The sequence below is a fragment of the Rhinoraja longicauda genome, chromosome 3 (assembly GCF_053455715.1).
Source record: "Rhinoraja longicauda isolate Sanriku21f chromosome 3, sRhiLon1.1, whole genome shotgun sequence".
Taxonomy (NCBI): Eukaryota; Metazoa; Chordata; class Chondrichthyes; order Rajiformes; family Arhynchobatidae; genus Rhinoraja; species Rhinoraja longicauda.
Genome location: NC_135955.1, coordinates 30,852,827 through 30,924,915, shown reverse-complemented (window position 1 = coordinate 30,924,915; position 72,089 = coordinate 30,852,827). Strand labels below are relative to the sequence as shown.

Sequence of the window (72,089 nt, the reverse complement as noted above, 5' to 3'; positions counted from 1 at the left end):
AAATTTCAGAAACCCATTAAATTGCAAGGTATGGAGAAAGAATTGTTCTGTTAAAGTAGAGTGGGCCTAACAACCTCAATGTAGGGTGCTACAGTGGTCCAGGGGTAGAGCTGCTGCCTTACAGCGACACAAGTTCAATCCTGACTAGAGTACAGAGTTTTGATGTTCTCCCTGTGACTGCGTGAGGTTTTTTTCTGGGAGCTCTGGTTTCCTCCCACACCCCAAAGATGTTTGTAGGTTAGTTTGTAGGCCAATTGGCTTTGGTAAAGTTGTAAATTGTCCCTAGTGTGTAGGGTAATGTTAGTGTATTGGGTAGTATAAGAAAATAACTGCAGATGCTGGTACAAATCGAAGGTATTTAGTCACAAAATGCTGGAGTAACTCAGCAGGTCAGGCAGCATCTCAGGAGAGAAGGAATGGGTGAAGTTCTTCGCGGGTCTCGACCCGAAACGTCACCCATTCCTTCTCTCCTGAGATGCTGCCTGACCTGCTGAGTTACTCCAGCATTTTGTGAATAAATACCTTAGTGTATTGGGTGATCGCTGCTCAGTGCGGACTCAGTGGGCGGAAGGGCCAGTTTCCACGCTGTATCTCTAAAGTCTAAAGTGAGTTGTAGGGGTGAGAAATACCTGAGCAAACTGTGTTCATGAAGCAGGATCAGCAGGTGGTGACATCATGAATACACAGATCAGTCAAAAAATTATGACCACCTGCCTAATAAGCTGTTGGTCCTCCGTGTGCCACCAAAACAGCGCCGACCTGCCGAGGCATGGACTCTACAAGACCCCTGAAGGTGTCCTGTGGTATCTGGCACAAAAACATTAGCAGCAGATCCTTCAAGTCCTGTAAGTTGCGAGGTGGAGCCGCCGTGGATCGGACTTGTCGATCCAGCACATCCCACAGATGCTCAATCGGGTTGAGATCTGGAGAATTTGGAGGCCAGGGCAACACCGTGAACACTTCATCATGTTCCTCAAACCATTCCCAAACAAGGTGGCAGGGTGCATTATCCTGCTGAAAGAGGCCACTGCCATCAGGGAATACCATTGCCATGAAGGGGTGTACCTGGTCTGCAACGATGTTTAGATAGGTGACACGTGTCAAATTGACTTCCACATGAATGGTCGGACCCAGGATTTCCCAGCAGAACATTGCCCAGAGCATCACACTCCCTCCACCGGCTTGTCGTCTTCCCACAGTGCATCCTAGTGCCATCACTGCCCTCGCACAATGATGAGCCTTGGGTGCACGACACCCTGCCGCCGGTTTGTGGTTTGTCCCTTCTCGGACTAGTGTCGGTAGGTACTCACCACTGCTGACTGGGAGCACCCCACAAGCCTTGCCGTTTCAGAGATGCTCTGACCCAGTCGCCTGGCCATAACAATTTGGCCCTTGTCAAAGTCACTCAGGTCTTTACTCCTACCCATTTCTCCTGCATCCAACACATCAACATCAAGAACGGACTGTTCACTTGCCGCTTAATATATCCCATCCCTTGACAGGTGCCATTGTAACAAGATAATCAATGTTATTCACTTCACCTATCAGTGGTCATAATGTTTTGGCTTATTGGTGTATATTACATGTTCTGATGTATAAACAATGTATTTAATCCCTAGCATTATTATCCTTCTGTTTCTGGAGTCATCAACAAATATTCTCTGAGCGGGCAGAGAATTAAATAATAATATTGAGGCTGAACCTGGGACATTTCTAGCATTAAGACATGCTTTTCAGATGTGCAGCACTTTGGTCAACGTGGGTTGTTTTTAAATGTGCTATACAAATAAATTGACTTGACTTGACTTGACTTAAAACATTTCCACCAAGACACGTGCTTTTATATTGTGATTTTTCTTTCGATTCCAAGGCATTATTCATTCCTGTCACTGGGAGAATGCCCAGCCTTTTATTTTGCCATGTTATTGTAAGATATGGTGACCCTTTCTGTCTTTGTCAATAGATTGACAGATATATATATATATACATTGCTTAATGCTTTTCACTGATAATTAGACTCATTCTTAAGATGATGAAATGCGCCTCAAATGCGTAATCAACAGTTCTTCAATTCCTCTTTTCATTTAGACACTGAATCTGCCTCCAGGTTCCGTCCTGGTAAAGGCTTCCAAATACAAGTCCCCACATTAAGATAAAGGCCCGATTTCCACTGGTTTCAAAACTATGTCATAGAGTCATGGGGTCTTTCAGAATGGAAACAGGCCCTTCGGCCCAACTTGTTCACACTGGCCAACAAGTCCCATCTACACTAGGACCAACTCCCTGCGCTTGGCCCAAATCCCTCTAAATCTGTCCTATCCATGTACATCCAAATGTTTCTTAAACATTGCGACAGTATTTGACTCAACTGCCTCCTCTGGCTGCTCATTCCATACACCCACCACCATTTCTGTGAAAAATACCCCTCCGGTTCCTATTAATTTTTTTTCCCTCACCATAAAGCTATGTCTCTGGTTCTTGAATCCCCTTTTTTATTTACTTTGGGCAAGGGAATCTGTGTGTCTTCCCAATCTATTCCTCACAATTTTATACACCTCTGTAAGATCGCATATAAACGCTCCTGCACACCGAGGAATAACGCCCGAGCCTGCTCAACCTCTCCCTATAGCTCAGGCCCTCTAGCCCTGACAACGTCCTCGTAAATCTTCTCTGCACCCTTTATAGCTTGACAACAGCTCCGCTGTGTCCTCTGATCACACTGACCATGGCCAGTCAAAGCAGTCTGTCGCTGTGGCTTAACAGCTGTTTCCAGAATGGAATGTAATTGCAATGATTATTGTGTTGGATCATGGCACTCTTGGGAATTCGATCGGGCACTTCTGGTCATGCTTGCACTGATGAAACAATTTCTGCATCAGATACTAAATGGAACTAAGTTCATCCAATTCTTCACAACCCCCTCCCCTCCCCACTCCTCTCTCCCCACTCCTCTTCCCCTCCTCTCTCCCACACTCCTCTCTCCCCTCCCTCCTCTCCCCCTCCTCACCCCCCTCTCCTCGCCCCCCTCTCCTCTCCCCTCCCCCCCCTCTCCTCTCCCCTCTCTCCTCTCCCCCCTCTCCTCGCCCCTCTCTCCTCTCTCCCCTCTCCTCTCCCCCTTCTCCTCTCCCCCCTCTCCTCTCCCCCCTCGACTCTTCCTCGCCCCCTCTCCTCTCCCCCCCTCCTCTCCCCCCCTTTCCCCCCCTCCCTCCCTCCTTTCTGACTCCCTCCCTCCTCTCCCTCCCCCTCCCTCCTCTCCCCCCCTCCCTCTTCTCCCCTCCCTCCTCTCCCCCCTCCCTCCCTCCTCTCCCCCGTCCTCTCCCCTACCCCTCCCCTTCCCTCCCCTCCCCCCTGTACCCCTCTCCCCTCCCTGATTTAAACATTAAAATGTGAATAATTTAAAAAATATAACCGATTTCAATTAAACCTCATAGGCTGGTGTGCAAGGCCCCATCGGACGCCAAACATCCTTTGCACCATCTCGCCCAGGATTCACAGCAACTGGGACCTCAACGCCTGTCATCTCGTCACCCTTTCTCCCGTCATGCAGCGACCCTCTGTGGCTCCGGTTTCAACATACTAGGAGCATGGAGAACCAGCTGGGAACAGACATCGCAACCTCCTCAATTCACTGTCGCACCGAACACCACTGTCCCACCCCTGGCTCGGACATGCCCCGCAAAGAGTGGGTCGCCCTGAACCGGCTCCGCACAGGGGTCGGCCGGTTCAACGCCAACATGCATCGTTGGGGGTTGCGTTCATCAGCAGCCTGCGTGTGTGGAGCAGACCAGCAAACAGCGCAGCACGTCATTTTCGACTGCACTGTCCTCCGTCCCCCTGGTGGAGGGGTAGACCTCACGGCCCTCGACAACAGCACATTGCACTGGCTACAGCGCCTGGAGGGCGTTACATAATTTCGCCAACTCCTTCCTGTTGAAAATTCCTGCATCAAGAAATCCTATTAACGTTCAAATTGTTATATTTTGTTATCCACATTTTAAACTTTAATAAATCCCTTTTCCACTTGCTGTGCCCGTCAGCCGCCCATGCGCAGTAATACCTCCATGTTCCACGTCACAATGGAAACCCCACGGGCAGATAACCCCTAAGAATGGAGGGAAGAGATAAGGGGGGATGGAGTGGGTGACTGGGGTGTGGGAGGGGAAGGGGAGGAGTGGGTGGGGAAGAAGAGGGGTTGATGGGATGGAATGAGGGAGGGGAGGGGAGGGTGCTAGACCAATGCAGAAAAAAACACCATTTTAAAGTAAAATCGCGATTTTCATTAAAGCCATTTATTTTAAAGAAAAAAGTGCAACTTTTCCCCACATCACAATGGCAACCCAATGAGTTGTGGGCCCAACGGGTCCACTTGGTCTAGTAGATGCTAAAATAGAGGAGGCACCATCCAGGTGGAGGAAAAAAAACTGATCAACAGAAGCCCCAATAGAAACATAGAAACATAGAAAATAGGTGCAGGAGGAGGCCATTCGGCCCTTCGAGCCAGCACCGCCATTCATTGTGATCATGGCTGATCGTCCACAATCAATAACCTGTGCCTGCCTTCTCTCCATATCCCTTGCCCCTAGAGCTCTATCTAACTCTCCCTTAAATCCATCCAGTGATTTAGCTTCCACTGCCCTCTGTGGCAGAGAATTCCACAAATTCACAACTCTCTGGGTGAAAAAGTTCCTTGTCACCTCAGTTTTAAATGGCATCCCCTTTATTCTAATGTAAATTTCCCCGGTGTGGGACGAATAAAGGAATATATTATTATTATTATTATTATTAAGACTGTGGCCCCTGGTTCTGGACTCACCCAATGTGGGCAAGATTTCCAGCAAGTGGTGGGTAGACGGTTCAACCTGTTCCTGCTCGGACCGAGGCTAGTAGAAAAGAAAAGATGGAGGAAGAAGTCAGAAGCTTATATGCCCATATTCCTCTGGATTAGTAATGGAATGTCAAGAGACATTGGAATGTCTCCAAGGTATTCCTCCAGCTATTTTTTGATTGGTAGAAGCTGCCCAGCCTGCATATCAGTTCCATCCACCTCTGTTTCTGTGGATAGGAATTTTGGATTATGACAGATATGCCTGCCCCCAAATCATAGTATAACATCATCTGCAGCCTCCAGCCCTGCGATCTAGAGTGGATGTGGATCCACTAGAGTGGATGTGGAGAGGATGTTTCCACTAGTGGGAGAGTCTAGGACTGCAGGTTATAGCCTCAGAATTAAACGATGTTCTTTTAGGAAGGAGATGAGGAGGAATTTCTTTCGTCAGAGAGTGGTGAATCTGTGGAATTCTTTGCCACAGAAAGCTGTGTAGGCCAAGTCAGTGGATATATTTAAGGAAGAGATAGATAGATTCTTGATTAGTACAGGTGTCAGAGGTTATGGGGAGAAGGCAGGAGAATGGGGTTAAGAGGGAGAGATAGATCAGCCATGATTGAATGGCGGAGTAGACGATGGGTCGAATGACCTAATTCTGCCCCTATCACTTATGATCCTCCAGAACAACTGTGTTCCTCCAAATTTGTTTCTCAGCACATTCCCTCATTATTAAGTCAAGTCAAGTCAAGTCAACTTTATTTGTCATATACAAGATGTGCAGTGAAATGAAAGTGGCAACGCCTGCGGATTGTGCTAAACCACAAAACAGAATAGAATTATTTTTTTTAACAAAAAATAAATTAATACAATAAATTAAATTAGTCCCTGGTGATATGAGAGTTAACAGTCCTGATGGCCTGTGGGAAGAAACTCCGTCTCATCCTCTCTGTTTTCACAGCGTGACAGCGGAGGTGTTTGCCTGACCGTAGCAGCTGGAAGTCCGTTGCTGAGGTGGTAGGGGTCCCCCATAATGTTGCTGGCTCTGGATCTGCACCTCCTGATGTATAGGTCCTGCAGGGGGGCGTGTGTAGTTCCCATAGTGCATTCAGCCGAACGCACTACTCTCCGCAGAGCCTTCCTGCCCTGGGCAGAACTATTCCCAAACCAGATTGTAATGTTTCCAGACAAGATGCTTTCTACAGCCCCAGACTAGAAGCACTGAAGGATCCTTAGAGAGGATTGTCATTGCACTGCCATGAGCTCCTTGTGCATTCTGCTGTCACTGTCTATGATTCTCCTCAAAAACATCTCCAATCTCTCTACCTCATTTATTAGTTTCAGATGTCTCCTTCTGTAGCTTGTCTGAAAACTTTCCTCTGAAGTTCAATAGGACATTTTACACTGGTATAAATGCTATACAATGCAAATTGTTCTTACAATTCCAGACAATTAATTTATTTATTTTTGTCTACGTATTTCGGGCGGCACAGTGGCGCAGCGGTAGAGTTGCTGCCTTACAGCGAATACAGTGCCGGAGACCCGGGTTCGATCCCGACTACGGGTGCTGTCTGTACGGAATTTGTATGTTCTCCCCGTGACCTGCGTGGGTTTTCTCCGAGATCTTCGGTTTCCTCCCACACTCCAAAGACGTACAGGTTTGTAGGTTAATTGGCTTGGTAAATGTAAAAATTGTCCTTAGTGAGTATAGGATAGTGTTAATGTGCGGGAATCGCTGGTCGGCGCGGACCCGGTGGGCTGAAAGGGCCTGTTTCCACGCTGTATCTCTAAACTAAACTAGGGTAACCTTCGAACATACTAGAAATTTAATATGGTTTGCATCTTCCTCTCTGGCTGACCTGGGCTTGATCTGGGGCCTAGTCTCATCCTCACAGTTGCCTTGCTCCAAGAAACACATTGTTCCAGATTACAGTAACCTGCTATTCTCCTTACAAAATGCAATTTACACATTTTGTCTCAATTTGCTTCCCGCCAACTCCACGATAAACTAATTTGAGTAGGCCATGGTGACTTCAATCAAATTTGAAAGTTTTGTGGCAAAAAGCCACAAATTCCTTGCTATATTGAGCACTCTGCGACTATCTGTCCTAAAATACCTCAGAGCTGACTGCAGCAAACACAAATTACAAGCTTACCTAATCTTAGAGTATGTTACCCTTCCTTTTTAGTTTTAAAAATGGCAGCAAGAGCACACATGTAGATAAATATTTTCCTCGCTCACAGTGAGTGCTCCAGACATGTCACAAGTCAGCACAAGTACAGGTTTGTAGGATGAAAGACCTGTACATCGTAGGTTAATCTCCAAAAACGTCCAGGTTTGTAGGTTAATTGGCTTGGTGTATATGTACATTATCAATAGACAATAGACAATAGACAATAGGTGCAGGTGGAGGCCATTCGGCCCTTCAAGCCAGCACCGCCATTCAATGTGATCATGGCTGATCATTCTCAATCAGTACCCCGTTCCTGCCTTCTCCCCATACCCCCTGACTCCCCTGTCCTTAAGAGCTCTATCTAACTCTCTCTTGAATGCATTCAGAGAATTGGCCTCCACTGCCTTCTCAGGCAGAGAATTCCACAGATTCACAACTCTCTGACTGAAAAAGTTTTTCCTCATCTCAGTTTTAAATGGCCTACCCCTTATTCTTAAACTGTGGCTCCTTGTTCTGGACTCCCCCAACATTGGGAACATGTTTCCTGCCTCTAACGTGTCCAACCCCTTAATAATCTTATACGTTTCGATAAGTGTCCCTCGTATGTGTGGTATAGTGTTAATGTGCGGGGATCGCTGGTCGGTGCGGACTCAGCAGGCCAAAGGGCCTGTTTCCACGCTGTATCTAAACAAAACTAAAAGTGTGGTATCCTGCACACCACATGCATAAGAAGGCTTGGTCGTTTGACTAGTCCCACAGTTCTCCACATTGTTTAGCTTGAGATGACACCTCCCCTAGCCAACAATGGACACACTAGGAACTGCCCTGCCTGAGGCCATTTGTGGCTGACCCTGATTGGTCCTGGTCTTTTCACATCTCCAGCTCTTTACTGCCCCCCCCACCCCCTTCCTCTCACCCCCTACTTTCTCCAGGGAGGCTGAGTTACTCCAGCACCTTGTGTCTATCGAAGGTTTGAAGTTGTTGAGTTTGGAACAGATTGACTGGACAGTATGGAATTTGATGCTCCATGAGGTTCACTTTCAGCTTTTGCACTATTATGATTACCTAGTATTATGGTTAGTAATTTATTGTACTTTTGATTATTATATATTATTTGTGTGTTTTAGTGTTTAGAGTCCAGTTAAGCTTTTGCAAGTGAGAATTTCATTGATCCGTGGTCAGACATATGACAATGATACACTCTTGATTCTCTTCACTCTTGACTCTCTAAACTTCATTATTGGCCTTAAGCAGTGAAGGGTAATGGTTGCAGGGAATGAAAGGAAGTAATGCTACACAGGTAACATCGTGCACCATTGCAGCAATGGGTGCAGTTGATCCCAGATTGAAATTAGTGTTGCTACCAATGGCCAAGTTGAAACACTGAAGGGGAACTGCATGAACTTAAACCTATCTATGCAAACACAAGCATCCATGGCATCCTTCATGCTTGTGAAGAGGAAGCTTGAGCTGCGACCCTAATTGGCCTACTATTGTACAAACCCTGCAGGGTGACTGGGGGGTGTGATTGAATAGTATGTACCAAACCCCCCATTACCACTGATGGAAGTTGATTGGAAGCAAGAACTTCATGCACTGAATCATCATGTTTTAAAGCCTCAACAGCAGAAGAGTTACACAAACCTTATCACACCTTGTTCAGGCCACACTTTGAATATTTTGAGCAGTTCTGGTCTCTGTTAATAAGAAAATGATGTGCAAGTCCTGGGGAAATTGTAACACAGATTAACAAGGCTGCCTTTAGATAAAAGACGAAGTTAGCCAAAGCCCTTTTTATTAACTTGGAACTGTTATCTCCAAAATCGCTGATGGAAATCAGCAGCAAGTGAAAAAATAATTCAGCAAAATACTTTATGTTGTATTACCTGCATGAGATAGCCCAGCTGTTGGCGGTTGTGTAGCAGAAAACAGAAACAGAAACAGGAGACTGGTAATGACAGGATATTTTGATGAAGCCGAAAAATAAACAAATACTAGGCTAACAATTTTAAATATCCTTTTTGTGCTAAAGAAAATGATACCTTACATGGTTGTTTTAATGATATAGGATTCATGGCAGGGTATTACTTAACTCATTGTGATATTCAGGTAGAGAACCACCTCTCTAGCTATCAGAGGAAGCATGGCCAATGGTGACTTTGAATAGTAGTAAACATTTGATGAATAACATTGACAGGGTAGTTTGCAAAGAACAAGGGAGTGGGACTAATCACAAAGCTCAGTTAAGGCCCCAGTACATCCAAAAGGCCAAGTCCTGTGCTGTAAGGTTCTACGAACTAATCCAGAGGCAGAGCCTCCTCTTAACTAATAGAACATGGATATTTATTTCCTGAAACACAAGAAAAATACCAATCCACTGGTTTAAATATCTAGTACTTTCAAGTGCAAATTCACATAAGGTTGGTGAACATGTATCATATAAAATGACAGTCTACAGAAACATATAAGAGTACAAACAACTAAATATAAAGACAGCAGAGCCTAACCTAGTGCAAGACCCTTTCCTATTTTTACTATCTTTAAATACACACTATCATGGATAAAATATCGAGACAAGGAACTGTCGGATAAAATATTAATTGATTTTTTTTCTTTTAAAAAATGGAGAATATATGTTTGCTTAATCCCTTGAACTGGTTTCATAGGATCCTTGCAGATGGGAGAATGTTTGCGTACTCAATATTATGGGTGCATTGTATGAATAGTTCAAAATCCGCTCCAGAGTTTGTTATCCATTGTTAAACCTATTCAAGCTGAACTAACTTAGGGAAACTCCCAATGTTCCTATCACCCTCCCTGCCTCTGCAGCTTCCTCTGGTTCTGCAACCTTTCCAATCTCCGCATCCTTACACAGTGCTATCGCCCGCCTCCAACCCTGGCCTTTGGTACATCCCAACACAGCACCCAGCTGCTTTAAAGAGGTGGGAAGGGGGGAGGTTGCTTTACTCAAACCATTGACATAAATTTACATAATCTGATTATTTGTTTAGCAATTTGTGTGTTTAGTTTAGTGATACAGCGCGGAAACAGGCCCTTCGGCCCACCGGTTCTGCGCCGACCAACGATCCCCACATATTAACTATCCTACACCCAAGAGGGACCATTTTTACATTTACCAAGCCAATTAACCTGTACGTCTTTGGAGTGTGGGAGGAAACCGAAGATCTCGGAGTAAACCCACGCAGGTCATGGGGAGAAAGTACAAACTCCGTACAGACAGCACCCATAGTCGGGATCGAACATGAACCCGGGTCTCCAGCAGTCTCCTTACCCATCCACTGTAAGGCAGCAACTCTACTGCTGCGCCACCGTGCATTACATTTCTTTAATTATTTTATCCCGCATAAATTCTTTAAAAATGATTTTTTATTCCCTATCTCAAACTTTTGGTGATGATTTGTGAATTAGATAAAAATGCATTTCTAATACCCGACCTAGCCTGATACAGGGTAATAGTGTATTAATTGTCTATTGCTCTCATTTTTGCAGATCCATAGACTTCATACATGCTGCCTCACCACCTCCCTATGATTCTTTACAATGGTTCACAAAGTATTCTTCTTAAACCAAGTTTTTGGTCATCTGCCCTAATAATCTCTTTTTATAACTTAGTGACTACTTTGTTTGATTTATGCCCCTATTAACAGTCTTCAGGCATTTTGCTGCACCAGGGATGCTATAAATTTACAAGTTCGGATTGAAAAAATGATTTCCTAAGTTATTAATACAACAGCCAAAATAATCATTAGTCCCCTATTGCGTAATAAAAAATTGTGGCATAAGAAGAAGGTATGCAGACAAATGTAGGATTTAAGTTACTCCCACTTCCCAACTCTTGATCCAGAGCTCTCTGACTCTTCAAGTGCACATCCGGTGCCGTTTTAAACATGTTAAGAGGTTCTGCTTGCAGATAGAGATTCCAGGCCTCCACCGCATTTAGAGTGTAAAGACAACTTGGTGGCAGAGCGGTAAAATTGCTGTCTAACAGCGCCAGAGACCGGAGTTCGACTACGGGTGCTGTCTGTCCGGAGTTTGTACGTTCTTCCCGTAGCCACATGGGTTATCTCCGGGTGCCCCTGTTTCTTCCCACACTCCAAAGACCCACAGGTTTGTAGGTTAATTTGGCTTTGGTAGCATTGACAATTGTATCTAGTGTGTAGGATAGTGCTAGTGTACAGGGTGATCGCTGGGCAGCGCAGACCGGGTGAGCTAAAGGGCCTGTTACCACACTGTTTCTCTAAACTTAACTAAACTAAACCAAAATTTTCTAAATTCTGCTAATCCTTTGATTGATTCATTTAAATCTATGCCCTAGTAACAGTCCTCCCCGCTAATAGGAGTAAGTACCTCCAGTTTATCCTGTCTAAATCTCCCATAATGTATCACAACTAAAAGTAATTTCCTGTCTCCTCTCTTCCAAAACAGAAATCTCTACCTAGTTGGCTTCTTTTCATAACTATAATTACCTCACTCCAGCGATGTCGACGTAAATCTCCCCTGCACTCTCTACCCTGCTATCACATCCTTCTAGCTCTGATAATTCTCACTCTTGGCATGTTTTTCCAATCTTCAAGGTGGTGCCTAAATATGAGTTGCTGCTGTCAATGTTTCAGGAAAACAAAGGTCAAATATCGCTGCAAATAATCAGGAGCTGTAGCGCCAAACGCCTGTGGGTTCACCATATACAGGGGATTCAGAAAGTATTCAGACCCCTTCACTTTTTCCACATTTTATTACGTTGCAGCCTTATTTTGGATTAAAATGGATAAAATGCACTTTTTTTCCCATCAATCTACACACAATACCCCATAATAAAAAAGCAAAAACAGGTGTTTAGAAATTTTTGCTAAATAATTAAAAACAAATAACTGAAAAATCACATTTACATAAGTATTCAGACCCTTTACTCAGTACTTTGTTGAGGCACCTTTGGCAGCGATTACAGCCTCAAGTCTTCTTGGGCATGACGCTACAAGCTTGGCACACCTGTATTTGGGTCATTTCTCCCATTCTTCTCTGCAGATCCTCTCAAGCTCTGTCAGGTTGGATGGGGAGCGTTGATGCACAGCTATTTTCAGGTCCCTCCAGAGATGTTTGATCGGGTTCAAGTCTGGGCTCTGGCTGAGCCACTCAAGGACATTCACAGACCTGTCACGAAGCCACTCCTGCATAGTCTTGGCTGTGTGCTTAGGGTCGTTGTCTTGTTGGAAGGTGAACCTCCGCCAAAGTCTGAGGACCAGCACGCTCTGGAGCAGGTTTTCATCAAGGATCTCTCTGTACTTTGCTCCCTTTATCTTTCCCTTGATCCTGACTAGTCTGCCAGTTCCTGCCGCTGAAAAACATCCCCACAGCATGATGCTGCCACCACCATGCTTCACCGTAGGTATGGTATTGGCCAGGTGATGAGCAGTGCCACTTGGTATTTAGGCCAAAGAGTTGAATCTTGGTTTCATCAGACCAGAGAATCTTGTTTCTCATGGTCTGAGAGTCATTTTGGTGCCTTTTGGCAAACTCCAAGCAGGATGTCATGTGCCTTTTACTGAGGAGTGGCTTACGCCTGGCCACTCTACCATAAAGGCCTGATTGGTGGAGTGCTGCAGATATAGTTGTACTTCTGGAAGGTTCTCCCATCTTCACAGAGGAACTCTGAAGCTCTGTCAGAGTGACCATCAGGTTCTTGGTCACCTCCCTGACCAAGGCCCTTCTCCCCTGATTGATCAGTTTGACCGGGTGGCCAGCTCTATGAAGAGTCATGGTATTTAGGCCAATGTGAATTCTGATCTCCTTAAAAGAAATAATAACTTATTTTCTGGGGAATCGGCTTTCTTAATAGTTCCTCGAAATGGGCAGCACAATGATGCAACTATTAGAACAGATGCTTCATTGCCTCAGCAATGGTTTCAATTCCTGGTCTGTGTGGCATTTGCATATTTTCCCTTGACTACATGTGTCTATGCTGGGTGTTCTGGTTTCCTCCCACATCCCAAATGCAGGCAGGTTGATAGGTTAATTGGCCACTGTAAATTGGCCCTGATGTAGGTAAATGATAGATTCGAGGAGGAGTTAAGTTTAGAGTTACAGCGTGGAAACAGGACCTTCAGCCCATCAAGTCCATGCTGTCCATTGATCACCTATTCACACTAGTTCCAAGTTATCCCACTTTTGAATCCACTCCTTACACACCTAGGGCGAATTACATAGGCTAATTAACCAACAAATCTGCACGTCTTTGAGGTGTGCGAGGAAACTGGAGCACCTGGAGGAAACCCACTTGGTCACGGGAAAATTGTGCAAACTGCACAGATGCAGCACTCTTAAATTTACTTTAGAATTTAGACTTTAGAGATCCAGCATGGAAACCAGCCATTCCGCCCACCAAGTCCGCGCCAACCAGCAATCACCCTGTACACTGGCACTATCCTACTCATTAAGGACAATTTACAATTTTACTGAAGCCAGTTAACCTACAAACCTGCATGTCTTTTGGAGTGTGGGAGGAAACTGGAGCACCCAAAGAAAACCCATGTGGTCACAGGGAGAATGTACAAACTCCGTACATACAGCAGCCAAGGTCAGGATTGAACCTGGGTCTCTCGTGCTCTGAGGCAACAACTCTACCACTGCACCACTGTGCTGCCCCAAGTTGATAGGAGTGAGGCATGAATCAAATAGAATTATTGTACCATTAGTGAAAATAGATGCTTGTTCACCAGCACAAGACTGATGGGCTGAGGTGTCTTGTCCTTGTGTGGTACGACTCCGCGATTTTATTTCCCCTGCGCTCAGTCAAACGAACTTCACCTTCCCAAACCGACTTTAATTCAAGGAGTGAGAGCATATGAGAGTTAAACAAAAAAGACAACTCACATATCTTTCTGGAGACAGTTTCTGTAGAGTGCCCAGAAAAGGTCAGCGAACATATATTTGCCGATTGTCATTTCCACCATGTCTAAATTGTGAGTATTCAGACAAATTGTGCACTGGGATCTGGAATTCATTTTGCAGCAGCTCAAACTATTTGATTCCACCATTGGCACTAGATCAAATACCCAACTAATCTGTCTTGTCTCCCAATCTTTAATAATTATAGGTTTGTTGCCAAGTTTTACAGTAAGCGTTTGTAAAAAAAAAAGAGTTTCAGGTGCCTTGGTTACATTATGCAAAAGTCTTCCCTAGAGCATACACGAGAACTGTTTTTTCACTGTCTTGATATGTACAGGCTGTCTTTAAGTCCATTAGCATTACCTATGGAATAGACATTGGGAACATTATCCGAGGTTTCCTGGTGATTTGTGCTCTCTGATATGTGCCTCTGGTGAGTTAATTTCTTCCTCAAAACCTTCAGATAAGCCACCTGCTTCCAAATACAATGGGGAATCTGTGAGACATGTTTTTTACCCAAGAATGATGAAAATGTGGAATTAGCTACCACAGGGAGTGAATAGCAGCGCTTTATTTAAGAGGAATCTGAATAAGATAAGGAACAGAAGATATTCATAGAGCATAGAACATAGGACATAGGACACAGCACAGGAACAGGCCCTTCAGCCTACAATGTCTGTGCTAAACATGATGTCAAGATCATCTCTTATCTACCTGTGCGTAATCCATATCCCTCCATTCCCTGCATATCCATGCGCCTATCCAAAAGCCGCTTAAATGCCACTCTCATATCTACCTCAACCACCAACCCTGGCATCACGTTCCAGGCTCTCACCGGCCTCTGCGTAAAACAAAGTTGCCCCCAACATCTCCTTTAAACTTTGCCCCCCTCACCTTAAAGCTGTTCGTTCTTGTATTTGATTTTTCCTTCCTTGTCGAGGGTAAAGTCGGGGAGATCTAAGAAAGAATTTCTATTCATCCAGGGGAGGCTAAAACATGGACTCCATTGACTGAATAGGCAGCAGAGGCAGGATCTCACGGCATTTATGATATGCCAAAGCATGGAAATCTATGTACCAAGTGCTGCTAAATAGGATTCAAATAGATAATATAGGCTCTTGTGAGTTGATATTGACATAGAGGGCTGAAGGGCTTGTTTCTGTGTTTTTTCCTCTATACAGGCAGTCATTTGGAATATAAAGACCAGCATGATCCAGATGGGCAAAATGAAACTTCTCCATTATTCATTTCAAATTTTGTAAATTATTTTTACATTTCACCGATCCTGGGCATTTTGCATGCTGTCGTTGTACTTAAAAATAAGGATTCTCATTTGAAACTGTACAATGGATAAATAAACTAGTTAGACAAGAAAAACACATTAAGATTAGCCTCCTTGAGATAAGAGCTTTCCAACTGCACTTTACTGTGTCAATGTCCCAGCTCAATGTATCACCATTGTGGATCATTGTGCAAACCTAAAGTTAACACACATGAAACCATTCACAAAGCAAGTTTTGTGAATTAATTATGTTGTAGACTATTTAATTGCAAAAAAAATATGTGGATAAATACGAGGTTATCCACTTTGGTGGCAAGAACAGGAAGGCAGATTATTATCTGAATGGTGTCAGATTAGGAAAAGGGGAGGTGAACGAGACCTGTGTGTGCTTGTACATCAGTCACTGAAAGTAAGCATGCAGGGACAACAGGCAGTGAAGAAAGCCAATGGCGTGTTGGCCTTCATTGCGAGAGTATTTGAGTTTAGGAGCAAGGAGGTCCTACTGCAGTTATACAGGGCCCTGGTGAGACCGCACCTGGAGTATTGTGTGCAATTTTGGTCTTCTAATTTGAGGAAGGACATTATTGCTATTGAGGGAGTGCAGCATAGGTTCACAGGATGGCGGGAATGACATGATGAAAGAAAGGGTCGACTGGGCTTGTTTCACTGGAATTTAGAAGGATGAGAGGGGATCTTATGGAAACATAAAAGTCTTAAAGAATTGGATAGGCTAGATGCAGAAAAAAATGTTCCCAATGTTGGGGGAGTCTAGTGCTGGGGGTCACAGTTTAAGAATAAGGGGTAGGCCATTTAGGACTGAGATGAGGGAAAACCTCTTCACCCAGAGAGTTGCGAATCTGTGGAATTCTCTGCCACAGAAGGCAGTGGAGGCCAATTCACTGGATGTTTTCAAGAGAGAGTTAGATTTAGCTCTTAGGGCTAAAGGAATCAAGGGATGTGGGGAAAAACCAGGAACGGGCTACTGATTTTAGATGATCAGCTATGATCACATTGAATGGCGATGCTGGCTTGAAGGGCCGAATGGCTTACTGCACCTATTTTTCCATGTTTCTATAAGGTAACTTTAATATTTTTAAAAATCCCAAAGAGGATCATAGAAACATGCTGTCAATACCTTTCACTGAACTTGTAAGAAGATATCCATAATTATCAAATAGATAAGTTTTAAAGACCATCTAAGTAAAGTTAGAGAGATGGAGAGGCGGGTATGTTCAGAGAAGGAACTCAGAGGCTTAGGCTTACGTGCATTCCATAGTAGGACATGAAGTATCCGGAAACGTTAAAGGTTATGGGGAGAAGGTGGTAGTATTGGGTTGAGGAAAAAATAGATCAGCCATGATTGAATGGCGGAATAGACTCGATGGGTCGAATGGCCAAATTTTGCTCCTACGTCTTATGGAAAAGCAACATTATAAGCACAACTGCAACACAACCATAACTGTGAGTAAAGTGAAGACCATCTCCTATAATTAGTGTGTAGGAAGGAATTGCAGATGCTGGTTAAACCGAAGATAGACACAAAAAGCTGGAGTAACTCAGCGGGCCAGGCAGCATCTCTGGAGAGAAGGAATGGGTGACATTTCGACCCGAAACATCACCCATTCCTTCTCTCCAGAGATGCTGCCTGTCCTTGTTGAGTTACTCCAGCTTTTTGTATCCATCCTCCCATTAATGTTGGATCACTGCTGGAATGAGATGATTGAGACATTTTGGATTAAAAGTGAATGTTAATGGCATCCTCTTTTGGTGGTCTTCATTGTCCAGTATGGACTGGGATTTCTGGGGTACCCAGGAATTCCACAATTATGAATCCTGGTATATCAGGAACCACTATTGGGCAAATTTACTTCCCTAAGTTAGATAAAAACATAGAAATGACTGGGTAAAAATTCCTCATCTTGTTCCCTTTCTGCCACACTGGGTCCAGGTGAGCTTGTACAAGGAGAGATTGTACAAACTTAGATTGTTTTGTCTATAGAATGCCGGAGGTTGAGGGGAGATCTGCTAGAAGTATATAAACATATGAGAGGCACGGATAGGGTGGACAGCCAAATCCTTTTTCGCAGAGTGGATATGTCAAACACTAGAGGTCATAGTTTAAACGAAGTAGGTGGGTGCCTGGAATGTGCTGCCAGGGGTGGTGGTGGAGCCAGTTTTGGTTGTGGTGTTTAAGTGCTTTTGGACACAGAGATTTGCAGGAAATGGAAGGATAAGGATCATGTACAGTCAGAGGAGATTAGTTCATCTTGGTATCATGTTCAACCCAGACATTGTGGGTCGAAGGGTCTGATCCTGTGCAGTACTGTTCTATGTTCCATGTTCTTTTGATACAATGATAATCGGCTTGTTGACAAATCATGGTGACCATCTTCTCCCAGTGTGTCTGCAACACGGATTTGAGGTCAGGAAAGTCCCGGGGTTGAAAAGCTCCAGAAAACCGCAAGCAACACAGTTCCCACATATCATGGTTCAAATGCTTCATATATTGTGCAATCCACAATACATTCAACATCTACAGTGTTAAATGGCCTCGTTGGAAGTGAAAAAGCTTTGTTTCTTTGCAAGTTAAATAAAAAGAGCACATGTAAAGTTTGATATGGCGAAGTAAGGCAGTATCAATGCCATTTTCTTTTGCAAGTTAATCTGCTTCTTAACTTTAATAATGTTTTAACCCAAATTGAGACAAGGGATTAGGGGGAAGGTTGCTTGCTTGAAGAAAGGAAGGAAGATTATAATAATTTAGTTTGTTCTCAATTTTCTTCATTACAGTTCATCCATATGCTTGGGCCTATTATTTTCAAAAGACCTCTTCAAATATTAGTTAACTTTACCCGTATAATATTTAGACAGTACTATAGAGAGCTTATCTCTCCTCAAAGGTATCAGACCTACATCCCCCTTCTATATTTTCTTTTCCCTTAAATGAATTAACAATTTAGTTTAAGTTACTTGAAGCAGTAATTTAAAGCAATTTCCCAACATGACTGCACATGTTCCTTTATATCTTTATCCTGCACACTTCCTTTCAGCTTGAAGCTGGTCTTGTCGGGTTTTTTTTTGTTTTTATTTTACAGACTGTCATCTGAGCTATACACAGGAACTCATAATTATAGCTCTTCAAACTGCACTTGAGTGATTTTTAGCACAGCTTTCTGACTTACAGTGGATGGGAAAAGCAAGAATGGAATCCCAGTGATCTTTGTTGAAGCCAATTGAAGAAGGAGCCATTTTTCAGTCAATGATTTGAGGCAGACAAATTAACATTTATAAAAGCGGGAGGGCACATGCGATATTTTATGTTTAGTTCATTATTGTAACATCTATAGGAATGGAAATGTTTAAACAAAGTAAACAGTATAATCACTGCCATGCAATGTATTTTATTTTCATAATGCATTCCTGTTGACTTCAGGAGCAGAATACAATGCAAAGTCCAATCCTGTTTGCATGATTCATAAATGTGCAATCTCTACCCCATGCAACCTTTGGCTAACAAGGGGATCAATCGCCCCAATATTGTTGTGCTCTCACTTTGACTTTCCATTTACTCTCACACCCCTATTTTATCTTGTCAAATATTTATCTGTTCCTTTTTCCAAGTTACTCATAAATCTGCTTTCCTTTCCCATCAGATTGCATCTGATTTGGACAGAAGAATGAGAATTTTTAAATCATAGCTGGACTGAGAATCCTAATTAAAAAACTCAGGGGTGATGGATGAATGGGTATAGATGCAAGTTACAATATGGGCCAAAAAAGCCTCAAATGAAAATGGAGAAGTAAATTGGTGATGCTAATAAAGTAAATTAATGGATTGTTGATGCTAACCTTTCACCTTCACAATTGTGAGTTTAAATCGAAATGCAACCCAGAGTTAATAAAAACATTTTTTCTATCTCTGTCTCACTGACTCATTCCCTATTCTTTTCATCTCTCTCTCTCACACTCTGTCCCTGTCGCTGTCTCTCTCTCTGTCTGTCTCTCTGTCTCTCTCTCTCTCTGTCTCTCTCTCTCTGTCTCTCTCTCTCTGTCTCTCTCTCTCTGTCTCTCTCTCTCTGTCTCTCTCTCTGTCTCTCTCTCTCTGTCTCTCTCTCTGTCTCTCTCTCTGTCTCTGTCTTTGAGGAAGGATATTCTTGCTATTGAGGGCGTGCAGCGTAGGTTCACTAGGTTGATTCCCGGAATGGTGGGACTGTCATATGTTGAAAGGCTGGAGCAATTAGGCTTGTATACACTGGAATTTAGAAGGATGAGGGGGGATCTTATTGAAACATATAAGATAATTAGGGGATTGGACACATTACAGGCAGAAAACATGTTCCCAATGTTGGGGGAGTCCAGAACAAGGGGCCACAGTTTAAGAATAAGGGGTAGGCCATTTAGAACGGAGATGAGGAAGAACTTTTTCAGTCAGAGAGTGGTGAAGGTGTGGAATTCTCTGCCTCAGAAGGCAGTGGAGGCCAGTTCGTTGGATGCTTTCAAGAGAGAGCTGGATAGAGCTCTTAAGGATAGCGGAGTGAGGGGGTATGGGGAGAAGGCAGGAACGGGGTACTGATTGAGAGTGATCAGCCATGATCGCATTGAATGGCGGTGCTGGCTCGAGGGGCTGAATGGCCTATTCCTGCATCTATTGTCTATTGTCTCTGTCTCTCTCTCTCTCTCTCTCTCTCTCTCTCTCTCTGTCTCTCTCTCTGTCTCTCTCTCTCTGCCTCTGTCTCTGTCTCTCTCTCTGTCTCTCTCTCTGTCTCTCTCTCTCTGTCTCTCTCTCTCTGTCTCTCTCTGTCACATTGCCAGCTGTGAAGGGTTGATGTTACATGAATTCATCAAGTCTCAATCAAGGACTGCTCAGAGCTTCCATGTTACTGCAAATGAAAACTCGCCTGGCATCCCTTCAGAGTGATTGCCGTGATAACTAATGTGAGAAGCAATACTTTCACAGCACTGCAGTGTGGTAGTAGTTGAAGCCAAATGTTGGAACAGAGCCAAGGACTTGGCAGTGTTTCATGTTGAAACCGTGCCCACTGTATTCCATTTCCCAAGCCCTGGCATTCTATACTTTATTAATCACTGAAGAAAGCGGCTCCAATTTTGTGGTAGCAATGACATTACAACCACCAGGGCTCATCATTATTTTCCTGTCAAACTAGCAGCAACTTTGGGATTTTGATGCATGTGTTATTGGACACATGCAGTGCATTCAGAAAGCATTCAGACCCCTTCCCTTTTTCCACATGTTACAGCCTTATTTTAAAATGGATTAAATTCTTTTTTTTCCATCAATCTACACACAATACCCCATAATAAAAAAGCGAAAACAGGTGTTTAGAAATTTTTGCAAACTAATTAAAAAGAAATAACTGAAATATCACATTTAGATAAGTATTCAGACCCTTTACTATGACACTCAAAATTGAGCTTATGTTCATCCTGTTTCCATTGATTATCCTTGAGATGTTTCTATAACTTGATTGGAGTCCACCAGTGGTAAATTAAATTGATTATAATCCCTCATTTCTTGAGGAAAGAAGACAGAAGGAACTGTCGATGTTTGAAGCTTAAGTAAAACACTAAGTGCTTGAGTAACTTAGCAGGTCAGGTAGCATTTGTGGAAGGAATGGATAGACATTGGTTTGGGTCAGAACCCTTCTTCAAACTCCCCTACTCTTTGTCCATTTCCGACAATCATTATAGTAGCCTTTAAAAAAATTATTTATGAATCAACTTTCATCAAATTTACAGCAATAAATTCCACACCACAACAACTCACAATTTATTATATTTTTCTTAGGTGAATCTGATTAAACAAGGACTTCATTTGGAAATTCTCATACTTCTTTGCAAACCCTGTCATACTCTCACCTCTGGGATCTTTTCCATCCCTATGACTCTTTGGAACATCTACACACGAGTTCGGGGACACAGAATCTCATCCTTTGCAAAGGCTTACATTTAATTTCTCCACCATTGGAGAATGTAACTTCACCTTTGAAGATCTTTAAGCTGCCAAATTCCCTGAATCTGTGGGAAAGAACTACAGATGCTGGTTTAAATCAAAGATAGACACAAAATGCTGGTGCAACTCGGCGGGACAGGCAGCATCTCTGGAGAGAAGGAATTGCTGTCATTTCGGGTCGAGACCCTTCTTGCACGGTTTCAACATAAAGACATTTCTTAAAATACGACCTCTTTGACGACGCTTTGATCATCTGTCCTGACAGACATTTACGAGACTCCATATAAATTAATTTTGATGCCTTGCATTAAAGTTGCGTTATTAATAAAAGCTGCTGTTATAATTGCTGCTGAGCAAATTATTTATCCATTCAAAAATGTATTAGTTACTTCTTTAAGTAATCTGGATTTAATTTTTTTTCAAATGAATATTTCAAAATATAATGTAATTTTTAATTTTTAAAAAGAGAGTTATAGTAGTGATATTTCAGCATCTGATTTAAAAATATGGTTATGTTCCTGTCATTATTTAAAATTCTAAAAAGAAACATTTAAAAGGCCCCAAGGAAATTGTGCTTTTATTGACCTGTTTTGCCATTTTTGTGTCTCCTTCATTGTGATTGGCCATTCAACAAATGTGATGACATCACAGATACTGGGCACCTATTGTGGGCATAAAAGGACACAAAATGCTGGAGTAACTCAGCGGGTCAGGCAGCATCCCGGGAGAGAAGAAATGGGTGATGTTTCGGGTCGAGACCCTTCTTCTTGACCCGAAACGTCACCCATTCCTTCTTTCCCGAGATGCTGCCTGACCCGCTGAGTTACGCCAGCATTTTGTGTCTACCTTCGATTTTAACCAGCATCTGCAGTTTTTTTTCTTAGGCATAAAAGGACAGATCGTTCACTCTCCCACTCTGTCCCCATTCCCGCAAATCAGTTTAGGATTCTACGTATATACTGTAGTAGGCTTTTAAAAAGTCTTTGTTGAATCCACATCCATCATCTTTGCAACAATGAATACCTGGCTGCAATACCTCACACGTTATAATTATATATTTATACATATATATATATATATAAATAGGTGCTGGAGGAGGCCATTTGGCCCTTCGAGCCAGCACCGCCATTCATTGTGATCATGGCTGATCATCTACAGTAACCTGGGCCTGCCTTCTACCCATATCACTTGATTCCACTAGCCCCGAGAGCTCTATCTAACTCTCTTTTAAATTCATCCAGTGAATTTGCCTCTATTGCCTTCTGTGGCAGAGAATTCCACAAATTCACAACTCTCTGGATGAAAAAGTTTCTTCTCACCTCAGTTTTAAATGGTCCCCCCTTTATTCTTCGACTGTGTCCCCTGGTTCTGGACTCCCCCAACTTTGGGAACGCGTTTCCTGCATCTACCTTGTCTAGTCCTTTTATGTTTTTATACATCTCTATAAGATTCCCTCTCATCCTTCTAAACACCAGTGAATACAAGCCTAGTCTTTCCAATCTTTCCTCATATGACAGTCCTTCCATCCCAGGGATTAACCTCGTGAACGTACGCTGCACTTCCTCAATAGCAAGGACGTCCTTCCTCAAATTAGGAGACCAAAATTGCACACAATACTCCAGATGTGGTCTCACCAGGGCCCTATACAACTGCAGAAGGACTTATTTGCTCCTATACTCAAATCCTCTCATTATTATATATCTCCTCTTTGTCCTCCGCCTCAATTGAGGCCACATGCAAACTGCAAGAAGGATTCTAACCCTAAACATCATCTGTTCAATTCCTCCCATAGATGATGCCTGACCCACTGAGTTTCTCCGGCAGTTTACTTTTTTGCTCATGTCCCGACATCAGCTGTCTCTTGCGTCATTTTTTATGCACCTCTGGTGAAAACATACTGGTTGTGATTCATCTGGGAACATTAATCTCTCTTGGACAGTTATAGGTTAAAATCACACTTCCAAGGACACAGATATGTCAATCCACTCCAGTGCAGTACTGACAGAGTCAGGCGTAAGAGATTACAGGAACAAGGCAGGAGAATGGGGTTGAGATCAGTCATGATCGAATGGTCGAGCAGGCTCAATGGCCCAAATAGCCTAATTCTGCGCCTATGCCTTGCAGTGTTATGGTCTTATGGAGTGTTTTTTACAGTCCTCTGAATGTCATCCCCTGGATAGGATGTTAAATTAAGCTCGCATATGCGTCTCAGTTCCTCTCTCAAACCAATACTGCTATTTTGCAGAGAAACAGAACTACTCCCCACGTCCTGGCTCATATTGATCCCACCATCAGCATCACAAAAATGCAAATGGTCTGGTCACCATCACACTGTTGTATGTATGGCGAAGTGGTTGGTGCCTTTCTTACATTACAATGACTACATGCACTTCATTGCTTGTAAAGTGTTTTGAGAGATCCTAAGAGACTCTGTGCATGTCTTTCTTTATTTTAAGGCATCCTTTATACCCTCTCCAAGGCTTGAATATCCTTGCCAAAGTCTGATGCCTAGAACTGAACACAATACTCCAGCTGGGGTCTAACCAGTAATTCATAACCTCCTTGTCTTTGTGCTCTCTGAATTTACTCTATATACTTTATAAGCTACTAGAGTAACGTTCTTTATACTTTATGCTATAAGCTTTCTTTAACCATAACTCAGGCTACTTGGACAGAATTTTTTTTAATTTAAAATCCTTGCAATAATATTATTTAAACTGCCACTGCAAGAATGGCCCTATCTAGTTTAATTAAAATGAATTCTTACACTCCCAGAGTTAATAGCAATGACAAACCTTTATATGAGGTTCAATAATATCAGTTGATTTCACCAGCTCCTGGCCCATCTTGTGAATTTTCCAGTTGTCACGTATCCTGTCGTGTACTTCAGCAAAAAGTTCCTAAATTGCAGTTGCTTTGAAATGCATCTGTTCACCAAACATCATTCCATCAGATTTCTTTGAAAATTCTACCTCTAATTGATGCAAAACTACTAATCATATTTTTTTTCATTTTGGCATCCATTAAAGCCATCTGCTTGCCTAAAACATATTCCTTTCTTGAGCATGTACTGTAATTTGATAAAATCCAAGCAATCTTGCCTCGCGTGCAATAATTTTGTTTCTTGATGTCTTTCTCACGCATGCTGAAAATTTACAGAAACATTTTATATTTAGAGATCTATCTTCAAGGTTTTTTCTTCACATCTAACTTAGTTTTCATGTTATATTTAACAACAAATTCACCAACTTGTTGAATGTTTGGTTAAGACTGTATGGTGAAACAGATAGTTCCACATTAACCATCTCTTTCCCAGTACTGAACCTAAGTAGAATATATCTTGCAGGAATACCAGATATATATTGGGTTCTTCCTCTGAATTACAGATCCTCTCAGGCTGATTTGTCTGGCCTAATTTAATCTACTCCTTTGAATACCTGCAATATCTGGCAGTGGCTGATAATACATCCCCATCTCCATTATTGTACAGAAAAGTTTTTACTCAAGCCAATTGCTTGTGATGAAGAAGGGTTTCAACCAGAAACATCGCCCATTCCTTCTCTCCAGAGATGCTGCCTGTCCCGCTGAGTTACTCCAGCATTTTGTGTCTAGCAGCTTGTGATGAATATTGGCATTAGAACCACAGCAACTAAGATGCGAAGCATGGACTTTTAAAAAAACATTTCAGTTTGATCTCAATGAATTCTAAGCTGAAATAAGCAAAGATGCTTTTGTTTGAAGAATTGTTCTGGACATGCTGATAAAGTGCAGTGCCACCATCAACCTCAGTCTGGATATTTTCTTCCAAGCCACATTTAGTGTGAGGATTCTGCTCTTTCTGATCAGATTCCTGCAGCAGATTATGTTGTAGTCGAGAGGAAATATAGTTGATCAGTCAGAAGTCCTGTTCACCTGGTGTTATGCTTGATGACTGCAACACTCTGAGCTAGAGAATTCCAAACTTTCACAAATTTTCTATGCGAAGAAGCTCTATTTGTGCATCTCAGCCTTAAATAGTTAACCCCTAGTCTGTGACTCTTTCTAGTTCGAGTTTCCTCATCTAACAGAATTTCCCATTTCAAACCCTTTAAAAGTCTATATATTTCATTAAAATGACCTCTCTCATTATTCTGCACTCCTATGAGCATGTCCTATGCAATCTTTTCAGTATTTCCACCTCAAGAATCAAAACTAGAGAATCATAATGCCATCCTACTGTATCTTTTGCAAGGGGGTGATTACTATATTGGGGGAGTAATTTGTCTTTAGTTGCTGGAAGTAAAAACCACTGCATCAGCTGTTGAGTGTACTCATTGCCATTCCTTTGGTTCCTTGGAACCAAATTAAAGAAGTGAGCACAATTGACAACCAGTGGTCTACCACCAGTATAGCAAGGGTAATCCAAAATGAATTTCTTCCTTATTATCTTGGTCATCCTTTTTTTTCTGCAGCCAGACTAATTCTTAAGGTACACCTCAGTCTTGCTCTGACAAAGCAGGTTAGTAATGCCTCCCCAATCCACCCTACATTTGTAAATTTGGTAAGTTAATTTTCCTTTTAGACAATAGACAACAGACAATAGGTGCAGGAGGAGGTCATTCGGCCCTTCGAGCCAGCACCGCCATTCAATGTGATCATGGCTGATCATTCTCAATCAGTACCCCGTTCCTGCCTTCTCCCCATACCCCCTGACTCCGCTATCCTTAAGAGCTCTATCCAGCTCTCTCTTGAATGCATTCAGAGAATTGGCCTCCACTGCCTTCTGAGGCAGAGAATTCCACAGATTCACAACTCTCTGACTGAAAAAGTTTTTCCTCATCTCAGTTCTAAATGCCCTACCCCTTATTCTTTTGTTTTACCCCAGTAGAAAACAGATATGCCTTCATTTCCTTATAATGAGTTAAAAAAACTCGTTTCATGCTATTTTACTTTCATAGTGAAGTATTTGCTTCAATATTTCTATAGAGAAAATAAAATGTTCCATCCACTGTGTGCACACCACTCTCGGCTTCTTGTTCCAGCTCCAGGATGTGCTGATATTTTACAATAGTGGCTAAACAAACTGTACTGTTACAGCAACTGTTCGCACTTACATAGTGCTATTAAACCAGTAAATTGTCCCAGAGTCTCGCTTGAGGATGTGGCGTCTTGGTTTGGTCAGAGATAGTTTTAAAAAAGAATCCTAATGCTTGATAGTCATTTAGTGAAATCACAGGCAGTTGAAATCATTAAATCCATGACTGAAGGGGAAAAGAAACATGTGGCCATCTGAAAATGCTTTAGAATGCATGGAGTACTTTTGAAGTAAGTTTGTAGATCAATTAAAATGGGGATGAACAGAAGGTCAATTTTGTGAGAGTGGAGAGGCCTTGTTAATCCCAAATAATGCTTAGGGTAATTGACGCCCATGACAAAATAAAATGTTGGATATCCCACCCCCAACACTGAAGAAGGGTCTCAACCTGAAACGTCACATAGAAACATAGACATAGAAACATAGAAAATAGGTGCAGGAGTAGGCCATTCGGCCTTTCAATATGATCATGGCTGATCATCCAACTCAGTATCCCGTACCTGCCTTCTCTCCATACTCCCTGATCCCTTTAGCCACAAGGGCCACATCTAACTCCCTCTTAAATATAGCCAATGAACTGGCCTCAACTACCTTTCCCATGGCCTCACCCATTCCTTCTCTCCAGAGATGCTGCCTGTCCCGTTGAGTTACTGCAGCTTTTTGGGTCTATCTTCAGTTTAAACCAGCATCTGCAGTTCCTCCTTACAAACAACACCTTCTATCAGTTTTCCATTAATTTTATTGAATAGATAAGCAAACAACAGTCAAATTAGTGGAGAGACCAGAGAAATTGGGATTGTTCATCAGAAAGAAAAGGAGGGAAAAGGGTTGAGGCAAATTCAGTGAAGATGCTCAAAAACATTTTGCTCAGGAAAACAAAAATTGCACTGGCAGGAGATCAGGAAAAGAGAACACATTTAAGGGAGATGAAGATAGAAAGAAATACTGCAGTATGTTGCTGTGACCTGAAAGAGAGGGGTGGGGGGGGGAGTTAAAAACAGATTCAATGGTAATTTTCAAATAATTATTGAATTGATGTCTGAAAAATGAAAACTTAGAAGGTTCTGAGTCGTATGATGGGCTGAATGGGCTCTTTCTGAACTTTGTGATTCTGCTTTGCTATTCATTGACCAAAGAGTTCAAATGTAATATTTTTCCATATATAGAGACTCTTTGAAAAAAGTAAGTGGAGAATATAAAACTCTACCCCCCCCCCCTCTCTCTCTCTCTCTCTCTCTCTCTCTCTCTCTCTCTCTCTCTCTCTCTCTCTCTCTCTCTCTCTCACACACACACACACACACACACACACTCTCCCTCTCTCTCACACATACACTCACTCTCTCTCTCTCAGACACTCTCTTTCTCTCTCTCTCACACACATATTTTTTTCTCTTTCTCACTTTCTCTCTCTCTCTCTCTTTCTCTCTCTCTCTCTCTCTCTCTCTCTCTCTCTCTCTCTCTCTCTCTCTCTCTCTCTCTCTTTCTCTCTCTCTTTCATTTTCTCTGTCTGCTTCTCTCCCTCAATAATGCAAAGGAGGTCTAAGGAAAGCATCATAAATATATGAATTGCTATTGAAAATAATTAGGATGTGCTGGGAATATGGCTACACAAATTCAAAAACAGCCATGTTTTAAACTGAACATGATTGTTGACTTAGTTCACTGCTGTTTTCAGTAGTTTAATCTGCCTACCTGCCTGTATGTCGTAGAACGGCCCAGGTGAGTTTCATGGCACAGCTTATTCCAACATCACCTTCACAAAGAGTCAAGGGTCAAAAGTGTTTTATTGCCATATGTCCCAGATAGAACAATGAAATTCTTATTTGCTGCAGCACAACAGAATATGCAAACATAGTACACTGTAAACAATATAATAAGCGAACGAGAAAAAAATGTTCAGTGTGTATATATACACATACTCACAAGTACACACATACTTATATAAATATATATATATATATACACATACACACATCCTCTTGAAGAAAACTCTATCCTCGTGCACTGTAAAAATCCAGATCCCTATTCAAGCAACTCCATAACAGCGTGAAATGAGTTTGGTTCAACGATGTACTGAAAGAAAACATACCAACTGCGTAAGAAACCATTCTACGAAGGATTTTCTCTTAAATCTTAAGCAGAAGATTATTGCCATAAATTGTTCCAGCATGAAGATGTTTTTTATTGTAATTGATGGTTTTAATTGAGAAATCATTAAGGATTATCGTGCTTCCTTTAAGGTTGTACCTTTAAAACAACTTTTAAACTAAAACCTACAGTTTTTCTCAACGACATGTCGTGACTGATCCCAAATCTTCAGCGCAGCTTTCTTCAAAAGAGAAGCGGCTTTGTTTGATGGATTCCACAAACCAATTTATAAAAGAGGCAGACTAGTCGTTACAAGATTGCTCAATCTGACGGCAACCACTGCATTCTATTTTACACAAACCACTGCTGCATTTGTTTTAGACGGGTTCTCCAAGTTATTTTTTTCTAAGAAAGCAGATAGAAACTGCCTTCCAGTCTGTCTAGGCCAACAGATGAGATCGCATCTCTCTAATTAAAGCTTAGTAAAATATAGCTATGTACAAAATGCTTCTAAAAATGTCCAAAAAAAAAGAAACTTGACTGACAGTAAATCACAGGTTCGCTCACTAACAGTATTCATGCCGTCGTCTGGCAGACAGGGAGCTACAACGCAGAATAAAATTATAATCACGTCGCATTCTAGTACTCGAACTGCTTGATTTATATTTCTGGGCTGCTTGGTTACTTTTTCTGAGTTTTCTCTTTTTGGATGAACTTGTATGCTTTCAAATAAAACACAAACATGGGAACGTTTTGCGAAAAGGCTATTCAAATTGCAAATGGCAGATGTCCATAAACTCTGTCCCTCTCTCTGCCTTGGATTTAATACCCTTCGCAAATTCGACCTCGAATCAGCCTCGGTTTTGAATATGCCAATCCTCCCCCGGGCACACTGCTTTCCTCCAGGAGAGTTTCTAAATTCCAGTCTCCTTTGTGTTAATAATTTCCCTCGCCTACCATATCCAATCCTTCAATCATCTCAAACATCTCAATTCGGTCATCCCTTAATCTTCTGAACTCCAGGAAAAAATAAGCCTGGTCTGTGAACCTGTCCATATCATATCATCCTCTAAACCACAGCAACACTCCGGTGATAGACACAAAAAGCTGGAATAACTCAGCGGGACAGGCAGCAACTCTGGAGAGAAAGAAATGGGTGACGATCCGGGTCGAACCCCTTCTTCAGACGGTGAAACTGTTCCTGAGACAAATGTTCTGCACAATTCAGAATAAAAACATAGAAACATAGAGAATAGGTGTAGGAGGAGGCTATTGGGCCCTTCGAGCCAGCACCACCATTCATTGTGATCATGGCTGATCACCACTATCAGTAACCCGTGCCTGCCTTCTCCCCATACCCCTTGATTCCGCTAGCCCCGAGAGCTCTATCTAACTCTCTTTTAAATTCACCCAGTGAATTGGCCTCCACTGCCTTCTGTGGCAGAGAATGGAGCACTGTTATTCCAAAAGACTTCTGACCAGATTTCTGCACAACTGTAATAAAACGTTCACTAATTTGTACTGTATTCCAGAAGTTGAACACATTGACTGTATCTTCTTTCTGTCAAAATGTGTCTGACCACACTTCTGACAGTTCGGTCTCAGTGATCAGCTTGAAAGCAGCACTAGCCGCCCCCCCCCCCCCCCCCCCCCCCGCTATGCAATTAACATTTGGTCTGATAAAAAATTGATCAAATTGATTGCTAGCTTCCTTGTACCTACAGTCATTTTTCTTTAGAAATACAGTGCGGAAACATGCCCTTCGGTCCATCGATTCCGCGCCGACCTGCGATCCCCGTAAGCTCGCACTATCCTAAACATTTACAATTTATAATTTACAATTTATTTTTACCGAAGCCAATTAACCTGTGAGAGACACAAAATACTGGAGTAACTCAGCCGGCCAGCTGCAAACCCGTACGCCTTGTGAGTGTGGGAGGAAACCGGAGCACCCAGAAAAAAACCCACGGGGTCACAGGGAAAACGTACAAACTCCAGAAAAGACAGCACCAGACGGGATCGAAACGTGGTCTCTGGTACTGTAAGGCAGCAACTCTACCGCTGTGCCACCTTGCCGCCCGGAGACATTTTTAGTGGAGCTGAAAGGAACAATTAGTTGACCTTGTAAAGGTTGAAAATGGAAATTACAACACTCCCAACAAATCTGTAGTTGGAACAATTTAAGAGTTGCTCCTGCTATTTTCTCCCGTTATAAACCCAGCTGCGTCTTTGCATCAAAGTAGGATATGCAATTGACCCCCATGTAATTCAGAGGTCCCCCTTTTCCTACCAATCAGCATCTTGTTTGTATTTTCCTTTGGTAAAACCACGGCCAAACATCGAAGCACAAAATATCACATATGCTGTAATCTTGAGGGGAAAAACGAACTGCTGGAGAAAGGCAGTAGACCAGGCAGCATCTCTGGAAGAAAATACACAGGTGACGACTGTCCAGCCGTTTTTTAAGGCTGCTGGTCTTAAGAAAGGTCCCAACCCGGTACATTGGCTGTGCATTTATATCTGATCTGTTGATTTCCTCCAGCAGTTTTGTTTTTAACTCATTGAATTATGTTCATGGGAAATCAAAAGCAGAATACTGAAATGACCCAGCTTCACCAGAGAAAATGAAGAACATCAAACAAGGAATCATTGAGCACAGCACAACGACAATGCAGTAGGTACCTTTACATATATCTCCTGATGTATAACACATCCACAAACTTTGTGACGTTTGGTAACTGATGATACACAACCACATTTACAATCTGGGACATGATACAACCACTTTACTGATCTTGATTGAGTGATGCATAATGATCAGATCACCAGAGTGAATTCCCCATTTCTATTATTGAAATAATACCATGGGCATTTTAGCTCTCCTCTGAATGGGTAGATACAGTCTTAATTTTACACCTCTTCAGGAAGATGGCACCCGAACAGTGTACCTACCACTGCATCAGTAAAGCACTCAAGCATCAGCCTGAAAATTATGCACCATACACTGGGATAGGGCACAAAAGAACAATTGTGTTCTTTACTGGAAGGGAGAGTCATGATGAATGGCTCTCATATCGGCTATTCTTGGGATTACTTTGCTTGCAAAGCTCCAGCTTTTAAATTTAAACTGATCTCCATTGAGATATTAAATGAGTATTGGATGTATTTTTGGAAGATTTGCACTATATGTTGTTGCAATTTTCTTCAGTATTTTTGGAAAAGATAGTAAACAATGTTGGAAATAACATAATTCATTTTGTAAAAAAATATATGCTTTCAAATTGATTTGTTAACTTCAGAGATACAAACTCATAATACATCACTTGGGAATAATGGGTCATTGACACTGAAATCCAACAACACATGCTTCAGGAATGGTGTGTACTGTTCATAGTCACAGGGTCATACAGCAGGGTAACAGGCCATTCAGCACAGGCCGACCAAGATAATCAATCTAAGAGAGTCCGATTTCCCGCATTTGGCCCATATCTGTCCATGTGTCTATTAAATGTTGTTATTGAACCTGCCTCAACAACCTCCACCAGCGGCTTATTCCATATGCCCACCACCATCTGAGTGAATAGCTACTTAACTATTTAACAACATACAAGAGTAGAGTAGGCTTCTTGAGTTGAGCTTTGAAAATTCATTAAAGCAACCAGGTCTCAGGGACTCCAGCATTACCACTAATGTGTGGGACCATTCCACCCACTGGGTTAAGTGCTGGATTAAGGCTGACTCAGTCACACTGGAAAATCACCAGAGACGTCGACCTGGGGCCCAAGGTTTGTGGAGATTTTATCAGGCCCTTAATGATTCAGAGAACATTTGCTAGCTTACTCCGTGAACTCTTCCCCACACCATTGCTCAACTCCACTGACCATGATTTCACCATTTTTCTTTTCATCCATCAAGATATGGCACTGCCTCCTCAAACCGCCAGAAAAATGTCAGCAGCCTTTTTTCTTTTTTTTTTAGAAGCAGCAGAAAATGTCTTGGCATTCATGCATTTTAAAGTTCTGTTTTTTATTATTTCGATATATCATTAACACAATTCCTGTGGTTCTCCTGCAAAATCCCAGATAACAAGCTGAACCAAGAGTAGCACTATTTACTTGGACTTTTTCTAACACCTCTCTGTCCTTTTATAATCTCTCTGCCTCCATGACAGGTGAAAGACTATTGACTGATGTCAACTACAAACCCACCAACTATCACGGACTACAGCTCCTCCCACCCTGCCTCTTGCAAAAACACGATCCTCTCAAATTCTCCACTGCATCTGCTCCCAAGATGAAGCTTTCCATTCTAGGACATCCGAGATGTTCTTTCTTTAGCAAAAATAGATTTCCCCCTGCTGTTATATATGGATCACTAATCCACATCTTTTCTATGTCATGTAGTTCTGCTCTTGCTCCCTCTCCTCTCAGATGAAATAAGGATCGAGCTCCCTTGGTCCTTACCTTTTACTCCACCAGCCTCCACATCCAACACATCAGTACCTGACATTTCCGCCGCATTCAACAGGGTCCCATCACCAATTACATCCTCCAATCCCCACCTCTTCTGTGCAAACCACTCTCTCTGCAACTCTTTGGTTTACTCATCCCTTCCCATCCAAGCCGTCTCGTCCCCAGGTACTTTCCCCTGCAACCAGAGATGTAACCCCATCCCCTCACCTCCTCCCCCACATCCATCCAAGTGTCCAAGCAACCTTCCAAGTGAGATAGTCATTCACGTGCACTTTCCCTAACCTCATCTATTGCATGTGACCTCCTTTACATCGGTGAAACCAAGCATAGATAGACTAGATGACCGATTGGCCAAACACTTTCACTTGGTCCTGCTTGATCTCCCAGTTATTAACCAGCATAACACCCCTTTCCATTCCCATACTGACCTTTCTGTCCTAGGTCTCTTCCATTGCCAGAGTGAGGCCATATGTAAACTGGAGGAAAAGCACCTCATATTCTGCTTGAGTAGTTTACAAGCCAACAGTAAGAACAGAATTTTCCAATTATAGGTAACTAACCTACAAATACCCCCCCACCCAACTTTTCTCCCTTTCTACTACCTCTCCACTCCTCCCCATTGCCCCTTCCACCTATAATACTTCCTCTGGTTTCACATTCTGCATATCTTCTATCCTTATTTCACACTATTTGTCTTTTCATCTAAGGCCGTTGTCCAACTATCTGCCAAAGAAAACTACCCCTCACCTATATCCACCTATCACTTATCTGGTTTTGGCCTGCCCTCTCCTCTCTTCCAAATTTCTCTCTCCCTCCCTCCCCCCCTCCCCACCACCACTATCATAAGTTTGATGAAGGGGCCCAATGCAAAATGTCACCTATCTATGTTCTCCCAAGATGCTGCCTGACCCGTTGAGTTTTTCCAGCATATTGTGTATTTTTTCAAGAGTAATACCCATTGACAGGAGCTTCATCAAAGCAACATAAAGGGTCCCTTTTCTCCATGCAACTGCCTGTTATTAATTACAATCTTCCCAATAAAATGCCCGAGATATAAAAGCAAGAAGAGGAACGTCGGGCAAAAATCTTGTGGCTCTCTGATTCTTGTGATTCTTGTCTGTTGTCCCTCTGTCTCCATGTACAAGTAAAAAAGCTTCATTGCAATCACTGAATTGTTATCAAGGAATCAGAAATATTCATAAAGCAGAAATACTCAAGAATACCATATATCTGGAACAAAAAAAGCAAATGATGAATATACTCAGGAGATCAGATAGCATTAATCAAGAGCAAATAAAGGGCAAGATTTGATGTTGATGAATTATCAACCCTGATCAAATGATTTTTATAATCCCCTCTAGAGTCGGCAACCATTTTGAACTCAGGGTGGTTATAAATGACTTTGCATTATTATAAGGACCAAAAGCACAAAATGCTGGAAACACTCAGTAGATGAGGCGTCCATGGAAAGAGAAACAGAGTTATGTTCTAATTGAGAGACCTTTTGTCAGACTACATGGAAGAATGATTTTTGGTTTAAAATGGGTGATTCTAAATGTCACACGGCCAATATTTATTCCTCCGTAGCCACGACTGCAACAGATTTAACAGTCATTATCACGTCTCTGTTTATTGGAACTAACTGTGTGCAAGTTCCAATAAACTGTGTGCAAGGCAGCTCCGTTTCTTAATCTGCAACAGTGCCTCTACACCTCCTAGGTCTTTCATTGGTTATATGGTGCTTTGGTTGCGGAAGGCACTGTAGAAATACAAATATATTTTACAAATCTATTGGAATTTAAGGCAGAACTCAGACCAGTAATAGCTTCATTTCGAGGGAGGAGGATGGTTACATACCTTGAATCGACATTGCCCATATCCTTCCAATTTATTGGATTTTCCATGAACTGAATTGGATTTCAACTTACTTTGTAGTCATGTGATGATTTAATGAATTACATGTTGCAGAATATCAACGGATGCTTGAAACAGATTCAAATTGTTTGTCTATCGCTTGTTACGTCTGTGAATGAAAATTACATTGCAGATCTTCCCGCTTAACCCAACCGATTGCAAGCGAGAAAGCAGCACACTCCCAAGCCCAACATTTTATTGTTACACATTACACCTCATAAAATATGGACTGATTGCACCGAGATTATTGTTGCTTAATGCATGCAAGCACCACTATCTGATTAAAACGCTTATTCCAGGTGATAGATCAGAAATAAAACCCAATAAAAATTCTTCCCTCTGCCCAAACCTGCTGTCAGAGCACAATTAGGGAGCTAAAGGGAATTCCCAACTTAGTCAGTTATTAACTGGCTGTTTGCTCTTTTTAATTCTTTAACTCTTTTCAATACTGTTCTGTGATAAGTGATGTAAGTTTTTTTTTAAATTATTATTTTATTTAAGTTTGAACATATCTTTCATTAATTCAAGGGATGTGGACTTTGCAGGCTGAGCCAACATTTCCCATTCCTAATTGCCCTTGAAACGGTGGTGGCAAGCTGCCTTCTTGAACCGCTGTAATCCCTGAGGTGTGATGATACTCGCACTGCTGTTAGAGTGAGGGATTCAGGATTTTCATCCAGTGACGGTGAAGGATTTCCAGGTCAGGATGGTGTGTGGTTTGGAGGGCAAACTCTATGTTGTAGCAACAAGGAAATGCAGATGCTGGTTTACTAAGGAAAGACATAAAATGCTGGAGTAACTCAGCAGGTTGGGCAGCATCCCATTCAGCATCAGACTGAAGAAGGGTCCTGACTCAAAACATCACCTATCCGTGTTTTCCAGGGATGCAGCTTTACCTGCTAAGTTACTCCAACATTTTGTGTCAAACTGTCTAATTTCAGATTGGTGGTCCTTATGCTTTTGATGGCCTTGTCTTTCTAGTTGGCAGAGGTAGGTGGGGGTTGGGGGGGGGGGGGGGGGGTTGGAAGATGCTGTCCATGAAGTTTGCCCCACCTTATACTTAATAGCTTACTTGTTCTGATAACAGATTGCAATTAACCCTCAATAAAAATTCTGCCCTTTGTCCAAACCTCTCCCAACAGTAGTTCAGCTGGACTAACTCCATAAGCAGTACAAATGATCGATGTTATGGTTTAAAAAAAAACTGTCACCATACATGTTCAACCTGAACCAAGAAAGAAGTTTCAGACCTATTCAACTGGGGTTAACCTAACAATTATTAATACCAAATGAATTTCATTGTCATGGCTCATCAATTACCCTAACCATGAACTGTGACTCAGTCTCTTTCAAACTATTTGCTGTTTTTCATGTCCTGTCACCCCGATCAACTTCTTGATTCAGTGGATCTTCCTCTGGCTAATTAAAACTGATGCTTTTAATTGAGGATGAATTATTTCATTCAGTGTCTGATGGATATCAATCTTGTCATCTTGTCTCCTAGAATCTCCGGACAAGAGGTTTGACAGAGATCTGACATAGAGGATATAAGGGTTTTCTATCTGTAACCCAAGCCCTGTTTCTCTCTCCACAGATGCTGCCTAATCAGTATTTGGTTCAGGTTTCCACCACCTTAAGTTTTTTATTCACGCATGAGGATATGGATCAAAAATATTTTGTAAGTGCCCTCACAAATTGCATGTTGCAATCAACTAAGAGGTCAGGAGTAAAATGTGGATCTGATGCTTCAAACTCAAGCAGAATCCAATCCTAAACTTGTAAAGTTCTGAAGTGCTCACTCTCCTATTAATATTCCTGTAGAGCTGCAAGGGACTGCCATCTCCCAAAGGTTTATCACTCTCAATGGTCACAGAGGCTGTGGTGAAGATCACGAGCTTAAATCCAACTCAAATTTGGACATTTTAATCACTAGTGGCACAGTGTTGCCAAGATGCGAGCTTTCTCCAGCTGTAGTTTTTGACCCTCACAACACCATCAGTTCAACTAAATCTAGCCAGAAAACGAATTAATGTCCTACTCTTTCCAAGCATGCATTTGTTCTAATGTACTGAAATGCAGGGTTATCTGATCACTGTTGCTGTTGTGGTCATGCTGACCATTGCTTCATATCCCGGATAATGGTGTAATGAGGTTGTTTCTTTTTTCACCCCCAAGGGACATAATTGAATTCAGAAAGGGGAAGTTGGGAGCGTATGCACCAGTTTTCATTGGTGGAGCGGTGGTGGAGAGAGTTAGCAGCTACAAATTGTGGGTGTTAACATTCCAGATGTCCTGTCATGGGTCCAGCACATTGATATAATCAGGAAGTAGGTGTGCCAACACCTTTATTTTCTTAGATGTTTAAAGAGATTCAGCATTTGTCTCCAAATACTGCAGCAATCTACTACAGATTGAAAGTATCTCGACTATTTGCATTTTAGCCTGGCATGGCAATTTCAACACACGTAAACACAAAAACAGAGAGTTTTGACTCTGCCTGGTACATCGGAGGCACTGCCCTCCTCACCATCAATAGCATGTACATAACGAGCTGCCTCAAGAACTGTGAGGAAGATGCTATGAGGTTGCAGGGTGACTTGGACAGGTTGTGTGAGTGGGCGGATGCATGGCAGATGCAGTTTAATGTGTGCAGTTTTGGTCTCCAAATTTGAGGAAGGATATTCTTGCTATTGAGGGCTTGCAGCATAGGTTTACTAGGTTAATTCCCGGAATGGCGGGACTGTCATATGTTGAAAGACTGGAGGGACTAGGCTTGTATACATTGGAATTTAGAAGGATGAGAGGAGATCTTATCGAAACGTATAGGATTATTAAGGGGTTGGACACGTTAGAGGCAGGAAATATGTTCCCAATGTTGGGGGAGTCCAGAACAAGGAGCCACAGTTTAAGAATAAGGGGTAGACCATTTAGAACTGAGATGAGGAAAAACCTTTTCAGTCAGAGAGTTGTGAATCTGTGGAATTCTCTGCCTCAGAAGGCAGTTGAGGCCAATTCTCTGAATGCATTCAAGAGAGATCTAGATAAAGCTCTTAAGGATAGCGGAGTCAAGGGGTATGGGGAGAAGGCAGGAACGGGGTACTGATTGAGAATGATCAGCCATGATCACATTGAATGGTGGTTCTGGCTCAAAGGGCCGAATGGCCTACTCCTGCACCTATTGTCTTTTGTCTATTGTCTATTGTCTATTGTCAAGAAAGTGGCATCAACTATCAAGGATCCCTACCATCCAGGCCATGCCTTCTTCTCATTGCTACCACCAGGCAAGAAGTCTGAAGTCACACATCACCAGGTTCAAGAACAGCTAACCATCAGGTTCTTGAGCCACCTGCACAACCCTAATCTTATCTCCTCAGTGGGACACTATGGACCATATCTTGCACTACCATTATCTTGTTTTTGAATTGTGTTTTAGTACCAAAGTCTTGTTTTTTTCTCCCCCCCACCCCAGATTTTTTTTTCTTTCCCTGCCTTAGATAAATGTATGAGTAATTTGTGTTTTTGTGTGTTGTCTGAGTCTATGTGCCTGTGATGCTTCTGCAAACAAGATTTTCATTGAACCATACTCGCCATATGCACATGACAATAAATACTAGACTGACTGACATGTGGTAAATGTATTTATACTCTCGTGGCCTGATTCCACTTCTGGCTGACTGTTATTCCTCGTACCAGGTGTGGTGTCTCTGGTCCTTGTTTCATATAATACTCCAGCACCAGATATCACGCGAGAAAAAGTGTTTCAAAATCTTTTCCACTAAATTATTGGCTGCGCTGTTGGAAATAACACTTGGTTGATAACTGTCCCTAATGCACGTACCCTAGGACTTGGGTTGGAATGGCAACAGGAAGTAATAGGAATGCAAGAATGAACCAACTCTTTATTTTATACTAAAGCAGACAAATATTGTGCAAGATGCTTCGCAGTAGAACTGTCCACTGTGTGTGTAACTGTCCAACAAGCATTTAATTTGTGTAGGGTGCGGTTATGCCAGTGATCTACAGGGACTCGTTATTCCAAATTGTAAGGCGTTCTCGTTCTCTCGAGCATTTTTATTCCTGACCAGACTTCATAGAATGATAAAGTAAAAAAAGACCGTTTGGCCCATTGCCTTGGAGACGGCTCTTTGAAAGTGTGGCCACAAGAAATTGCAGATGCTGGACTATTGAACAAGCAAAAATCACACAGAGTGCCGGAGTAACTCAGCGAGATAGATACCACCACACCCACCTCCCTTCCAGCACCCCACCCCCATTATAATCAGTCCAAGGGACCCGACCAGAAACATCGCCTATCCATGTCCCCCAGAGACACTGCCTGACCCGCTGAGATACTCCAGCACTTTGTGGGGGGGGGGGTTTGTTTTAAAAAGTGTAGCAGGGTTTTCCAAATAATCAGCAGAGAAGGTGAAATTCGACACGACATGTCTGAATCCCCTTTAGCGGGTCAAAGAATAGAAAGGTAAGAGGCCGTTCAGTCCATCAAGTCTGGAACGTCTTTTCCGAGCACAATCCAGTTATCCCCGCCCCTCCCCCATCTCATATCCTTGAAATGTTTTCTCCTTCGAATGGTTATCCAATTTTCCTTCGGGGGTTCCTATTAAATCCATCACCCAATCGTCCAGCCCTTTCCAAATCCCCACCATTCATGGTTGAGAAGTTTTCGTTCGAACACTTCTGCTTCCCCTGTCAAGCACTTTAAATCTGGAATGATTTTTTTTTTTTTAAATTTAATAAACTCTGGCATGAGATCTGGATCTAAGACATGGGCTGTTTCTCTTTTCACAGAATCTGCCTGACCCACTGGCTGTTTCCAGCATTTTGCTTCATTACCTTTGACCTGAGGGGTAACCTTCTCCACACAAAGGGTGGTGGGTGCCGGAGGAGGTAGTTGAGGCAGGTGCTATCGCTACATTTAAGAAACATTTAGACAAATACATGAATAGAACGGGTTTAGAGGGATATGGGCCAAACGCAGGCAGGTGGGACTAGTGTAGATGGGACGCGTTGGCAGGTGTGAGCAAGTTGGGCCGAGGGCCCTGTTTCCACTCTATGTCAAGTCAAGTCAAGTCAATTTATTTGTATAGCACATTTAAAAACAACCCACGTTGACCAAAGTGCTGCACATCTGACTAGGAAAAAAAAGAAACATACAGTGGCAGGCAGCCAAACACAACGGCGCGGCCATCTTGAACAAAATGTTAATTCAATCACCCACAGTCCAACAACAAAAGCATTAAATAAGCATCAAAATTATACCCCCAAAAAAACCCCCAAAAACCCAGTCCAACAATAAAAGCACTAAACAGGCACCCAAATTACCCAACCCCAAAAAACCCCAAAAACACAGTCCAACAATAAAAGCATTAAATAGGCATTCAAATCACACAACCCCAAAAACCCCCCAAAAACACAGTCCAACAATAAAAGAGCTAAACAGGCACTCAAATCACACAACCCCAAAAACCCCCAAAAACACAGTCCAACAATAAAAGCGCTAAACAGGCATTCAAATTACACAACCCCAAAAACACAGTCCAACAATAAAAGCATCAAACAGGCACTCAAACCACCCAACCCCAAAAACACACAAAAAAAGAAACATCCATCACAGTGAGTCTCCTCCAGTCCTCTCCTCACTGTGATGGAAGGCCACAATGTCTTTCCCTTCTCCCGCTGTCCTCGCCCGCAGCCAGGTTGTTGTGGTTGCAGGCCGCACCGGACGGTCCACAGCGGGCCAAGCCCAAGGCGCGTCGCGTCGCAGCCGCTCCCGCAGCCTCCGAAGACGGCCGGCTCCGGTGGTGGTAAGTCCGATCCGCGGACTCTGCGAACCAGAGCCCTGGAGGCCGCCAGCTCCAGGAGTTGGGCCGATGGTAGGGCCGCAGCAGGAACGGAGACACGGCCCAGAAAACAAAGGTCGGGTCTCCGTTCGGAAGGGACACCTATTTACAATTTTACAGTTTCCCCCTCCCCCCCACATACACACATAGTACACAAACACAAAAACACCACATCACAACTACAATTAAGACCAAAAAAACAACAAAAAACACAAACACAAATGGACCGCAGGTGAGCCGCAGCTGCTAGGGCAGTGCCGCCACTCTAATGCCTCTGTAACTCTGTTACCCTCCCGGTATGGACATCCGCTAGTTATGGCCAAGAGCCAGATTATCTTTACTAACACTGGAGACCCCTTTCCTGATCTTGGTTCTATCAAATATTTTATCGATTCATTAGGATGAGGGGGAGTGGGGTCCCAGTTTCCCTGACCAATTCACGTAACTGAAATCTCCGGTCCTGAAAACTACATTGGCACATCCACTGCATAATCTCGCTAAAGTCTTCACATTTTCCTAAAGTTCTGTCTCGAACTGGGACGGAACACTTGTTGGGGGAATAATTTTCTTGTAAATTATTGATTCATTCTTTGTACTCAAAATTAATGCTATCACAAATCATTCTAGTCCATTTAAAATGTATAAAACAGTAAAACAGTTTAAATTGCTGGTGAGGACCCAGATGTAATATCTCACAGCTTGGGACTTTAGCCTGGTCAAACATTACTCTCACTGTGAGTTTTTGGAAAGAAAAATGTATGTTTTTTTTTAAATCAACGGTCCATTGGTGTGTCTGAAGGAGATTATATCGAGACATTGGTGTTCGCATTGTTATTGTGGGGAATGTTGGTAATCAGAGAGTTTCATATAATTGGCCAAAGACCCGAAGGGAAGATAATACATTTCACCCAACGTGTTGTAGTGGTCTGAAAGGGGCTGCGTGAACGGGCGGTGGAAGCAGATTCAATAGAAAGTTTCAGAAATAAATGGGATAAATACTTGGGAAAGTGAAATAAAACGCATGTAGTTCTAAGAGGAGAGAGCGGGGAGAAGTGGAACCAACGGGGGAGTCTCTCAAAGACCCGAAAAGCGGACAAGGCGCCGAATGGCCCTTGTGATGCTCTTTGATTGTGGGAGGCGCTGAGCCCAACAACCGTGCAGTACGAGTGAGAAGACAACAGTGTCTCCCCCCTGATAAAGCTGTCATCTTTGAGACTTCTCGAAATAAAAAAACACAGAAACATTCAGCAGGTCAGCCAGTATCCGTGGAAAGAAAAACCTAACGGTTTGGACCAATAGTCTAACGTCAGGCATCTAATAATGTTCAGATCAATAAACCTTTGGTTTGATAGAATCGAAGAACGGTCTCGACCCGAAACGTCACCCATTCCTTCTCTCGAGAGATGCTCTGTCCCGCTGAGATACTTCAGCAATTTGTGTCTATCTTCCAAAACACAAATCTCAGTGTCCCAATATTAGGAAATATTGTAGTAATCATTAGATTCTTGGCTGAACCGTGCAATCAAATGGGATGTACGCTTAGATCTCGTGAATTATTGAATTATCTAAAATATTTTTTCTTGGTCAAAACACAAAGCGCTGGAGTAACTCAGCGGATCAGGCAGCATCTGTGGAAGGAATGAATAGGCGCCGTTTCGGTTCGGGGGACTTCTTCAGACTACTTTGTTTTTTTACTCAAGATTCCAGCATCTTGTGACCCACATAATTGTTAGGCCATTGCGTCCGTGCGTCTTTACTACAATCTCTGGAATCATTATGTGAAGGCTAAAAGTCAAATGTGTCTCGTTTAATTCTCGAAAGATTGTCTCAATATATTTTACTGCCTTGGACTGCTATTTCTAGATCTCCGCGGCAGTGTTTTAAAATGACCATTGCTTTCCCAGTGGCTGGTAATTTGGAGAGGAAAGGGGATGAAAATAAATTCGTCAGTCAGTTGAGTTTCTAAGTTGGATACTTTTGTTAATTGTGAGTGGGACGGAGAGTGGGGCAACGGTTCTTGCAGCGGCCGGAGTCCGGCGATGAATTCGGCCTGCTCGCTTTCACGGCGCTTTTATGGGTTTCTAATCTTGGATTGGCAAATTACATCAGCCCATGTCGTCAGCCGAGTGTCTGTCGGGAGAGGGTCATTTCCGCATCATCCCATTTCCACCAGTCATTGGGAGAAATCCTTATTTATCTTTGTTTAAATTGGCTCCGATCCCGAACCGTGTGCCAGCGGCAGGCTCCGAGCTTCAAGGGCTTAGACTGGACAAAAGTTGTTAAAACACGTTGTGCGTATGTGAGTGTTTCTTTTCGCTGACTTCAACGCCATGTGATCAGGAAGGCAGGCTATGTTTCCATTTCCCCTCTTGGCTGGAGGAAACAAAGTTGTGTTGTGGGATGTCGGCGTTGAGAATTACGTAGTAGGTTAAAAATAACTGGGATATTTAAGGTCTGGAGCAGCGGAATCCCAGACCAGAGAGAGTGAAGCGAGAGAGAGAGAGTGGTCAGTCTCCAGAACCGGGGCTCAGCTAAAGCCTTGAAAACCACTCTATGTGTGTAAATTAATACGCTCATGTTTGCTTTTGTGTCTGTGTTTGTATCTGTGTGATTAAATAGCGCTTTCCTTCAGGGTCCGTGTCAAACTTAACGGTTACAGTACAATTTTCAAGTCTATGTTTCAGATTAAGTTTCAAGGACATGATTTGGTGGGCGTAAGATCTCAGACAAATATATTCCTACGTAGTTTTCTACCACCACAATTTATACCGAAACATAATTTCAGACATTTCTATGAAGACGATGTCTCGAAAACATCTTTAAACATTACAGTGTTGCAATTGCTATGCAATGTTCTATTTACAACCTTCAATCAGCCCATTTCCCTGAGAGTCTGTTACTCTTGGGTTTAATTTGGTTTCGAAGGAACAGGGATTTATTATAAATTATGATAATATATATGTTTAAAAGTAAGAAGGAATCGCGGTGATTGCGCACTGTAGACCGACGGTCCTGGTATTAACTGTTCAAGGTTAAGCGGTAATAAATACCTTCACGGAATCAACCTTTAGGAATTGATTTTAATCATCTCATTTGGCGGGTTGCCTGCACGGTTATCGTGCATGTGCCCGAGTAATTATTACTTACAGGTATCTGTAATTCGCGTGTACCGGTAAATGTATGAATGGGTGTAGGGGAAAATATGCATCTATGCATTTATTACACAGTACAAGGAGGTACATAGACATTTTGCAGCTTATGTACAGTATAGATCATTCAGTCTACTGCCCCTTGCTGACGTTTATGCTCCTCCTTCAATTCATTCACCCTGTCACCATATCCCCCAATGTCTCTCTCTAAGGTGACAATCCATCTTCTCCTTGAGCGTATATACTAAATATCTGCAATTGGAGATGTAGTATCTTAATGTCTGCATAAAAGTTTGCAATTAAATTGTATGTTGAACGGGTTCTTAAAATATTTTTGTTTTTAACTTCGCAGTGTAGAAATATTATTTCGACACCGTTGTCTAAAATTTGATAATATCTTATTTTACTTCACATCTCGCTGAGAATTATTGATGTCTGAACAAAGATTTCGCTTATTTACCCAGGCGGCCGCTGATATGACCCTACTGACGAGAAGCAATCATCAGGTATGTGGATTTAGTTAAGAATCGTCTGAATTAACACAGATGCTTAAATGTCTGTCTTCCTGTATGTGCGTGCATTTTCGTAGCATAATATCAACAATATCAGCAATATTGCAACAATTGATTTTGTTTCTAGTTAAATATGTGGTTCAGTATTTCCTCGCTATACCTGCCCCATAATCTCACTAAATGTGACCGGCTCCAAACTCCTCCAATATTAGTGATTGGTTCGCCATTGGGTAAAAAATCAAGCCTCACTCTTGGGGAGTTTGATTTTCTGACTAATTTCGGTAGATTTTAGCCTGGGATCGTGATTGGGTTATCAATAGAACCCACAATAAGTGTACGCTCGTTTAGGGTCTTCTACGTGCCAGGTGTGGTTTAAGAATAGCACTTCCACATCGGTTATAAAGTTGACTTTTCAATCCAAATAAAAAGTCACCCCGTCCGTTGCAATGCCCCATTGAGGGAGTGCCGTCACGTCGGAGATGCTGCTTTTCGGATAAGTCCATAAATGGCTGCTGGGGTTAAACAGGGCGAAGACAGGTCATTCGGCCCTCCACGTCTTCTCCTAGCATCAAATATCCATCCATACTCTACCACTTGGCCGGTTGCTTTCTCTCCTTTGATCTCAAATGCTGTGAAAGACTCTGCGCTGCAGATTCCAACGACCCTCTGGGAGAAAACTAAATGTCCTCACTTCGGATCTAAGCTTCATACTCCATACGTTAAGCCGACGAACTTGTTTTAGAAATGTGTAGGAAGGAACTGCAGATTTTGGTTTAAACCGAAGATAGACGCAAAACGCTGGAGTAACAGCGGGACAGGCAGCATCACCGGAGAGAGGGAATGGGTGACGTTTTGGGTCGAGACGTCACCCAGACCTCTGAAGAAGGGCCTCGACACAAAACGTCACCCATTCCTTCCCTCCAGAGATGCTGCCTGTCCCGCTGAGTTACTCCAGCTTATTGTGCCTTTCTTGTTTTAGAAATGTTCAATGGGCAATCTCTGCTTCGAGACACTTATCTTCTCTCTGTGAAAAATCCCATCTTATTAACGAGTAACAGGACACGTAGCCTCTGTATCCTGTCTGCAATGTATCCCTTGACAAATATTATTTTTGCATTTCTGTTTGTGGGGTCCTGTCGTGCATTAAGTGGCCACCAGCTTCCTGCAAAAGTATAGCGATGCCTTTAAAGCGATGGGAAGGTTTGGGATGAAATGCGAAAGGCGCTATCTAAATGCAAATGCATCTGTGACTCCCTGTGTGTATACTACTTACTGAGTGTGTGTGTTTGGTATAAACTTGCATGTTTTCTCTCTGTATCCTAACTCACACCAAGTCTCATTCACCATTAATCATGGGCTTGCATTCTTATAATAGTTCCTCAGTTGGAAATGTAATATGTTTATGTTAAACTTCCGTGGCCCTAATCTCCACCAGTCCTCCGGCCCAGACCTCTGGTGTTCCCTTTTCTGTAAGCTCCTATTCTCTTTCCCCTATAATGAACTCCTTGAAAACTTAGATCTTTGACCAAGCTCATTCGTGTCGAATGTCCTTTGATTTTGTTTCTTGTAAAACTCTTCGCAATGTTTCCACTGCGTTAAAAGGCAAAACTATACATTTTGTAAACCGGCATCTGCACTTCCTTGTGTCTATACTATACGGCCGTATTGCGGCTGTTGACGTGATAACTCTGTTACAGAGATAATGCTTCTTTATACTAGAGTGCATCTGCTAAGGGGTGCCTACTGCCCAGGATAGGCCAAGATCTCGGCTCAGCCAGGCCTCAAGGAACCGTGCTCTCTGCCACATCCAATAGGATCACATACCTGCGTTGAGTGTGGATTCATGAATTCATAACTTCAGAAGTTATAGGTGCAGAATTAGGCCATTCGGCCCATCAAGTCTACTCCGCCATTCAATCATGACTGATTTCCCTCTCAACCCCATTCCCCTGCCTTCTCCCCATAACCCCTAACACTCGCACTAATCAAGAATCTGTCAGTCTGCCTTAGAATTATTCATTGACTTGGTCTCCACTGCCTTCTGTAGCAATTAATTCTACAGTTTCATCACCCACTGACTAAAGAAATTCCTACTCATCGCCTTTCTAAAAGTACGCCCTTTTCTTCTGAGGCTATGGCCTCTGGTCCTAGACTCTCCCACTAGTGGAAACATCCTCTCCGCGCCCAAAATATACAGGCCTTTCACTATTCTGTAAGTTTCAGATGAACCTATTCATCCTTCTAAACTCCAGCGAACACAGGCTCAGTGCCGTCAAACGCCCATCATCCTGTTAGCCCCACCATTCCTGGGATCACTCTCATGGGGACCAGATGTGGGCGGGTGTTTGCCGGCAGTGCATGTGACCTACTCTCGGTGCAGCATCTTCGAGGTAAGGCAGTTACTTTGCTGCGATTACGATTACATTGATTAAATGAAGTCCAATAAAATTAACCAACGAATAACGTCGCGAGTGTTCCAATATAATTACACGCAGCCATAAACATAGTTAAACACAGTTTGAAATACAGCTGTAGGAAGGAACTGCAGATGCTGGTTTCTACCGATGACAGACACAAAAAGCTGGAGTAACTCAGCGGGTCAGGCAGCATCTGACAGCAGCATGAAATACTCTGCTTTAAAAATACTACCTTGCGTGACGGTTACTTTTAATTTATCTCAATTTGCAATTATCTTTTAAAGAATGAAGGAGCCTTATAGGAACGCAGTCACTTCCTTGGAATTTCGGTGGACGGAAGATAGATCAGTTTTCAAACGATATTTAAAGTCAATGTAAGTGCCACCGCATATTGTTCAGGAGCGGCTTTTTCTTTAATATCTCGTGCGTGGTCCGAGACAGAACAAGGTCGTAGGAACTGGAATCTGCCCCAACTGTAACCCATGATCTGAGTTGCACAGTGGATATCACAATTCCCTATCCGACAGAAGTCCTTAGGTTGTAGTGAGGTCTAGGATAAATCAATTATGGTGTTTCATACTGCGATGCAGTTATTTATCTTGATCTTATGTCTCATACCATGAGCGAACTCATGTAGAACCCCAGTTGTTGCTGATGGTTATTGCAAGAGGATTCCTCCGTTGTCAGAGTGAGGCTAAACGCAAATTGGAGGAACATCATCTCATATTTCACTGGGGCAGCTTACAACCCAGGGGTATGAATATTGTTGTCTCTCACTTTAGGTAGGCCCGGCATTCCCTCTCTCTCTCTATCCCTCCCCCACCCAAGTCGCACTAGCTTCGTATTTTCACCCCACAAACAGCCTGTTTCATTTATCATCGTTGCTTTTCTGCATATCTTTCAATCATTGTTCTTCACCTCTTCACATCACCGCAAATATATCTCTCCTTTCCCTTATCCCTAACCAGTCTGAAGAAGGGTCTCGACCCGAAACGTCACCCATTCCTTCTCTCCAGAGATGCTGCCTGTCCCGCTGAGTTACTCCAGCATTTTGTGCCTATCTATGGTTTTGCTATATCACTTCAGATAAGCAGGTCTGTCGGATTAACATACCTATCCACTATCCCACGTGTATGTGCTGAATATGCCCTATGTTCTCGCAACAGGTTTTATTTTTAATTCTTGGGATTTGTCAAAAGGATTAAAACAATTGTTACATCGGGTAGACGCACAGAGTCGCTTGCCCAGAGTAGGGGATCGAGACCAAAGGACATAGGTTTAAGGTGAAGGGGGGGGGGGGGGGGATTTAATAAGAATCTAAAGGGTAACTTTTTCACACAAAGGGTGGTGGGTGTATAGAATGAGCTGCTGGCGGAGGTAGTAGAGGCAGGTACTATCGCAACGTTTAAGAAACATTTAGACGGGTACGTGGATAGGACCGGTTTAGAGGGACATGGGCCAAACGCAGGGAAGTGGGACTAGTGTAGATGGGACATGTTAGTCGGTGTGGGAAAGTTGGGCCGCAAGGCCTGTTAATAATTATGGGGATTTTGTTTAATGCAGTTAAAATTGAAATATGTAGTTTGGAGTACGTGTGAACTGGTCTCTGGGTTATATTTCGGACAATGGAGTATGGGTGCCTGGCGCCGTTTTCACCGTGCGTCGATCACCCTGGATCTCAGAAATAAACTGAGTTTTGGTGAGAAGCCGATGTCCCCAGAATGGCAGACATTGGTAGATTTCGGTGCGCTGGTTCAGATTAATTCATCGGCAAGCCACCTGAGGAAACAAAACCACACGCAGACGGAATTCAAACAGGACTGCGTAAATATGAAAATAAATATATATAAATGAACACAAATTCATCCACTGAAAATCCCCCAGAAAATCCTGGAAAAAAGCTCATTAGGTCAGCCAGCATCCGTGGAAAAATAAACAGTTGACTTTAGGCTCTGCGACCCTACGTTAGGACACGTCCAGTGCTTCCGCTGAATGAACCAATTGTGAACTATAGATCTGCGGGAAGCACTCTCGTCTGTGAATCAGGAGGTTAAAGATTCAAATACCACTACAGGCATGTAGTGTAGGCGGGTACAACAAGTGGATGACAACGGGGTGCCGCATTACCAGTGGATGTGATAGTTCAAGTTACACTGTTTCATACCAATGGCTGAGAGATTTCCGGAGTACCTTGGCCAAAGACGCCTTATAAGAAAAACAGGGGCCCTGGTACATTTTCTAAACAGTGCTGAGATCTTCTCTGTGTAAGATGCCGTGTTCGCAATTTCGTAACACAAGTTGCAACTGCAATTGGACTTTGAAATCTGTGGAAAAATCATACGTTCGGGTATATATCTTCCAGAAGGAAATCAATGCATTGATAAAGCTGCTCAACAAGAAGCTTTGATCATGACTAGCTATAATGTTGAGTGGGGCTTCCATTACACTCACAGGACCAAGAGTGCACAACTTGCAATGAAAAGAACCGTCTGTTCCCACTGGCATAATGGTGACATTCTGGCCACTTTGACACCCCCTGTCGTAGTTAAGACGATTGCACTGCTGTTGAGCCCTGTTCAGGAATGCATTGAGAGGATAGTGGAGGCATGTACTCTCACAATATTCGACATGTATCAAAGCAAGCATTTGAATTGCTAAGATGTGGAGGGCTGTAGAATCTTGGTGTAAATGGGATTTGTACAGGTGTTTTCTTGATGGTCAGATTGAATCTTGTGGGCCAAGTGACCTGTTCATGTGCCGCATCACCCTATAACTCTAAGATAAGCTATTTACTCAAGGAGATGAGGCATTCTCGCATTTAAATTGAAATATTAGTTCAACCCAATGTGAAAGCTTCATGGGTAAACTTCTTGGGTTCATGTCAGCACCAACACATGGTGACATATTTACTGTGTAGGAAGGGACTGCAGATGCTGGTTTAAACCAAAGTTAGACACAAAATAGCTGGAGTAACTCAACGGGACAGGCAGCATCCCTGGAGAGAAGGAATTGGTGACGTTTCGGGTCTTCAGACACTTGTGTACCGCCTAGTTTGTATGCAAAACAAAGCATTTTACTATACCTAGGTACCCTAGATATATGTGACAATAAGGTATCATTCATTCATTCATTAAATGATTTGTTGCACGAAAAGAATCACACATGGTATCTTAGAAACAAAGAACTGGAGATGCTGTTTAATACACAAAAGGGACTGAATCTTATGAAGGGTCTTGAGCTGAAATGTCACCTATCTATGCTCTCCAGAGATGCTGTCTGAGTTACTCCAGCACTTTGTGTCCTACACATGGTACCTTTCTTCACATTGTTCTTACATATACAGAACACCACACAGTACTCATCATCTCCCATTTGAATTGAGAGGAATAACTGTTGGTTTATAATGGGGTAACTACACCGATCATCCAAAAATGATGATCACTGACAGGCGAAGTGAATAACATTGATTATCTTGTTACAATGGCACCTGTCAAGGGGTGGGATATATTAGACAGCAAGTTCTATATTAGGCAGTCAGTTCTTGATGTTGATGTGTTAGATGGAGGAGAAATGGGCAGGAGTAAAAACCTGAGCGACTTTGACAAGGGCCATATTGTTATGGCCAGATGACTGAGTCAGAGCATCTCTGAAACGGCAAGGCTTGTGGGGTGCTCCCAGTCAGCAGTGGTTAGTACCTACTGACAGTGGTCTGAGGAGGGTCAAACCACAAACCGGCGATGGGGTGTTGGGTGCCCAAGGCTCATCGATGCGCAAGGGCAACGAAGGCTATCTCGTCTGGTCTGAACCGACAAAAGGTCTACTGTTGCACAAGTCACAGAAAATTTTAATGGTGGTCACGGGAGGAATGTGTCACAATACACAGTGCATCGCACCCTGCTGCTTATGGGGCTGCACACAGAAGACCAACAGCATATTAGGCATATTAGGCATCATAATGTTTTGGCTCATCAGATCACAATGTTTTGGCTGATTGGTGTATGTGGAGTGTGACATAACACTCAACCACCTATTTTTGATTTTGTTTTTAAAGGCCAGCGTGCTGGATTTTGGCAGCGATGTCATAGATGTTCGGCGGCTGTCACAGATGTGAACTCTTTGGCTGGATATTACTGTTATGGGATATCTAAAGCTTTACAATTAAGAAATGGGACAAATATTGAACAAAGTAGATCTTAGTTCTGACAGTAAGGCTGTCAGTAGGCTTGGCCTTAATGAGGTATGCATGGATATCTATGGTGGTGATGTGGTGTGGAGGGAGTGGTTGGACAAAGGAATAGTGGGGCTAACTTACCCCTGTTTTACAACAATGATTTTGACAATTAAGGTCTATAGCAAGACCATGGAAAATGTGCACCACACCTCAAATCTCAGAATCAGTTCAAATGCAGAATTTGATGGTGAAATGTGCCATTGGCTTCAGAGCACCAGCACTGGAGCGCTGAAGCCAATGTTGGTGCACTGTGCATTTTCCATGTGATGGAAAGACGATTTGACGATATGATTTGAAGATAACGGCACTGGGCCTGTACTCGCTAGAATTAAGAAGAATGAGGGGGGACCTCATTGAAATGTACCGAATAGTGAAAGGCTTGGATAGAGTGAATGTGGGGAGGATGTTTCCACAAGTGGGAGAGTCTAGGACTAGACATCATAGTCTCAGAATTAAAGGATGTTACTTTAGGAAGGAGATGAGGAGGAATGTCTTTAGCCAGAGGGTGGTGAATCTGTGGAATTATTTGCCACAGAAGGCTGGGGAGGCCAAGTCAATGAATATTTTAAATGCAGAGATAGATAGATTCTTGATTAATATGGGTGTCAGGAGTTATGAAGGCAGGATAATGGGGTTAGGAGGGAGAGATAGATCAGCCACGATTGAATGACAGAGTAGACTTGATGAGCCGAATGTTCTAATCTTCTGGAAGTTGACTAATCTTCCGGAATTTTTTGAGGATGTGACAAGTAAAATGGATGAAGGGGAGCCAGTGGATGTAATGTATCTAGGCTTTCTAACCTTTGATAAGGTTCCACACGGGAGATTGGTGAGCAAAATGAGAGCACATGGTATTGGGGATAGAGTGTTGACATGGATAGAGAATTGGTTGGCAGACAGGAAGCAAAGAGTAGGAGTAAACGGGTCCTTCAGAATGGCAGGCAGTGGCGAGTGGAGTGCCGCAAGGCTCGGTGTTGGGACTGCAACTATTTACCATATATATTAAAGATTTAGATGATGGAATTAAAAGTAACACTAGCAAGTTTGCAGATGACACAAAGCTGGGTGGCAGTGTGAACTGCTAAGAGGAAGTTAGGAGGTTGCAGGGTGACCTGGACAGGTTGAGTGAGTGGGCAGATGCATTGCAGATGCTGTATAATGTAGATAAATGTGAGGTTATCCACTTTGGCAACAAAAACAAGGAGCAGATTATTATCTCAATGGTGTCAGGTTAGGTAAGGGGGAAGTGCAGCGAGACCTGGGTGTCCTTGTACACCAGTCACTGAAAGTTGGCGTGCAGGTACAGCAGGCAGTGAAGAAAGCTAATGGCATGTTGGCCTTCATAATGAGATGATTACAGTATAGGAGTAAAGAGATTCTTCTGCAGTTGTATAGGGCCCTGGTAAGACCACATCTGGAGTATTGTGTACAGTTTTGGTCTCCTAATTTGAGGAAGGGCATCCTTGTAATTGAGGCACTGCAGCATAGGTTCACGAGATTGATCCCTGGGATGGCGGGACTGTCATATGAGGAAAGATTGAAAAGACTAGGCTTTTATTCACTGGAGTTTAGAAGGATGAGAGGGGATCTTATAGAGACATATAAAATTATAAAAGGACTGCACAAGCTAGATGCAGGAAAAATGTTCCCAATGTTGGGTGAGTCCAGAACCAGGGGCCACAGTCTTAGAATAAAGGGGAGGCCATTTAAAACAGGTGAGACGGAACTTTTTAACCCGGAGAGTTGTGAATTTGTGGAATTCTCTGCCACAGAGGGCAGTGGAGGCCAAATCACTGGATGAATTTAAGAGAGAGTTAGATAGAGCTCGAGGGGCTAGTGGAACCCAGGGATATGGAGAGAAGGCAGGCACGGGTTACTGATTGTGGATGATCAGCCATGATCACAATGAATGGCGGTGCTGGCTCAAAGTACCGAATGGCCTCCTCCTGCACCGATTTTTTATGTTTCTATGTTTCTATGAATGGCCTAATTCTGCCCCTATTACTTATGACCTTATGACCTACGATGAAGATCTCAAAACCAGCATAAAGCTCATTGGGCAGCAGATTCATGCCTTTCTCTATGCATTTGAGACTTGGATTCATCAAACCCAGTGCTTCGATGCATGGAGAAATATCACCTGTGTTACCATGCACCAAATCCTCAGTCTGCTGGCAGGAGAAGCAAACCAAAGTCAATAATAATAATAATAATAATATATTTATTTTATATAGCGCCTTAACACATGCACAAAGCGCTTTACAAATACAATTAACATAGAAACAAACAGACAAACAGACAAACTATCCTGACGGAAAAGCGGCGAATAATCAACGCCAGCGTCCTCTCACGTCAGGGTCCGGCAGTAGACATTAAAGAACACAAGACACACAGATACAATTTTTTACACAAAACAGCCATCACAGTGATTGCTCTAGGCATACCCTTACTGTGATGGAAGGCAAAGTCTTATCTCCTCCTCGTTCTTCTCCCGTGGTGCCACGAGGCGATCGAGGCTCCCAACCCCTTGAAGCCCCCACCGGGCGATGGAAAGTCCCAGGGTCGAGCCAATGTCCCCTCACAGGTCAATGACCTTGGCGTGGCAGCTGTAGTTACACTCAGATGGCTTCATTGAGCAGGCCGTGTCTTTCACTTGCTTGAAACAGACTTCTGAAAGAGGTTGTGTTGGAGCTCAGAACTATCAGGTGTATAGGGGAAAAGACTCAATATGTTCTAAAGCCTCATTGAAAAAAATCAACATCCCCACCGATTCCTGGGAATAGACACAAAACGCTGGAGTGTAGGAAAATAACTGCAGATGCTGGTACAAATAGATGGTATCACAAATTGCTGGAGTAACTCAGCGGGTCAGGCATCATCTCTGGAGAGAAGGAATGGGTGATGTTTCGGGTCGAGACCCTTCTTCAAATTCCTGGGGATCCCTGGCCCACCAACCCTGAAAGTTGGTGGAGCAGTTGGGTTGGGACTGGGATCATCAAGACCATTTGTGAGGAAACATCTTTACACAGAGCATAAGTGGCAGGAGGAGCAAAGCACCTCCCAAACTCCCCATCCACCTGCCCAGCCCAGGATCTCCTGGCATACCTATGGTCTGTGAGCCCCGAGTTGATCTGATCAGTCATTTCAAGAGCAATAGAACTGGCATTGAAACAAGTGCGTCTTCAATGCAGAGAGGCCACCTAAGAAGACAAGCAGAGAGGAGCAATCTGAAGTTAATCGGTAACCATGTAAGAGGCCTCTGCTCCAGAAGAATTGATATTTAGAACTTCTTGGAAATAGATCGGATTCTGATTTTCTGTTTTTGAGTCTCTTTCTATAATTTGGGAATATCGATCATCTGAAGTTTTGAAATCTCTACCTAAAACTGAATGTGGGTGATAATTATAGGATTTGAGCTGTTTGCTTTCAAAATTCAATGTGATTATCTTTAAGAAAATCAAACTGGGATGAAGAACGAAACGATCTCTGAATTTACTTTCTCTTCGCCACGACGGAATCAGTAGCGTCCTTATTTTTCTGCAAATGAAATAGCCATTAACTAAATGATTTTAGACGGGTCTTTTTTGCTTTCGGGGTTTTAAATGTTTTTCCTCTTTCATCATGTTTTTGAATGTTCTAAAATATAATTCACGAGGGTGTAATTTCGTATCAGTTACATGTGTATAAATTCACTGCATCTCTTTAATATCAGTTTTACCTGAAGAAAGATTTCGAAATAGGCGTTGGATTCGGTGATTTATTGATGAGAGCCAGACAAACAATTAGCTGCCTGTCTCGCTGAGTTACTCCAACTTTTGTGTGTTTATCTTCGGTTTAAACCAGCATCTGCAGTTCCTTCTTACACAATTGATGTTTAAGTTCCGATGAAAGTTGATTGACCTAAACGTTACTTCTTTTTTTCATTCAGCACGTTTGATCTGCTGAGCTTTTTTCAGAATTTCCAGCTTTTGTTTAATTTCAGATATCCGTCATCGGCGATACTGCCCTTTAATTTCGTGTAAGTTACTATTACTTGCCTCTGGTAGATCTGAGGGACACACACACTCGCTGGCAAACACTGCAGGATTTGTTCGTCGAAAGCACTGGATTCTACCATGCTCAAAACATAGCAGGAGAAAGCAAGATGAGTGTGCAAGTAAGGTAAAAAGAAAACCGATGCACGCGAAATAAAATAATCTTTGTCAACAGAATTAGTCATATAGTCATACAGCACGGAAACAGGTAATTCGAGCCAAGTCGTCCATGCCAACCGATATGCTTCATCTAAGTTAATCCGTTTACCCATGTTCGGCCCATGTCACTCTGAAACTTTCTCATGCATCCATGTATCACTCCGCGTCTTTTAAATGCCCTGCAGTACCTCCCTCAACTACCTTTCGACAAATCGCTCCTTACACCCGCCATCCTCTGAGTGAAAATGCTGCCCCTTGTGTTCTTATTAAATCTTTCCCCTCACACCTTAAACCTATGCCCTCTGGTTCTAGATCCCCCTACCTTGGGTAAAAGACTCTATGCATTCGCCCTATCTATTCCCTTCATTATTTTGCTGGAAATCTTGGGGGGGGGGGGGTGGGGGCATTGAAAATGCTGATTAAAATTAAGAAAATGCAAATGCTGGAAATCTGAAATAAAACAGTAATACAGCTTGTCAGGCAGCATCTTTCACCTAAAACTGATGGGTGTTTCCAGCACCTTCTGACTAGAAAATATTGGAACTTGTCGAAAGAAAATGTTCCTGGCTGTCAATGTGAATACAGTACCATGACTCGGAGCAGCAAATGTATGATGAGCGGGATAGACGGCTATCTACAATTCCCGATGCAACCTCTAGGGATATCGTTTAAGATCCTCGCAGCAATTAAAAAGCGATAAGATCAGGTCTATTTTCTAAATGCTTAATTATTATTCTGATGCATGACACCCTTTCATTTTTAATCAAACTCTTTAGGGGAAACGATCTGAACCCTGGTGCTTTGAGAGCTTGAGAGGGAGAGAGCGGGGTATGGTAGCCAATAAAGTATGTTGCTTCTTACCGAAGTTAGTGAATTACATGAGACACGATCCCAAATAAACTGGCCCGAGTCCCGCTGGCATCCTCCAAGAGGGCCCCTGTTCTGGCCCTGCCCCCTTCCCAGTGCTTGCCTCTGAGGAGCAGGAAGCCACCATTCTGAATGCAGATAAAATAGGAATGCGGTCACGAACAAAAAGTTGCTCATTCAACATTGAGAATGCCACTGACGTCACTGCGGTCGTTATCAATGAACAGAGAGGCGTTTGTCAGCCAACACATGCCAGCGATCTCGGCAGCCTGAAAGGGAATGAGGGAGGTCCTTGATCTCGCCAGTTAATTCATCTTTCCTCCACCCAATTCATGTTAATAATCCTGTAGTAATTTTGAATGAATGGAGAAACTGGCATTCTATCCAGCAGAATGCGAGGAAGACACTCGACCCACTGGCGTTTTAAATGCTGTCAAACCGAACCCTGTTGCCTGTCCCCATTGCACTGTGCACATTGTGGGGTCTCCTATGTTTGTAAATCCAAACACTAAAAAGTCGAATGAATTTGAATTGTCCATTATCCGAATAAGTTAAACTACCAGCACAAGTAATAACAAGTTGATAGAAACGTTAATATTTGCAGATTTTGCTCCTCGATTGTTTAATATCTGTTTCGAGGGGATGCAAACGGTAGGGAAATCCGACAGTTAGTTTCGGAAACGTTCGGACGAAATGTTAACCCTGATCCTGACAATCAAGGGGTTTTCATGGCCATACTCGGTGAATTCTTGTCAATTTGTTGTGAGCAAATGCAAAAAGAAAATGATTCAAGTAAACTCTCTCCTCTCGTATAACACGTCTGACTTTCCAGCTGCAGTAAAGGGAGATAGCTGAGCCGGAGAAAGAATGTGGCGGCTCCTTGTCCCTTTGCCAATATGTTGTCCCCGTGTAAATGCATGTAAACATCAATTGTATTTCTCAATGAAAGTGCCCGTCTTTGCAGAAGGGGATGGGAGGGGGGGGTTGGATTGCAGAAGTGGGTGTAAAAACGGCTTACACCGGCTTTATTTATCCCAAACAAGTTTGTTGCTCCTCGACACATGGCGGGATAAATAAAGCCGTGCAAGAGGCAGCGCTTTGCCGTTGCCACTGTTTTTGCTCCCAAATAGTTACAAGCTTCCCTTCCGGGCACCTCCACGTCACCGTGACGCGAGCGAAGCGGGTGGGGCTCTTCCCGACGCCCATTGTTGACGTCAGCGGGCGCCGCCCCTCGCCCGTTGATTGGCCGCGGCTGCCAGCGGGTTGTTGATGTTGCCGCGGCGTCTCCATGGCAACTCCATGGCTGGTGTGGCGGCGGCGACGGCGGCGCTGGGAGGGGAGGAGGGGGCGGGGCCGAGGGCGGCGGGCGCGGCGCGGGGGCCGGCACAAAGGGGCGGGTCCATGGAGATTCAATAAGGGAGCGCGGCGCTCGCTGGACTTGACAGTCTCTCGCTCCAGGGACGGTGAGCCCGCCCGTTCCCCTCCGCACCGCCAGCAAAGGCGCCAGGCAAATGCACCACTGGCAGCCAATCCAGAGGAACACCACCAGAAGAAGCAAACCCTGCAATGCTGCCCTTCCCGTGGAGCGAATGCACGGCCATGCCTCTCCTGCAATAGAAAGCACAGGCGCTTCCCAGCACCTCCTCTCTACTCTCTGCCTCTGCCATCGGGCTCAAACTAAAAGGCTCCTGCTGTAGTAGGGAAGACATCGCACTCCATGCCCCGGCCGTCCCCAGCGCAGGTGTTCCCTGTTCGCAGGTTTTGCAATTGCTCAGCTCGGTATTAATGAGGTGGGTATTATTTTAAGTTGTCGGCGGGGTTTTAGGGAGGGACACTTGTGTGATTCCGGGATGCTGCGCAGGGAAGCCGTGTAAAGCTGACCAACTTCATGTGCTTGATGTTAACTGCAGGCGGCCGCAGACTGAGTTTGACATGGCTCTGTCCGGGACCGTCCTCCCGCCCATAAACACGTTCGCCACCAGCTCGAATGGGAAGGGTATGGACACATCCACGGGACAACACATGGCGTACAATGTAAGCGCAGAGTTAATGATTATGTAGTGTTTCATTCTCTTGTTCAAATTCTAAACCTTACTCCTTGTCAAATTTTCTTAAATCGAGCATTGGCAGCGGGTAGACTGAGTTACTCCAGCTTTTAGTGTCTATCTTCGGTTCAAACCAGCATTTACAGTTCCTTCTTACACATTGACAGCGAGTAATTGACTTCCAGGTCCTACTAGACGCACTTGTTGGGATTAAGTTCAGATAATTTACAAAATGTAGGTAATCAATGATTATTGCTAACGCCGGACTTCAAGGCATTCCTTAATGCATGCATGTACTTTAGCGATGAATGGAAGTTTAAAAAAAGTTGATGCATTGTATATTCATGTGATAAACTGATATAGCTTGTTTTTTTATATCCTGCTCTATCAAGTCTTCCGTATCTCTTTATGTATGTGTAATTGACATGACTCGTATGCAAGTTTGTTGTTAATGGCTGACTTATTATATATGGTGAGTTACGTTTAAACACCGAACCATGCATTGAAACCAAAACTATTTTGTTACAGAGATGGAGGGCAGAAATGAACAACTTGAGACGGTCCATGGAGAGCGACAACCAGAGTGTGGGATATAGAAGGGAAGACGAGGAATTGAGCGAGCTGTTAGATTTAGATTTTATTTTGTCGAACACGATGAATTCGGAGTCGATGGGAAACACTGCCGGCAACTTCAACTGCCCGATGTCCAGCGCAGAGGGGGACGCTGCGGACTTGTACCAGAGAGAGTCTTACAGCATTACAGACATCAGCGAGGTCCCGCTGAACGGCGGTAGCCTTGTGGCCGAACTCCTGAGGCCAGACCTCGACCCCAGTTACTGCCTTCCCCGTAGCCTGCATGGCAAGTTCGTGCTGAGGACAGCGGCTGAGGCGGGGGATTACAACCAGGCGGTGCACATTGCCAAAGCCACTCCGCCCATCGACGTGCACTTGAGCCACCTTCAGCAGGTGTGTCAGAAAGTCAAGCAGGAGCCGCTCAGTGTCAGCGCCACATGTTCAATGGGCGGAGGTCTAGACGGGCGAGTGGGTGCAGCCCAACTGCCGGGCCCCAGTCACAGGCAAGCCTGCCGACCGAGGCAGGATCAGGACGGGTTTACCAACAGAGTGACTTCGCCCATGGCTTCAGAGGACATGATTAACAGGCCGTGCAACTCATCTCAGCTCCTGGCTCCCCAGAGGTCTACAGCCATCCCTCTCCAGCAGAACTACCCCCCGGCAGGCAGCTTCCCCCACTTCCAGGAGCAGGCTGCCCTCCAGTACCAAGGTCAGTCTATATCTAAGTCTCTTTGAAGAATCCGTTAAGCTTTCAGCGCCCGGTTGAAGGAGCAATGCTGACTTGCACCCCCCCCTCTTCACATTTAGAGCTGTTACCTTCGGGGTACCCGCCCCGAGAAGAGAAGCCCAAGCGAGGTCGGCGTTCCTGGCCGAGGAAGAGGGTGGCTACACACACGTGTGACTATGCCGGCTGTGGAAAGACTTACACCAAAAGCTCACATCTGAAAGCACACCTCCGGACGCACACAGGTACTTCTTACCTGCCCTCCTCCATTTTATTTTGTTTTGACATGTACAGTCACTCCCTGCCGGCATTGCTGTAAAGTCAGATAGTCAAATAAGTAGATACTAGGAACACCACGTGCCGGTTCACGAAAAAAACAACGCGTTGGAGTAACATAGAAACATAGAAAATAGGTGCAGGATTAGACCATTCGGCCCTTCGAGCCTGCACCGCCATTCAATATGATCATGGCTGATCATCCAGCTCAGTAACCTGTACCTGCTTTCTCTCCATACCCCCTGATCCCTTTAGCCATAAGGGCCACATCTAACACCCTCTTAAATATAGCCAATGAACTTGCCGGTCAGGCAGCATCTCTGAAGGATATGGAAAGGTTGCTCCTGATTTGATAGAAGGATCTCGTCCTATCCATGTCCCCCAGATATGTTGTAATATAAGTAGAGACAGGGAGCTGTAAAATAAGTGATTGGGTTTCAAGACCTGTGCATCAGAGAATATGCCATTATCAATCCACTAATCCAACATTTGTGATCCGGCACAGATCTACTTGCACTTTATTCTGTTTTAAAACTGTTACAATTTGGTTCGTTGGGTTGTTTAAATTAATACTGACTAGCTAATTAAATTATTGCATCGTATGGGAGGCGCATTCCCAATCTCGTTGTACCCCTGTACAATGATAATAAAGATATATTGCATTGTATTGTATTGTAAGAGTCTGAAGTCTGAAGAAGGGTCTCAACCCGAAACGTCACCCATTTCTTTTCTCCAGAGATGCTGACTTACTCCAGCTTTTTGTGTCTATATACATTGAGATCAATTGTAAGTTTCCAAATGGAGTCAGACGTGGTGGGCTGGGTGAGTACAGATCTCCCCCAACCCGAAGCCCCGCACACAGGCTGTCTGACCCGCTGAGTTAATACAATACGATACAATATATCTTTATTGCCATTGTACAGGGGTACAACGAGATTGGGAATGCGCCTCCCATACTCCATAATCCAGCACTTTGTACCTATCTGCAGGTAACACGTGTGGGATTCTCTGTGATGTCGTTAGCAAGAGACCGTCTATGCCAAGAGTTCCCACTCTAGTCGATAGCTAATCTTTTTTCTATTTCAACTTTAGGGAAGCGATTCTTTAACTCGCCAAACATAGATTTTTAAGATAAATTTAGCACACATTCTTTCCCGTGTTGTTCCCTCTCATTCCCGTTGAGCTGCGAGATGTTCCAGCACTGTCAGGGAAAATGTTAGTGTAACCATTGCCGGTTAAGCCTTTAATTATTTTTTGCGCACGATTGTACGAGGAGGCGCCACAGGGGCTCGATCGGTTTTGAACTTGATGCAGATGATGCGCAGTTTAAAAGTCGCAGTTCGGGAGCCCAAGGATGTGATCGATGGTTTAAAACAAAAGGATGTGATCGAGTGAACCGCCAAACAATGTCTCTGAAAATCAAAGAGGATTGAGCAGGTTGGAGGCACAAGCGACTGCAGACGGTGGATTATTGAGCAACAAAGTGTTGGAGGAGTTCAGCAAATCCGGCAGCATCTGTGGGTGGAAATGAGCAGACGAGGATTCGGGATAGAAGTCTGAAGAAGGGTCCCCATCCGTAACGTCGTTTATTCATTTCCCACCACAGAGGCCGCCTGACTGCTAAGTTCTTGCAGCAGTTTGTTTTACTTGCATCAAAAAATACGCTGGTAATTTGATATAAAAGCAGAAAGTGGTGGAATAACTCAGCAGATTAAGCAGCATCTGAGAAGAAGAAACGGGTAAAATTTCATATTAAAGACTCCTTCATCAGAATTGCGAATGAGACTGTGTCAATGTCACTGTCTCGTTTGTGGTCTGTCTGAATGAGCATTTCACTCGAGTTTCTGTGTTCTTGGTGTGTTCATGTGTGTGCATCAGACTTTCCCCCGCCCTGTGCGTGTGTTGAGTCTGTATATGTACGTGTTTCTCTCTGCTTTTTCTGCGTGTGTCTCGAGTCTGCACGTGTGTGTGTGTCTATGCCTTTGAGAATCTGTGAGTGCCATTGATTGTCTGTCTATACGTTTCTCTCTCTCCACTGCGTCTCTAAGTCCGCGTTTGTGGCTTTGAGCGTCTGTATGTACAAGAGTCTCTCGACTTTTCCTGTATCTCTCCAAGTCTACTATCTGTGTCTGTGCCCCACTCCGTGTTTGCTCCCAGTCCTTTTATTGTATTTTCCTTTGTCTGCACCACCAGTCAGCCCTGACCTTGATGGCGCCTCTTATGTTGCAGGTGAGAAGCCCTATCACTGCGACTGGGAAGGCTGTGGCTGGAAGTTTGCTCGTTCGGATGAACTGACGAGACACTACCGAAAGCATACGGGGCATCGACCTTTCCAGTGCCACAAATGCGATCGAGCATTTTCCAGGTCCGACCACTTGGCTCTGCACATGAAAAGACACCAGTAGCTAAACAGAAACACGGCGTGGAACTGCTCTGAGGCCTTGGCCTGTAAATATAAACACTCACTGCCTTACACACTGCACCGCGGGCGCATGCTAAGGCCATTGACTTACCCCCTGTGTCCAGGTGAATAACATTAGCCTGAAGTGGAATCTATCGGCTGAGGCTGTCGATGATAAGCTTCGATTCGTTCCAACGAGTCGCACGTGTCCTCTCGTCCACAAAAAAACCCATCCGAAATTAGAAAACAGGGTAAAAATCAGGGTCTTTGCTATTCTAGGCGCCTTACAACAGCCCCAAGCTCTGGAGGACCGGCGGATTCACCGTTACAGTCCAAACGACTCAATTCCCTTTTCAAAAGGGAATTCAGGTACAGATCACCTGCTCTCTCTCTCTCTCTTTATACATACATATATATATATATATAAAACTTGACGTGACGGTGCTCAGAGACTGTCGGCCAAATTTTCTAACATGGAATCTATGCAACAAATCCTGCCACGGGATGCGAAACGATGCAAGTTCGGGTTTACGGCATTGCCAAAGGTCAGGTAACCCGTCTCTCCTTAATACCGCTAAATATCACTCTGTGGTCTCCGTGCAATAATGATTATTAATTTTATAATATTCTTTACTTTAAAGCAGAACAGATTGCATTACTATATTTTACTCGACATATTTTATCTAATGTACATTTTATGTGATAATTCTGTACATTTGTAAATAAGGAGTAAACATTTTCATTTTGGATATATAGTGTTTTTTTGGAAAAGGAAAATGTAATAAACTTAAAATTTCTGTATCTCTATTCATGACTGAAGCTACATTTTTTTCCTTTTTAAAAATCTAATTTCCGTAAGCGATGCAAAACACAAACTTCTCGCATTGAAGAAACAATCTTTTACTTAAGGGCCATAATTAACATTTGAAAGGCTGGAGCAATTAGGCTTGTATACACTGGAATTTAGAAGGATGAGGGGGGATCTTATTGAAACATATAAGATAATTAGGGGATTGGACACATTAGAGGCAAGAAACATGTTCCCAATGTTGGGGGAGTCCAGAACAAGGGGCCACAGTTTAAGAATAAGGGGTAGGCCATTTAGAACGGAGAGGAGGAAGAACTTTTTCAGTCAGAGTGTTGAAGGTGTGGAATTCTCTGCCTCAGAAGGCAGTGGAGGCCAGTTCGTTGGATGCTTTCAAGAGAGAGCTGGATAGAGCTCTTAAGGATAGCGGAGTGAGGGGGTATGGGGAGAAGGCAGGAACGGGGTACTGATTGAGAATGATCAGCCATGATCGCATTGAATGGTGGTGCTGGCTCGAAGGGCTGAATGGCCTACTCCTGCACCTATTGTCTATTGTCTTGTCTATTAAGTGGGCCTGGCGTGATTTTTGAATTCAGTTTTAATACAATGGGGACTGTAACATGCGAGCTGCCCTTTTACGAGAGTCGCTTTGGTTATTGTTAAACAAGAAACGGAAGCATTTGTGGCTTCACGGCGGTACTTTTGTGATCTTAATGATTTAGTCAGAGCCTCATTCTGCATGGAAAACACGCTCTTCGACCAAGGTGCCCCATCTGCACTGGTCCCACCTGCCCGCGTTTGGTACATATCCCTCCAAACCTGTCCTATCCATGTACCTGACCAAATGTCTTTTACATTTTTAAAAATAGTTTCTGCCTCAACTGCATCCTCCGGGCAGTTCATTCCATATACACACCACCCTCTATATTTTAAAAAAATTGCCCCTCAAATTCCTATTAAATCTGTCCCCTCTCACCTTAAAACAACTTCCTCTGATTCTTGATTCCCCTACTCTTATATTGGGTAACATGATTTTTGGTCCCAATGTGATTCAATTGTCTGCGCTATCATGTCAAATTATCTCGAAGATTGTGCAGAGGTTTAAAATATATGCAATTTTGCTCAGTAGACTTGGACAATATATTCTCGACTGAAGTTCTAGTGCAGTGCTGGGGTTATCTTTCCTATAAGATGTTAAAGGAGATCCCTTTATCTTGTCTGAGGTGTGTGTAAGAGATCTAACAAGCATAATGTCTCGGGTCAAATAACTTTCTCAAAATTCTTTGACTTAAAGTGTTGATTCTTTTCCCCTCTCCACCAATATTCTCTCCTTGCTGAGCATTTGAAGCATCTTTCTGATTTCTGTTCCATTATCTGCAGGATTTTACTTTATATTTTGGGTGTTAGAGAATCCATAGAATTGCTCTTTTAAGAAGAGGCTGGGTGTTCTCCCCAGTGAATTTGGCAATATTTATATCTCAATCAAAATTTCAAAACATGAACTGCTCACAATCCCATTGCTGATGGCAGAAGCTTGTGCTTTAACTGGCTGCTCATTCAGAATTATAAAAGTGACCACACAATGATTTAATTGGCTGTAAAATGGTTTGAAATGTTATGAAGAGGATGTGAAACACAGTGCATAAATCCAAGTCTTTCTCTACTTTATGTTTTTGATTAATATATGCTAGAGTAATGTACAAGTTAGTAGATTGCCTTGTGACTGATGCCCTTTTTAATCAATAGGGCATCGTTTGCTGCACTGGTTTATGAAATCATTTCATTTTGCCAGTCATTTCTTACCAGATCATGGAAAAGGGAGATCTGTCCAGCATCTGCCAGTAATGCAGGATGAAGCAACTTGATTTGCAAATAATAAAGTACTTTCTGAGGGGTAGATAATGTTGGAATGTTTGAAATGTGGCTGCCAATGTTGCAAATACCATTGAGAAAATGATAAGATAATTGATGTGTGTTGAGGAACAAATATTGACCTGGGCATTGGAGAGAACTTTCCTGCTGTTCTTCAGGGTAGCACCAATGAAATTTTCAACATGCATCTGAAAAACACCCCTGAGAACATGGAAAATCTCACATTGTGTTGAAAGTATTGTGGTTAAGTTACTCTAGAGTTTGTGAGTAGAATATTTCTATTTATAAAAATGGTCATTTTTTTACTCCCTTTGGCCAGGCATGCTGGCAGGGATGGGAATTTAAAAAATGACAGTATTCACCAAGTGAAAAGCAATATTCCTGATATTATTATTTTTTAAATTTGAATTTTTGAGGTTATTGGCTGATCTGATTCCCAGTAATTCCAGCAGGCTGGCGCCATGCCTGTCACACTTCCAACACTCATTGTTTTGCCTCACTGTTTCAGGTGAGCACAGGTTTAGCAGTGGCCTTTTCATCTTCAGTGCACACTGAACAGGGTTAAGATTTGAATGTCCATCATGCAAAGTTTCAAATGGAGAAATGAGAAGATGAAAATCCACCCTAATTTGATTTTGCATGCCCAACTTGCCTAGTGGTGCATTCCTCCTTTGCTGCAGATCACTCGTAACCTCTGCAGTGTAGTAGCCACTTTATTAACTGGTCTAAAACAGCCTCTCACAGTTCACATATGACCACTAAACAAACAGCAGAAGGGATGGTTCCCAACTTTATGGGGTTAATTTGGACCGTCGGTCATAAACATTAAAGGTTTCAGTTTTTTTTATGAGCGTCCATAATTCTTTTTGTTACATGATTGGCAGGCATGCTTTTAGATGCCTGGGCCCCAAGGTCTGGAATTTCCTTCCTTTGTGCCTATCTTCATTTCTTCAAGAGGCTCTAAATGAATGAACTCTCTGACCAAGTCTTTGGTCAACTTCAAACATGACTCAATGTCAAATGTTTTCAAGGATACACTTGGGATGTTTCATGCATTAGAGACATTAGATGTCTGACCATGGGGTGCTGTGCACAGTTTGTATGTTCTCCCCGTGACCTTGTGGGTTTCCCCCGGGTGCTCCAGTTTCCTCCCACAGTCTGAAGACGTACAGGTTTGTAGGTTAATTGGCTTCAGTAAAAATTGTAAATTGTTCCTAGTGTGTAGGATCGTCTTGTCATGCGGGGATCACTGGTCGATGCAGACTTGGTGGGCTGAAGGTCCTGCATTGCGATGTATTGCTAAACTAAACTAAATCAATACGAATTGTTGTAAAAAGAAAAATGTTTGACCCTATTATCAATCAGACCAAAAAGATAGACATGTTGAAATTCTCAGTCAGGTGCTGGAAATCTTGAATGCAACAAGTTATAAATGTGATATCTCCTCCTTAATTCACCTGATAAACAGATTGTGATATGTTTAATTAAAAAAGCACCAAAAATGACAAAGCACATCACTTAAATTTCAGAGACTATGGGATAGGAACATATAGGATTTTGAATTGGTCATTACAACACAAGTGACTAGTAATTAAATATTCTTGTAGTGGAATGTGCTTTGGAATTGTTATTTGGAAACAGTGCCATGCTTTCATCAGTGACTGTATCATCCACAGCACAAAATTGTCAAATATATTTTGTATTCTGTTAGTGCTCTATTTAATATTTAATAAAAGTTAGAATGAATTTTAAAAAATGTATTCATAGTATGGCTACATTGTCACCACTTTCCTAGGCAGACCTATGGGGTCAAAGATAACTTGCATGCTCTCCAGGTCAGTGAGTTTAAGATTGCTGTAGAGGTGTATGTTGATCGGTTGACACTGCCACTGAAGAAGCAGAAAATGCTTGAAGAGGTGATAGGGCAGTTTGTTTTGGATGTTATGCAGTCCTTTTCCTGCTTGTGTATGGGTTCTGCATGCTCCTGTTGTGGAGACTCAATGTCATCCTTCCTAAATGCTCTAGCACCATTTTGAAAGGCCACATGCCAGAAATTCCCCCAAATTGGTGAGGATACCATGTTTCTTCACAAAGACATCAGGATCATCCTTGTTATACTTTCCTTGTCCTCCTGATAACCTACCGCTATGGGAGAGCTTGGAGTAGAATGCTTGTTTCAGGAGTTTATTGGCAATTGTATTGCTTGACCACTGGAATTGACTGAGCATAATCAGAGCCTTGATGGTGGGGACGGTGGTCTGGGAGAGAGTGTTGACGTTAGGACACTTTCCCTGCCAGTGGACTTGGAGGTCTCTATAAAGGTGGAATTGGTGTTGCTGCTCCAGAGCTTTACAAAGCGTGCTGCAGGTTTCCCAAATCACTGAAGCATACAGGAGGGTGAGATTTATTGCTGCTGGTTAGACCATGAACTTGGAGCCAGGTTTGACATGTTGGTCATTGAAAGGCTAGTTGAAATCTGTGCTGGGAGGTTGGAGATAGTGTTGAATTCCAACTGCATTACATAATGCAGCTGGAAGCAGCTTGGCTCATTTCAGCTGTGATGGGTCTTTAAATATACAAAGATAGTTTTTGATGGAACTATTTTCATCTGACTATTACTTTGCTCTTGACATTAATGCTCACTTTCCCTTTTCATGCCTTCCCTCAGTTTCAATCTTTGGAATTCCAATAGGCTGCAATTACCAGTTTCTGATCACCAGTTGTCAGTCAGTCAGGTCAGTAAGTTACATGACCGAGGGATAACTTTTTCACGCAAAGGGTGGTGGGTGTATGGATTAAGCTGCCAGAGGAAATAGTTGAGGCTGGGACTATCCCATCGTTTAAGAAGCAGTTAGACAGGTACATGGATAGGACAGGTTTGGAGGGATATGGACCAAGCGCAGGCAGGTGGGACGAGTGTAGCTGGGACATTATTGGCCAGTGTGGGCAAGTTGGGCCAAAGGGACTGTTTCCACACTGTATCACTCTGACTCGATGACAGTGGAAATTAATATTGAGAAGTAACAGAATTGGACTTTGCCCTTAATCTGAGAAATACATTGGAATTTGGCTTGTCAACTCTGAGAATGAGTAGCAGTTTTGAAACCATTGTGGATGAATTAATTGTGCCTTTTGATATTTAGTTTTGCTGCATGTGGCAATTGCAATTTCTTGGAAAGGAAGAAGGTAACTGTTAATTGCAGGCACACTGCTCAAGCAAGACACTGTAGTTTAGAATAAAGTGTAAGAGAATAAATTGTCCCATGTCCCAGTTACACTTGACGGCTTCCTACTCTTATGGAAAGATTGCATCAAATTGAAATTGTATCTCAGTTTGAAATAGACAATAGACAATAGGTGCAGGAGGAGGCCATTCGGCCCTTCGAGCCAGCACCACCATTCAATGTGATCATGGCTGATCATTCTCAATCAGTACCCCGTTCCTGCCTTCTCCCCATACTCCCTGACTCCGCTATCCTTAAGAGCTCTATCTAGCTCTCGAATGTATTCAGAGAATTGGCCTCCACTGCCTTCTGAGGCAGAGAATTCCACAGATTTACAACTCTTGATGTAACAATCTGAATTAGCTAATTTTTTGTACTAGAATTTTATTTGATTAGTAGAAAGGAAATGCAGCAGCCAGTTGCCTAAACATTGCAGGAACAGATAAATTTTGCAAGGAAGAGGAATCCATCATCCAAATAGTTTCTTTAATGGACAAAAATGCAAGTGGAAAAAAAAAAATTTTTGTATAGAGAACATTAATATGGCTGTATGGTAACTCAAATTTCACTGTACCTTAATTGGTACATGTGACAATAAATTAATCTTGAAATCTTAATCTTGAAATCTGAAATCTAATTGTGTTGAAATTGCAGAAACCTACAATGAGTCTCATGGTATGTTAGCATTTGTTCTGAAGAGTTGGAATACAAAGATGTTTAAATTCTGGTATAACTACAGAGGATGCTGGTTACACAGCAATTGAGTAGCTGGCAAGATTTTTTGACATTAGAATGAAAATTTGCAGAGCATTACCAGTACAAAAATTATACGGACAGGTTCTTTAGAATAAATGTCTATTTGTTGCAATCCATAGAAAGAAAACATCACTTTAACTTGAGAATCTAGTGAGTGAGAAAATGCTTTCTCGCAAAACATTTGCCTCCCCAATGGCAAAAGTTGAGATTGATGATTACAAATTTAAAATGTGAAACTATCAAAGCAAATGTTATAATATATTTGAGATCATCTAAACTGGAGTTTAGATGCTGATCAAGCTTAATCTAAATGAATGGTAGAATGGACTTGTGGATTTGAATAACCTGTTCCTCACTTTGTTCATCTTTCCCTGCTAATTTATCTGCCATCACATTTTATTGTGGAAAGGACTCCCACTGGCACCCTTCTGACCTTGGAACAGCCAAATAAATACTTCTGCAGGATGGTCCCAAGAAACATCACAATATACATTTATATTCAAACATAGAGCATTGATCAAAGTTAGTATTCATCCATAGTTGGGCTTTCCCTCCCCACTCTAAACATCCTGGAAAAACGGAATTAGTATCACTGAAGTTTAGTTCAGAGATACAGAGCGGAAATAAGTCTTTCACCCACCAAGTCCATGTCAACCAGCAATCCCTGCACATTTACACTATCCTACACACACTAGGGACAAGTTACAATAATACCAAGCCAATTAACCTACAAACCTGGACGTCTTTAGAGTGTAGGAGGAAACTGGAGATCCCGAAGATCCACGCAGGTCACGAGGAGAAGGTACAAACTCTGTGCAGACAGGATCGAACCTGGGTCTCTGGTGGTGTAAGGCAGCACCACTGCGCCAGAAAAAGGAATACCAGTGCTAAGAAGGACCCCAACCCGAAACGTCATCCATCCATGTCCTCCAGTGATGCTGCTTGACTTCTAAATTGCTCCAGCACTTTGTCTTTTTTTGCTAGCTGAACTAGCATCTGATGTTCCTTATTTCTACTTTTGGCTGCTTATTACTGTTGCACCTCAGAGTAAGAATATTGAAATTATGATTTGAGCATACTTTTCATGGCTTCATCTTTCATATTGAATCTATTATTAAGCCTTTTGTTCAAATCTGACATTACAAGCAGGCACATTAGGGCTACTTTGAGTTAGAGATGCTTTCAGCGACCTAGAATATGGTGCCTGTACTGACATTTCCTGTTGATATGGTGATATAAACCATACAAATTCTCTTTATCACATTCTGTATTGAAATTCTATATCCTTTTAATCTGCCCTCTTTTATATGCAATTTTGCTGTTCTTTCATCAGAAATAGAACATCAAAATTGTCTGCTGTTAGTACAAATGAGTGTTTATCATTGCTTTTTTTCTCCTATTTCACCCATACATTCAACTTTGCTAACTAAATGGGAATGTGGGGAGAATCAAAAGGATTAGGGTGGATTTAGTTTTAAAAATGGGTGTTTAATGGTTGATGTGGAGCGAAAGGCATTTACAATGGCTTATGGTCATATGTACCTAGATTCAGTGGAAAAACATTCTTTTGTGTGCTATCCATAAATCATACCATGCATGAGTACATTAGATGGTGCAAAACAGAAAAGAAACAGAGCAAAATATAATGTTGCAGCTACAGAGGAAATTCAGATTTTAAAAAAGTATTAAGTCTCACGAGGTAGGTTGGAAGATCATGAATTCAATTCAAAATTCTGATAACTAGGGAAGAAGCTATTCTTAAATCTGGTGGTACACGCTTTCCTGCTTTTGTAACTTCTGCTGGTGGGACCGATAAGAATGGCCCTTGATTATCTTGGCTGCTTTCCCAGTGATGGTCTGGACTGCATTCACAACTCTGTAATTTCTTGTGGTCTCGGGTAGGGCCGTTACTAGCTCAAGCTGTGATGCATCCAGATAGGATGCTTACCATGTTCATTTGTGGAAACTGGTAAGACAGATAGGAGACTTTCTGAATTTTCTTTGTCTTCCAAGGAAGGAGAGGTGTTGGTGTGTTTTCATTGCCATAAAATGTGATTTGTCCAGGACAGATTGTTGGTGATATTTACACCAAGGAACTTGAAACTCTCAACAATCTCCACTTCAGCACAACTGATATAGACTGAGGTGTGTAATCCACTGCACTTCCTGAAGTCAATGACCAGCAATTTTGTTTTGCTGTCATTGAGAGATAAGTTGTTGCCTTGACACAATGCAACTCTTCATCTCCTCGGCCTGATTCAGTTCTGAGTTATTTTAAACAGGGAGTTCACCCCAATTGTCAATATTAATCCCTCAACCAGCCACATTATGGTTCAACAGATGTTGTATGTTATTCAGCATTTTTGTTTTCTACATTACCACAAGGACTACATTTTGTTGTGAAATGTTTTTGGGTTATTCTGTGAGAGTGAAATGTACTATGGAAATGTAAAATCTTTTCATGAGCTAAAAAAGCACAGGTGGTTTGGATGAATTGGAGGGAACATCTCAATGGTTTAATACTGGATCCAAATCAATAAAGGATGAATACCGGGAAGCTGGTTCGCACTGAAGAAAAGGAAAATTTGTTCTATAACTTTTGTATTATAATTTTTTAGAAATCATTCATTACTTTGAACTTGTGGCAGATTTTTTTTTCTGTGGTTTAAAATAAACAAAATAGTTGATTTAATAAAGATAAAAGAGACAGAAGGATCAAGAATTACATCAGAAATAGAAGCACATTTGCCTACTCAAAACTCTCTATCATTCAAAAAGGTCACCCATTGCTTGACTTCAATTACGTTTTCCACCCTGATGCGTACAATCTATAATTACCCAAAGATTAATTATTCAAAGATAAATAATTGGAGATTATTTATCTTTGAATAATTCAGCTATTGATAAATTATTCAGCTATTGATTTAAGGGATAAGTAAAGGAATATTACATGCAAATTGTTGGATTCATTTGATTTTCAATTCCCTAATATAGGGAAATATGTAAATCGGACGATCTGATAAATTGCTGTCCTTACAACAATCTATTGAATCCAATACACAGCAGTGATTCAACGAGAGAAAGCAAGTTCAAGAAGAGGAATCTTTGTGCAGGATAAATCTTAATTCACAGCATACAAAATAAGTAGATGTAGTCAATCCGAACTGATAGTTTTGCTGTGATGTTAGAGGAATCCCCAATGTCAACATTCTCAGTTTGAAGTTACATGAGTCAGGAGTAGCTCACAAGCTTGGGAACATCCAACAACTAGGAATTTTCTAGCCCAGAAGAATCTCAAACCAGCAGCCACATCAATGGAGAAATACAGAACACATTGTCCACAAACAATGAAAAAGAAGGGATGGAAAAGGGTTGTGTATGTGCATTGTTACAGATGTACAAATTAAAGAGAATCGTGCAGAAGATCTGGTGGGAACTAAATGAAGTCCTGCCTGAGGAGACATGGTGAAGACCATGCGAGAGAGA

The 72,089-nt window shown here is 42.7% G+C and overlaps 1 protein-coding gene across 4 annotated transcripts; it reads left to right on the top strand.

The window, feature by feature from the left end:
* Positions 1 to 14,265: 14,265 nt before the first annotated feature.
* LOC144592358 (Krueppel-like factor 4) lies at positions 14,266 to 62,615 on the top strand. Of its 4 annotated transcripts, none has more exons than XM_078396907.1 (5): positions 14,266 to 14,332; positions 44,172 to 44,213; positions 58,501 to 59,254; positions 59,353 to 59,514; positions 61,775 to 62,615. In XM_078396907.1, the coding sequence occupies exons 2-5, from the start codon at positions 44,184 to 44,186 to the stop codon at positions 61,948 to 61,950; spliced, it is 1,122 nt and encodes a 373-aa protein (XP_078253033.1). In that variant the 5' UTR covers positions 14,266 to 14,332; positions 44,172 to 44,183; the 3' UTR covers positions 61,951 to 62,615. The 4 variants fall into 4 exon arrangements, with proteins under 4 accessions (XP_078253033.1, XP_078253031.1, XP_078253032.1 ...); XM_078396905.1 differs by lacking the exons at positions 14,266 to 14,332; positions 44,172 to 44,213 and adding exons at positions 54,945 to 55,028; positions 57,838 to 57,961; XM_078396906.1 differs by lacking the exons at positions 14,266 to 14,332; positions 44,172 to 44,213 and adding exons at positions 57,395 to 57,717; positions 57,838 to 57,961.
* The last annotated feature ends 9,474 nt before the right edge of the window (positions 62,616 to 72,089 follow it).

Bases quoted from the DNA above. Each gene is read 5' to 3' on its own strand.
- LOC144592358 (XM_078396905.1), top strand. The intron at 59,255-59,352 runs GTCAGTCTATAT...CTTCACATTTAG, and splicing joins GGCTGCCCTCCAGTACCAAG to AGCTGTTACCTTCGGGGTAC. The intron at 59,515-61,774 runs GTACTTCTTACC...CTTATGTTGCAG, and splicing joins ACACCTCCGGACGCACACAG to GTGAGAAGCCCTATCACTGC.